At 33.8% G+C, this 70,434-nt stretch overlaps 4 protein-coding genes and 1 long non-coding RNA gene across 8 annotated transcripts in view; 3 read left to right on the top strand and 2 right to left on the bottom strand.

The window, feature by feature from the left end:
• The window catches only part of LOC107946191 (protein LAX PANICLE 2), a 6,841-nt gene extending 629 nt beyond the window's left edge, over positions 1 to 6,212 (top strand). The window contains exons 1-4 of the mRNA XM_016880420.2: positions 1 to 559; positions 734 to 784; positions 893 to 965; positions 5,813 to 6,212. The exon at positions 1 to 559 is cut by the window's left edge and continues 629 nt beyond it. Coding sequence (XP_016735909.1) covers positions 1 to 559; positions 734 to 784; positions 893 to 965; positions 5,813 to 5,992 — 863 coding nt within the window. The 3' untranslated portion in view covers positions 5,993 to 6,212. The remainder of the gene's footprint in view (positions 560 to 733; positions 785 to 892; positions 966 to 5,812) is intronic.
• A 15,497-nt stretch (positions 6,213 to 21,709) lies between these two features.
• On the top strand, positions 21,710 to 22,831 carry LOC107946189 (heme-binding protein 2). Its single transcript, XM_016880419.2, has 2 exons — positions 21,710 to 22,012; positions 22,324 to 22,831. The coding sequence occupies exons 1-2, from the start codon at positions 21,771 to 21,773 to the stop codon at positions 22,736 to 22,738; spliced, it is 657 nt and encodes a 218-aa protein (XP_016735908.1). The 5' UTR covers positions 21,710 to 21,770; the 3' UTR covers positions 22,739 to 22,831.
• Positions 22,351 to 41,562, bottom strand: LOC107946190 (uncharacterized). Of its 4 annotated transcripts, none has more exons than XR_005921710.1 (6): positions 41,488 to 41,562; positions 35,168 to 35,244; positions 34,982 to 35,034; positions 34,756 to 34,805; positions 22,950 to 23,058; positions 22,351 to 22,689 (listed from the first exon to the last, which is right to left on the bottom strand). It is a non-coding gene; the product is annotated as an uncharacterized lncRNA (long non-coding RNA). The 4 variants fall into 4 exon arrangements; XR_001696864.2 differs by having other exon boundaries at positions 22,950 to 23,050; XR_005921709.1 differs by having other exon boundaries at positions 34,756 to 35,034.
• A 12,992-nt stretch (positions 41,563 to 54,554) lies between these two features.
• LOC107946188 (probable beta-1,4-xylosyltransferase IRX10) lies at positions 54,555 to 57,379 on the top strand. Its single transcript, XM_016880418.2, has 4 exons — positions 54,555 to 54,961; positions 55,287 to 55,675; positions 56,223 to 56,464; positions 56,661 to 57,379. The coding sequence occupies exons 1-4, from the start codon at positions 54,778 to 54,780 to the stop codon at positions 57,172 to 57,174; spliced, it is 1,329 nt and encodes a 442-aa protein (XP_016735907.1). The 5' UTR covers positions 54,555 to 54,777; the 3' UTR covers positions 57,175 to 57,379.
• Positions 57,380 to 57,693: 314 nt separating this feature from the next.
• LOC107946187 (sterol 14-demethylase) lies at positions 57,694 to 61,274 on the bottom strand. Its single transcript, XM_016880417.2, has 3 exons — positions 60,680 to 61,274; positions 59,829 to 60,313; positions 57,694 to 58,891 (listed from the first exon to the last, which is right to left on the bottom strand). The coding sequence occupies exons 2-3, from the start codon at positions 60,288 to 60,290 to the stop codon at positions 57,893 to 57,895; spliced, it is 1,461 nt and encodes a 486-aa protein (XP_016735906.1). The 5' UTR covers positions 60,291 to 60,313; positions 60,680 to 61,274; the 3' UTR covers positions 57,694 to 57,892.
• Between the last annotated feature and the right edge of the window lie 9,160 nt (positions 61,275 to 70,434).

The following is a 70,434-nucleotide window of genomic DNA, read 5'->3' as shown; positions in this document are numbered from 1 at the left end:
GTGCTAATTCCATGGCTGAAGATGAATCCAGAACTAATAGTACTGCTAATGAGGAGGGATCCAGCTCCAAGGATAACAATCGAGAACAAGAAGAGACAGATAAAGGTTGGCTCCAACTCAGTATAGGGGGTCAGGCAACAGCATATGAATATGATCACAACAAGCATGACCAAGGCGATCCAGCGTCCAGACGAGGAGGGTTGATGGAGCTTGATCTTTTACCTGCTGCTACCTCACAACAATCAAGGCCGTTAGCCCCCATTTTTCATATGCCTGAGTTTCGACCTCCACCACCACCTCCAACCCTTATGCATAGTTTTAGTACTTTATTCTTTCAACACCAACAAGGAAGTAGCTCCATGATCCCTCATCATGGGGAGCTTAGCTGGGCATTTAAGCCTATAGCAGCTACTCCTTCTTCCACTTCTTCCTATTTTTCCAGACCATTTCAGGTGCAATCAATGGACGTTGCCGGCCCGAGCTCGGAGGTTCGAATCATTGATCCTCCAAGAAGGCCCCATTCTGGCATTTGGTTTATGCTAGAAGCATCACGCAATCAGTAAGTACAAAGCAAGATAAAGCAAAAAGAAGTTGGGCAAAATATTAGCCTCTATCTTTTTGTTTTCGTATGATAGTTCTTACTCTTTTTAATCATATATCACTTTAGGGTATTCAAAAGTAGACGATGAAACTCACTTGCTTTTATTTATTTATTTATTTTTCTTCATTTCAGAGCCAAAGAACCGTTCTTACCTCAAATACCAAAGAGCTATCTGAGAATCAAGTAATTAAATTAAATCCCTGTGTTCATTCTTTCCAGCTTTTTTTCAGGCTTTAAAAACTTATGTATGTCGTGTTTTGGCGTTCATTTAAAAAAAAAAAAAACCTGAAGGGACGGGAAGATGACCGTGCGATTATTAATGAAGTATGTGGCTAACAAGCTGAGACTGGATAGCGAATCAGAGGTAATTAAATACAACTTCTTCTTCCATTAAAATGTTATTTATGTTAGCAACAAAACAGATTGAAGAGGCAAAAACAGAAACTTAAGACATCATTTTATCCAGAAAATTGATTAGTACATGGATTATAGGACTTGGTTGGTGTTAGGGACATGATAGAAACATGGGAACTAAATGCATCTTTCATACTCACTTTTACTTGTCTCATAACATCATATAGTTTAGGTGGGCAGTATATATCTTTGGTAGCCATTTTCTTATGTATTCATTACCATTTTAACCCATAATCTATGTTCCTTGAGAGTCTCCAAACGTTTCCCTAATCAATATCATTAAAATGGTTACTAGCTTTTTTGTTTTAGTTAGTTATATATGGATGTTTTGATGAGTGACAGGATCAAAGGTGTAGGGTTCATTTTAGGAATTTTTAGATAATAGAGAATACTACCTAACACCAATAATAAATGGAAGAGGATTTAACTCTACCCTAGTAAATGGGGTTACTATTTAAGGACTGTTATGTTGTTATATGAAGGAATTGAAATTAAGCCCTAGGTTATCTTCGTACTTGCATACCAAATGGGGACAAAAACACCAGCAAAGTGCTTTGAAAGTTAAAAGTAAAACTAGATACGGTTAGCTAGGGTTACAATCCATACTCCAATTCCTATTTCTATAATAGAAAAATATCAGTATGAAACTCCTTCCACTGCATCATAATCGAATACAAAACTAAATATTTGCTTTTATTTATATTTTTCAATAAATAGATCCTAATTAGGAATACAATTGGTGAGTGTGGGTTCATCTGCTAAAAGTAAATCATAAATTCTTACCTTTACATCAATGGTAAAAATTTCACAATAAGAGTAAAAAGCAAAGAAGCTTGGCTATGATTCTAATTTCTAGATAAAGAAAACAAATCATGGAGGGCATAAAAAAAACTAAAGTAATTCTTACTTACATATTCATGATTTTTATACGTTTGTTTTGTTGTAATACGAACTCCTTGTACTAGTTCGTCATGGGCTTTTTTATACGTTTCAAAGGGAGCTTATATGTCAACCCTAAACCTTACCCTCTTTTTGCCCCTGAAATGGGGCATTATAAATTGCAACCTATTTTGGAGAACTATTTGTTTGTTTTATAGAGAATTTATAAAGGGTATCCTCCCAAAGATCATTTAACAAGAAAGATTTGCATTTTGTTTTATAGATTCAATCAAATTATTATTGTATTAATATCAACAACAATATCCATTCAGTTTATTTCGCATTTCATGCATCTATCTAAAATTATAAATGCATAAGATATGAGGGAGAAAATTGTAACTATATACCCAATTTTTAGAACCATAAGTCAAGATGAGTTGCTAGGTTTAATTTTGATATGTTTGCCTAAGAAAATCCCTAGATGCGTTAAACAGCTGGACAGAAAACGTCCATTTATCCTTCTCTACCTATTCTTCCGCTTTGAAATTTGTTGTTTGACCTCTATTTCCCATTACACTGATTTTACGTGGAACCAGTGCCGATATAATTTGAAATATAAACAAAAGTGAAGATTTTGTTTGCATAGCTTGAGAAACATTTTCCTTTTGGGTATGCCTAGAATAAATCCTAACCATAATATCGAGGATAGCAGAGAGACAACATATTTTTAGTTATTAGTTAGCCACATTAAATTTGGCCTTCTCAATGCCACCTAAAATATCTAAGCTATAAATTCGTTTGCTAGAAAATATATAAAAAGAGGACAATATTTATGACATTCTCGACATTGCGTTTTGTTGGACTATTGAATGAATTATATAATAATGTAGAATGAATGCATTTATATTTTTGTTTCTTTCCTTGCACTTCATGCCATAAAGTCATCAAGTTGAGATTATGACAGTATCTTATTTGAATCAAAACCATGTTACAGCTATTCCCAGGTTTGTATCCTCCACCTAAATAAAAGCACACCTAATCTCAAACACATCATAAAACATTTATATATTTAGGTAAGATAGAATGTGAGCCATGCCCAGACATCCTCTTGATTTTTATATACTAATAGAACTTCCTAATCCCAATCATGATAACTTCTTTCACATGTAGTTTTTAACTCAACTCGGGTGGCGTTGATTCGGCAAACTTTAGGCATAAAAATTTCGTCTTAGCTAGGCTGTGTTAGATTCTAAGGCGCGGTGGGGTAACAATTCATCCTTACTCACCTGCCATACAACAAAAATGCCCAATGATTAGTGTTATCAGTGATTTTAGCGTAGATGTAGGACTATCTGCCTGACTTTCTCTCTCTCTTCTTCGATGATGAGCAAGGTTAGTTTCCTCTTAATTAAATAAATCATTCTTGCTCTTCCATCAATGATTTTTGTCCCGCACATTTACTACTCTTTTACACCATTTTGTTCTCACTATCATTGCCGATCATCTAGAGAAGCATGTATGGCCAATTTCTATCTATTTACATACTCTAGGGCATAATATATGATATGGTGGCTAGGAAAAGCCAAAAAGATGCCCTCACGGACATAGTCCAATTTTTAATTTACGTGGAGGTAAAAACATGATAGACCTTTGGATTTTTATCTCTTCCGTAGTTAACATGTAGGGTTTGAGACTAAGCATGATGAAAAATCACATTGTAGGGACATAAAAATCACACGTGGACCCTCTCATACTCAAACCCTTCATCTTCCTTGTTATCTCTTCCTTCCATCACGCTTTCGTTTCTTTCATGTCAGCTTAGTATTGTAGGGCCTCGCGCTTTTTTATTTATTTATTCATTGATTGTGCTTAAAAAGGGCCATAAAAAATACCTTAAGTGCACCACTTGGATGGAATATTGTACAAGACCCATCAACATCATCACTCCCACAACCAACCACAAAATTACATCACAAATAAAGAAAGAAAGAAAGAAAATCCCCACATATTTTACGTCGGGGGAAAGCAATGCATGAGGATAATACCACAACAGGATCATTCCTAGTTGTTGACAAAGAACAAAAATAAAAAGCATAAAAGGACAGATAAGAACCCCCCATGTAAATGAGTTCTTTATTGTTGGTGAACGGTTTGCATGCAGCATTAAATTGTTGATATATTAATTTTAGGAGAACAAATCTTTTTCTATCATCAACACCTACTTATTAATTAATTCCTTCCCCCAACTTAGCTGGTTTATAAATTTAAACATTAACATTTAATCACACAAAAATAACTATACTCTATTAATTGAACCTTAATTCTCGTATAGTTGCTACTATAATAATCAAGAAAGATAAGTTTAAATAAATATAAATATATATTTTTCTCTAATTTAAGGGTTAAAATATTATATAAAAAATAACTATATTCTATATTTTCATTAAAGAATCTTAACTATAAATACAAATAAATTCCCCCATAATATACTGATAAATAAAATTACAACTATCATCTCAAATCATATTTGATTTAACATCATATATTTAAAAATGGAATATGAGCTTATAATTTAGACATGAGGGTGTTAGGTTCGTAAGAAAGGAACGTGAGGAAGACGTGCATGAGATTTGATTGTTGTATGTGACGTATGTTTGAGTCAGGTTTTGTGAGAAAAGAATATAAAATAATTTAATGGAAAGGATAAGTGAGGTCTCCAAACTCACAAATCTTTTATTTATTTATTTTATATCCGTTTAGCAATTTTACTAATTTCTCAGTCACCCACAATATCATTACTTTAATTTAATTTCTTTTAATATCAAATTTTTGTTTTAACGCTCTAATAACTTATATTTTTATTTCAATGTCCTACAAAAATCTTAAAATCTTAATTTTTGCTCTTATATTTATTTTTAATTTTGTATGTATGATTTAAATATGTGCGAAATTGTAATAATTATAAGCCAGTAATATTCTCTACGTAAAAAATTTGCAGAAATTGTATTTAATGTTATTGTCTTTTATTATAATTATAAATAAGAAACCTTTTAAGTTTATCTAAATTCAATTATGTTAGGGAAATGATTTGAAAATGTTTAAATTTAGATAAACTTGAGGGTACTTTTTTAGGGATATATTGAGTAATTTACATAAGAATTTTATATAATTTTTTAAGTTTACTGTTTTTAAAAAATTTTTAAAAATAAAAAAAAATTTATTTTTTTATTTTTATAACTATTTAAATTTAATTTTAAAATGGGAAAGACCTAATATGCAAAAAGATCAAAAGTTTAATTAGGTGTTGTCATACTCTTATGCCACACTCCTTTTTTCAGTTGATCTAAAAAGAGTAATTATTTCATCAGGTCTCTGAATATTTTAGCCCTGTATACTCCAGTCTGGTGTCGCCAATTTATTAGACGACACTAAATTATTTTTTATTTTCTATTTTTGGGTGCTTCCACATGGAATCATTTTCATTGCACTATATTTTTTCAAATTAGTAGCACTATATAGATAGATATAAATTAAAAAGAAAAGTCTAAAGGAACAATGATTTTGGCTTGCGAGTAAAGTCTGGGTGGGCCCCGAAATGATGATTTTCGGGCAGTTTAAGATCGTGGAATAAACGGGCAGGCTTGATCGTGCTTGACCGCTGACCTAAATTGTCGAAGCAGTGGAGTTGTTAAAATTTGTCTTAAGGGGGAAAAGGAGTAAAGAAGAAAAGTGTGGGAAATTTGATGTTCTAAGTATAATAAAAATGAAGCTCCAAAATTAGCATTGAAATAGACATTATTCCCCTTCTTCTTAATTGTTGGTTGTTTTCCCATACACATTCACATTGTCACTTGAATTATTATTCTGTATATGGAAACAATTGAAATAACTAATATGAAAATAATTTTGAGGGTGCAGATAGAGATAAGATGCAAAGGGCGACAGCTTCAACCATTGTTGACATTGCAGCATGTAAGAGATCAAATATGGAGTTCAAGACAAGCTCCTGCAGATTATCCTTCAACAACACCTGATGATATTTATAATAATAATAACAACAACAGCAATGTCATGGTTCTGCACTACGGTAGGAGCTAGGGCTTGAAATATTCAAACACCAATCCCCCCCCCCTTTTTTATATGTATGTGATGAATGAGTGACCGAATGTATCATTCTTAAGTTATGGAAACCCCATCCCTTATTTTCTTTCTTTCTATTTATTATTATTATTTGCTGTAATCTCCACTGATGGACAAAATAGTTTTGGGATGCCCATGTTTTGATTTTGGGGTCAATGCCATAATATTGTATTTCCAAGCTTCATGTTTCAATTAAATTATTATCATTTCTTTTCTTTTGATACAATAGTACTAATAATTCATTATACAAAATAAATGGTTAAACTAAAATTATTATAATTTAAGTTTACCTAATTATATATGTTAGATAACTTGGTTGAGCGACTAAATTATCAGAGAAACGCTAATTTCCAAAAAAAAAATACGAAAATGGGATATTTACGGGAATGACCCAATTTCATTAAAACGCATTAAGCTGATATCATTTTTAGGGGAAAGCCAGAAAAGCATGTCTAGCTCAACGCTTTTTTCTCCTCTGACCTTTAAAACACGTCTAAGTCAACGCACTTTATTAAAGCGTTTGGTCTTAAGAATGCTGGTTTTAAGAATAAGTGATTGCCCTTCTCCAACCCTTACTGCCTAATCTCAGAGCGGACAGCTAATGCATTCCACTTATTGAACAGGGTTTTATGGTCGGTCTGCGACCTTTGGATACCCCATCTATGATCTCGTAGTTCCTACGGGGTGGAGACGATGGGGTTGGTCCATGGATTTTCCTTCCTTTTGCCGCATTTCACTCAAAGGGTTGAAGGGAGATAGTGCATCAAGCTGTTCGCAAGGGCCAACTTGATCCTCTTCCCCAGGGATCCCAGATGGGGGAACCTTGGGGAGCCGCCGACTCTAACTACCGTCCATGTTACTTATCAAATCTTGTTCTATAATTTGATTTGATCTTGTAGTCCAAATAATTCCGTACCAAGATGTATCTAATATAGTAGTAATTAGTGAAACAAGAATACTTGTATAAACCAACAAAGTAACCAATGAAAAGGCAGAATAAATTAGATTGGTAAGTAGGAGCCTTGGTGGTCCCCCCCGGACCGCCCAGATCCCACGAGTGAATAAAAAGTTGGATCTACATTGGATCTCACCTGAATCGCCCCATTTGTCTTGTTGAGGAGAAGTTTGGTTTCAAACTCCGATTCGAACAGGAGAAGTACGCCATGCTAATGTGCCTTGGATGATCCACATCTCACGGTTAGGCTCTGATGAGCACATTGAACTATCCATGTGGCTGAGAGCCCTCACAGCCCAGACACAACGACGCAATTATCAGGGGCGCGCTCTACCACTGAGCTAATAGCCCATCGTGTGGGCCTCCCACTGGGGGCCCGTTATGCCAAAAGCGAGAGAAACCCCATCCCTCTCTTTCCTTTTTACGCCCCCATGCCGCCACATGGGAGGGACCCAAGGGTGTAAAATGGGATCCTATCAACTTGTTCCGACCTAAGATAATAAGCTCATGGGCTTGGTCTTACTTCACCGTCGAGAAACAAAAGAAGGCTTCCATCTCTAAGTTTAATTTAGACGTAGCTTATTTCTTTTTGGGTGTGAAGCAGTGTCAAACCAAAATACCCAACAAGCATTAGCTCTCCCTGAAAAGGAGGTGATCCAACCGTACCTTCCAGTACGGCTACCTTGTTACGACTTCACTTCAGTCACTAGTCATGCCTTTGGCATCCCCCTCTTTGCGGTTAAGGTAACGACTTTAGGCATAGCCAGCTCCCATAGTGTGACAGGCGGTGTGTACAAGGCCGAGAACGAATTCACCGACATATGGCTGACCGGCGATTACTAGCGACTCCGGCTTCATGCAGGCGAGTTGCAGCCTGCAATTCGAACTGAGGACGGGTTTTTAGAGTTAGCTCACCCTCGCGGGTCAGCACTCTTTTGTCCGTGTTCCAACAACTAAATTTCCAAAAATAAACCTTTTTTTTAATTTTTTTGTGCAACCAATTAACAAAACAAGCCTTTATATAGACTCAAAATCTCATATCCCTTATTTTCTTAAGCAATGTGGGAGATGGGAGATATGTGCATATATAAACTCATGAATATGTTTGCAGTTTGTTCTTAGACAATGTGTAATTCCTTCCTCTTTTAAAAAACAACATAAGATTAAATGTTACACTATATTTTATAATTATTTACAAAAAGTTAACATTTGTTACATCATAAATAAAATTTTTAAACTCTATAAGTAAAAAAAATTATAAAATATAAAATGATATGGGATTTGGTCTCTTCTTGTTTGAAGATGACCAAAGGTGTTTGGGGGATGTGTGGAAGGCTATATAATATTTGCCAAATAATGCAGTCTTGTTTTGTTGCATTTGTTTTTTTTAAAGCAATGTCATTTTATATACTTCAATACCAATATTATTAGATATTCACTAAAAAGTTTATATAAATTTATTTACTAAACACTAAAATTTGATACAAATAATCAATATAATGTGTAGGTATGAAACTTGTCGAAACCATTTTTATTTTGAAAAACGGGGTCAACTTTTAAAACGAAAATGGAGTCGTCACCAATCTTTTTTCGAGGTGTGATCGGGTCACCTTGAGATTAATCATTTTAATAAAACATTTTGATTTATTAAAATAATGATTTTGGTCTACAAAATTCAAGAAAACAGGCTCGGGAGCCGGTTATGCACGATGAAGGATTAACACCCTCGTAACGCCCAAAAATTGGCACCTAATTGATTAATTAACGTCTTAATGTCAAAAATTTGAAAAGATTTTAAAATACGATCCTCTTTAAAAACCTGAATAAATCGAATTTGATGTTAAGACCTCTTTGTCCCGAAGTAATAAGATGTCACATCCAGTAAGTTAGGATACGATATTTTAACCCTCGAAACTAAGCTTGTCTCATGCATTAAAGTTTAAAAAGGATATTCGGTTATTTGGATCAAAAAAATCGAAACCTAGTAAGTTAGGGCACGATTTTCTTAAAACTTCAAAGTATCGAATATTGCCTTATTTTTAAAAGGTTTCTTTTTTAAAATTGGGGAAAATTGACGCAATATTAAAACAATGCGTAAAAACTTTGATAAAAAAACGGCAATATAAAAATACAAATAAACAATTTATGAAACACTTAAATACTAGCATCAATAATCAAAGACTAATGAATTTAAAACAAAGAGTATAAAAAAATATAAGGCAAAATAAAATGTAAACAAATTTAAAAGTAATGAATTTGAAAATGAATAATAAGGGAAAAAGAAATTTGAAATAAAAAATATACAAATCAATAAATAAATTATATATAAAAAAGTAGGAAATATATGTATAAGTTTGGAATAAATAATATATACAAAATGAAAATAGGTAATATATAAAGTAATAATATATAAATAAGTTTAAAAATAAATATTGTGTAATAAGGAATTTAGAACAAGTTATACACAAAACATCTTAAAAATAAATGGTATATAAAATAGATAGTATAAAAAAATTTGCAATGGAAAAAAATTTAAAGTAAATAATCAAACAATTTAAAATGGATGATTTATAACACGAGTTTTTAAAAAATAAACAACATGTGTGACATAATATTAAAAACAAATAAAGTATATAATTAATGGAAGAAAATAAAAGAATTGTAAGAATGGTTAAATGAATGAACAATATGTAAATAAGAAAGTTGATGGATAAATAAACGAATAAAAGTAAAAGAACAATTAATGATTAACCAATTAAATGGATAAATAAAAAAAAGGTTAAAAAAAGGGCTTAAGTCAACCTAACTCTCACAATATGAAGATTCAACGAAATTCCTCCACCAAAATCCAACTCAAATGAAAGCAACTTAAAAAGAAACGAAGATGAACGAAGAACAAAATAAGAACAAGCCACAAAAAATAAGAACGCAAGAGAGGGAGAAATTTGAGTGAATGCTCTTAAGAATTATTATTGCTCTAAACTCCAGTGTTTTACAATGAAGGGAGAGGTCTCTATTTATAGTTGAGCCTCCCCGAATCCAACGGTACAGATCAATTACATCAACGGCTAAGATTAAAGGGTATCTACAAATTAAATCTCTAATATTACAAAATCGTATCTTCTAAGATTGCATATCATATCTAAGATTGCATATCCTTGAAGATTATGTTTCCATATGCGTCAAGTTTGTAGATAGACTTTCAACATTTTCAAGTAATGGGCCATTCCAATCGGGCCAAATGATATAATTTTGGACTGGACTTGGACTTTTTTTATTATTTTGGGTTTATTATTTTTTTTGTGAGTCTAGGCTAAATTGGCCTATTACAAAACTATTAATTAATCGATTCATATACATTTGTTTTCTTTTCAAACGAATGAAAGTTATATTGAAACAAAAATCATTTACATATAAAGAATTTTATACATATGTAATATAAAAAATTGATTATGAAGTTGTCTATTCTTATGTATTTAAGGTAGTTTTTTTATCACTTAATTATAAAAGGTTATAAAATAGTCATTTAATCATGTTTTTTTAATCATTTGTTTAAGAAAAGTTATAAAATTGTCATTCAACTATTTAAGTTTATCTTCTTCTTCTTTTTGTTACATACCTCAAAATTCCAGATAATTGGGTGACCCAAAAAAATTACTAATAGTTAAGTGATCATTTTGTAAGTTTTTATAATTCGATAGCCAAAAAATCATAGTTAAGTGACTACTAATGTAATTTAATCTAGATATAAAAATATGAAAAATAATTATTATATTTTATGTATATTATATATCTATAAAAAACTTATTTAACATAATTATATACTATTTTTAAATAGATCATTTATCTAGTCAAAGTACATCTGAAATAAATTTATCAGCATTCATTAGGTGATGGAAATTAAATTAAAATTAGGATTAAAAAATTAATGAGTATAGTACAAAATTTAAAAAAAGTTTTAAAAAAAGAGATCAATTTTTTAAAATTACAAAAAGAGTATACTATTTGAATACCAAATACTCACCATTTATTTATTAATCAAAAATTCATAACATAAAAAAAAACAATAAAATTAAAAGTATAACTTCTAAATTGAAATAATGAAAAATTATTTTAAAAAATAGAATTGCATGGATATTAACTTCAAACATTTAAAATTGAATAGAAGATTACTATATGTACAAGTTTTTTATGTGCAATTTGTTCTTCTTTTTCTTTTTCATTTTTATTATGGTCGTTTTGTATATGCTAACAGTTCTAAAATGCAACAAGATTAAAAATATCAAAGGGTAATTTTATAATATGAGAAAAAGTTAACAAAATATAAAAAAATAGATTTTTTTTTGTAAAAAAGTTATAAAGTATATTGTAGCCTTTAATCTTATGTTGTTAGTTAAAAGAGGAAGGAATCCCACATTATCTAGGAACAAGCTGCAAACATATTCATAAGTCTATATATACGCATATCTCACATCTCACGTTGCTTAAAAAAAAAGAGAAATAAGACTTTGGCTTTATATAAAGCCTGTTTTGTAAGTTTTATTTCCACATCAATTGGTGGCATAAAAAATTTAAAAAAATAGTGTTGCCACTTTGGGTCTATATAAAGTTACATTCTCGTAAATTTTTAAAAAATTGGCTTATTTTTTAAATTTTTTTTAAAAAATGGTCTTTTTTGGAAATTTAGTCCATGACTGTTGGAACACAAGCAAAAGAGCGCTGACCTAAAAGCGCTTTAGTAAAGCGCGCTGACTTGGACGTGTTTTACGAATTAGAGGGAAAAAAAGCTAAGTTGGATGTGCTTTTTTGGTTTTCCCCTAAAAATGACATCAGCTCAGTGCGTTTTACCAAAATTAGGTTATTCCCATAAATATCAAGAAAAATGGCCCACTTCTGTAATTTTTTTTAAAAATAGGCCTTTTCTGGTAAATTGACCTGGTTGAGCATAAGTACTTTGGGGGTTAATCCTCAGAGCATACGTTTAGTAATAAATTTAGACAAATTCTATCACCATGAAAAAGTAAAACATGATCATTTGTGGGAAGACGCAAATTAAGGTGCTCCTTTCAAATGGTAGTGGAGGTATGTAAGTGAACCAAACTCACTATAATGCTTTTAAATTTTAATTTAGGACGTAACAACCATGTATAAAAAAATAGTTATGTAAGGTTATAGATATAACAAATTTTAGTTATAACATTTGGTTAAGTATGCATCTTAATTTGTTTAGACTGATGGTTAAAGTTTTCGTTAAAAATTTATTTAAATTGCGTTATCTCATTTTACCTCCAATATTATAGGTCAAAGGGGAAAAAAGTGATGGGCTAAATGCACTTTTCTGGTTCCCTGAAAATGACGCAAACTTAGCGCGTTTTACAAAAATTAGGCCATTCCTGTAAATATCAAGAAAAATTTTTGTTTTTTTTAAAATAGGCCTTTTCTGGTAAATTGACCTGGTTGAGCATATATATTTCGTACCGAATATCTTGGTATTACTTTGGGGGTTACTCCTCGAAGCATATGTTTAGTAATAAATTTAGACAAATTCTGTCACTATGAAAAAGTAAAACATGATCATTTGTGGGAAAACTCAAATTAAGGTGCTCATTTCAAATGGTAGTGGAGGTATGTAAGTGAACCAAACTCATTATAATGCTTTCAAATTTTAATTTAGGACATAACAACCATGTATAAAAAATAGTTATGTAAGGTTATAGATATAACAAATTTTAGTTATAACATTTGGTAAGTATGCATCTTAATTTGTATAGAGTGATGGTTAAAGTTTTTGTTAAAAATTTATTTAAACGGTGTTATCTCATTTAACCTCCAATATTGTATAAAAAATTACTTAAGTATATGCAAAAAAAAAAATCTAGATTAAACATTTAGAACATTGGAAGTAATAATTAGGGTACAATAAAATTTTAGCCACCTAACAAATTAGTAGTCCCTCTTTGGAAATCGTGATTTGGGTTAAAAAAAATTTGGATTTGAAATTTTAAAATTTTTTTTGTGGATAATAATATTGGATTTGATTTTTGACAAGCTTAAGTCCGATTTCTTAAGAGTTAAATTTTGGATTTTCAAATTCATTTTAAAACTTGAAAATTTCAAAATCCAAGATTGATTAAAAGAACATGAAAACTTTTTTGTTCTCTCTTCTTTTCACACTACTTTCAGAACTCAGACAATAGTTAATTAATTATACTTATAATATCATCAATAAAGCCCAAGGTTTTTATCATTGGACCAGTGGACAAATCGGTCAGACCACTGCTTCTCCTTTGATCGGTTCAAGTGAATCCATTATTAAAAATAAAAAATAATAAAAATAGAGAAAAATGGTTTGAAAGTCAGTTTGACTAGTTCAACTAGCCAATTTGATCAATCTGATTGGTCAGTTTGACCGATTTACAGGTCAATTGGTCTGACCCTTTATTCTGGACTTGTACCTTGATTTGTTTTTGGTCCAATCGATTTGATTGGCCACTGCAGTCTAGTTCCGAAAACAATGATGAAGCTTCATTTTAACTAACCTCCCAAAAAAAAGCACTCAAACTTTTTTTTTAAATCCTCTTTTTTTAAGGGCTTTTTAGATCTGTTTGGAAAAATGGTTGAAATTTTATTTGAAATTTTTCCTTTTTTTATTTGATTTTCTTGTTCTAAATATAAATTTAGAAATATTTTTTAGTTTTGATTTTGTTCTAAAAAAAAGTTTTGGAAATATTTTTGGGTTTGGTTGTTCTCATATCCAAATAAAAAAGAAGAAAAAAAATGAAAATCAAAAAGAGAAAGGGGAGACGGGGAAGAAAGGGAAAAATAGGGAAGTCAGGGTTCATCGCCACTGCTCACGATTGTGGACCGGTGTCAGGCTCCCCTTGGTTTTATTCTATATGCATGAAGGAAAGAAAAAAGAATGGCCATGTTACGACCAAATTTTAGTTGGTGTCGAAAAGTGTGGTTTTGAAACTCGTTCCTATAAATAGAGTAAATGAATTATAAATAGAAGATTTACAAAGTTAGTAAAAAATCTATTAATGGAAAACCAAGTAATTAAATCGAGAATATCATTAATTGTAGTATAAGGATTAAATTGTAAAAGTGCAGACGTATACATTCGCAATATAATAAGACTCCATGGTCTACCAGTGTTGATTATCTTGGATTAAGATCCTCGTTTCACTTCAAGATTCTAGAAGCAACTGCACGAGCATTTGGGTACGGGATTGAATTTTAGCACTACTTTTCATCCCTAATCTGGCGGCTAATCGAAGCTAGTTATCCAAGTATTAGAGGACATACTATGAGTTTGTATCATCGTGCGAGTTTGAATCTAGTTGGGAGTATTATTTACCTTTAGCGGAATTTGTTTATGATAATAGTTCCAATCAAGCATTAAAATGGCCTTGTATGAAGTCTTGTATAGTTGGCGATGTAGAACACTTTTGTGTTGGTCAGATTTGGGTGAGAGGAAGATAATTGGGTCGGATTTAATGCAAGAAACGAAAGACAAAGTGTGATTGATAAAAGACAGATTGAAAGCAGCCTCAAATAGACAAAATTCGTATGCTGACTTGAAACAAAAAGAAATTGAATATGTTGTGGGCGAGAAAGTATTCTTGAAAGTTTCTCTCTGAAGGAAAATTTTGTGTTTTGGCCGCAAAGGGAAGTTAATCCTAGATATATCGGACCATATGAAATTGTTGAAAGAGTTGGTCTGGTTGCTTATCATTTGGCTTTGTCTCCAGAGTTGCAAAAGATTCATAATGTGTGTCATGTGTCAATATTACGGTGGTATCATTACGGTCCCTCTCATGTGATATTTGTAAAAGCGATAGAAGTACAATTTGATTTAACATTTGAAGAAGAACTAGTAGGAATCTTAGCTCGAGAAGTGAAAGAGTTAAGGAACAAGCATGTGCCATTATTGAAAGTCTTATGGCAAAGCCATAGCGTGGAAGAGGCTAATTGGTAGCCAGAAGTGATACGAGTCTCAAAGGCCCAACCCAAGCCCAAAAAAGAAGACAAACCATGCTTACTTGAAAATCAGGCCAAATTGTCAAAGTGACCCAATTTGTAAAGTTTTATTTTTTTTAAATACTTAGTTTAAATTTTTATGTAAATATTCAGTCCAAGAGGCCCAATTAAAAGCCCTTGGCCGAATTTCCATTTAAAATTAAAATAATTAGGAGTTTGTTTAGTTTTAGTTTTCTAATTAGATTAGGAAAATATTTGAAAAGCCTATATAAAGGCTTGGCTAGCCACCGTGTTAGATACTTCTCAATTATATCAAAAATTTCAAATTTGTTTAAGTGCAAAATTCTCTTTGAGTTTTTCTCCAAGAATTCTCTCTTGGGTTTTCTTTAGAAGTTGTTTTAACAATATTTTGATTGTGGGAGCCATCTTCAGCCTTCTTCTTGCCATTGATATTCTTTGGAGGGGAGATTAGAGCCGTTTGAAGGGAGTTGTGATATCTTTCGGGATTTCAAGGCTTCTCAGGGCTTATCTTTTAATTTCTTGCTGTCAATTCTTTCTTTATTTCTGCTTGTGCCGAATCTTTATCTAATTTATTTGCTGTTCTTATTATGTTTCTAGCCTTTTTTCTATCGTAAAGAATCAGCCAAAAATCCCCAATTTCTAGGGTTCTTATCGATTCATCCTTACTCTTTTTGGGTGAAATTAGATTGTCGAAATTTGGGGAAAACTATCTTGGTGTTCAATTGGGCAGAATCACAATCTCCTTTAGGGTTTCAAGAACCCTTATTAACACTTATTTCTTTTCTCAATTTGATTCTTTGCTGATTTGGGGATTTTATTTCAGATCTGGAAATTCAAAGTTCTAATCTTTTAATTTTCTGTTTCGTTTCAGATCTGATTGTTTAGAGCTTTCGTAGGAGTTTCCCGTGACTTGGCAACTCGATCTTGGTCCGCGCGCAACCCCCGTATCAAGAAGAGTTCATGATATCACAATATTCTCACCTCTTTTCCAGTAAATTTCAAGGATGAAATTTCTTAAAAGATGGGAGAATTGTAGCAACCCGATTTTAGCCTATGTAGAAAAAATACGATTTTGAAACTCAATCCCATAAACTGAGTCAATGAAATTACGAATAGAAGGAATTACGAAGTTAGTAGGAAAATATATTAATGGACGGTCAAATAATTAAATTGAGAAAATCATTAATTGCAATACACATACTGAATTGTAAAACTACAATCACTATTAAATTTTAATTTAGAAATTACTTGAGGACCCAATTAGCATTTACTCAAAGGACCTAATGGTTATTTACCCATTTTTAATGCATGAATTAGTGGATGATGACAATTCTCTCCATCCATTTCTATTAAATATGCTAACTAATTATCATGATCATTTGCTTAATTAATTAAATAAGATTTGCTTCATAATTAAGCTTAATTATCAAATTAATCTAAGTATATATAACATGTGAGTGGGAGGGAGAATAAAGCATTTATTCTTCTCTCCCAATGTGTCGTCCAAGGTTGAAAGAAACAAGGATTTTCCCTTTGTTTTCTTTTATATTTTGGTCCAAAATTAAGCAAGGTAATTGGATTTTTTTTCATGATTTCCATAGAATTTTGATTATTTAAGCTTAGTTTATCATACCCAAGTTTTAGATTTTCAAATTGTTTAGTATATGTTAAGTTACAATAGTAGGTTTTTGGTGAAATCAAGCTTGAATATGCTAAGAATTGTTGATTAATAAGTATGAGTTATGTTAAGATTAAGTTGAAAAGTAGAGAAAATGTTGGAATTGAATAGGAATTTAATTTAGCTATATAGTTTACTTATAACATTAGAGACTAAATTGAATAAAGTAAAAATTGTTAGGAAATTATGCTATAGATTAAAAGTACAAGATCCCTAATGAAAGAATATGAAATTAGATTTTGATTCAATGTTAAATTGAACAATATGAGCATATTGAATATAGGGACTAAAATGAATCAAATAAAAATTATGCATAATTATGTGTTTTTCATGTGATTGAGTGGAAATTAATTTCATTTCTACAATTCAATTATTAATTGTACGTAGCGACGTCAGACCATCTCATGATAAAGGAAAGGTGAAGGCTATAGACAAGTAGCTATCCCAGTTTGTACTTTCATGATTTTGGTTCAATACATATTTAGACTATTAAGTACCTGTAGCGCCCCAAAAATCCTTTATATATTTATTTTCGTATATTTGTGACATAAATATATGTCTGCTTTAGTGGTTAAGTGTTTGGGGGAGTGTTTGAAAGGTTCCAAGTTCAAGCCTTAACTTGGGTAAATTTTTGTTTTTAAATGAATAAACCTCTATCTCTAGTCAGTAGGATTTTAAATAAAAACTGGTAAAATATATCAGAATGGGCTTGCTGGTCTGGTGGTTAAGTGGAGAGCAAAGGAGCAGAAGGTTTGGGGTTTGAATTCTTGACCAAACATGAAATTTATTTTTATTGCTTGTGCCGTGTGGGTGTTGTAGTTTGCCCAAAATTTTGAAGAGTTGGATTGGGGTTTGAATTCGATGGTTGAGGGGATTGTGTTGGAGGGATTTAGGGAGAAAATTATGGGTGGAAGAGGTTGGATAGAGCCGATCTGGTAGTGGAAAATTCAGCTACCTTTCTCATTCTTCCAAAATAACAGTTTTTTTCCTTCTCTGTTTTTGGTTTTCTCTGCCGAATTTTCCCCTTGGCTTTCTTTTCTCCTCTCTTTTGTTTTTGTCGACTAATCCTAGTTCTTATTACCGATTATTCCTACTTGAATTTTCTACTGATTGTTTTCCTCTCCTATCTCCCATTGTTGCTGCCAATTGCTTACTGGAAAACTTCCTTTTCCTTCTACTTTGGCTTCTCCATTAATCCATTCTTTCTTTGACCTCTTTTATGTGTCGCAACTCATCATTCCCAATTTGTTGTTGTGCGTTCGGTAAGTAATGTTTCTACCTCTTGTCTTTTTTTTCTTAGTTGGTGACTAAGGGGATTGTTGTACTTGTGGTAGGCAAAAGCAGTGATCGGTTTGTACTACTGCTGAGGTTTGAGCGTTAAGGATAATGTTTATCGTTGGTAAGTGAATCATGCGTATTGAATCGCCTTCAAAATGAGGGTCTTGCTTAAATCGTTAATTTAAGATTATTAATGGTGTTTTAAATGTTCGATTTTTAAATAAGTAATTAGGGACCTTTTGTTAACTGTGATGACAGCTGAAAGTCTAGAGTGAAGGGCTGGGCTGGTGCCGAATTATAAAGGGAAACGTCCGTGGTTCATAAGGTAGGTATCATACGATTGATTTGGAAGTACATTCGGCTTTGTGTTATTGTCCTAATCATGAGTTGAGATTAACGATTAAGTTGAAATGTTCAATTGTAGGTATTACTGGTCTCGAAAGTGTTTTTGTTGCAACACCATAATAGGTGTGTAAACACAACTCTGAAAAATGGAAAGAGGCGAAAAGTTAAAAAGTGAAAGAGGCGAAAAGTTAAAAAGTGGGGCTGTCGACGCCACACGGGCGTGTGGCCGCCTGTGTGGTAGGCCGTGCGATCAAACGTGGACGTGAGATCGACGAGGCTGGCCATGTGCGATCCATGGGCCGGGCCGATTTGGTCCTTGTGGGCCACTTGGGCGCGTGGGCCCATACGGGTAAACCACATGTGCGTGGGAAACGTATTAGGCTAGGCTGTGTAATCCACACGACCAAGGCCATTCTAAGCCGTGTGGGCCACACGGGCGTGTAGGCCCACACGGGCCGACAACTTGGGCATGTGGGCCTATTTTTCACTGTTTTGATATTAAGGTTGCACAGGTCGCCCGAGACGACTGTGAACCTTCTGTAGGATCGGTAAACTTACCTAGGCCCCTAATTGACTGAAATGTCTATGTGACTGATACGATTATGCATATTAATAAACATGACGATGTTCCACTAGTTTGATACTGTATGCCATGATTTTTTTTGCATGATATTATGTTTTAACATGTCATATATGTATATTGCATTGCATTGGGGTGGGGGTTTATATTGTTCGGAGGAAGTGCACTGAAAGGCCTCGAGCTTAATTTACTGGCAGTTCAACTGCAAACCACTATCTAGTGCCGCATTTGGTACTTTTTGGAGTGTAGGGATGGGTGGGTTGATTATATCCCCACATAGAGTGTAGGGTTGGACGGAGTTGAGTGTAGAAGCTGGTTGGGTAGGATTTGATATTGCATATCTGTTACTATACTGAATATGGATACTGTAATGGGTCAAGGCCTAAACACAGAATTGTAATGGGCTAAGGCCCTAACTGAAACTGAAACTGTTACTGAAATGGGCTTAGGCCCAGACTATGATTGCTTTCTGTCTGCTTGTTTATAAGTGATTACACACTGAGTTTTCGTAAACTCGCCCTTCTGTTTTATCTGTACAGGTGACTTCCAGACTTAGGCGGATCAGAGTGGCGGAGGACTTCATAGTGGCCATACGACCCTCTTTTTACACTGTTTCGTATTTAATTAAGTTTTTAAAGTGTTATTTAAGGTATTTTACTCTAATAAAGGCCTCTATGAATTTTTTTTAAAACTTTGGACTTATATTGTTTTATGTTTTATATCTGCTAGAGGTAGGAAAAATACAAGTTTTAGAAGAAATGTATGTGTTTTAGTAAAATACCTACAAGGACACAAACTGTTTTAAAAAGCTTCCACAACGCATAATGTTTTGAAAACTAACGACTGAATAAGGATCACTATTTTAGAATTAATAAAAGATATTGAGGAGTTCTAAACGGAAAATATTTTAAACAAAGCTTCGGTTTTTTAACACACTACCATGTGACATCGCCAAATTCGGCCTTAACTTCCAGGCCAGGTTTGGGGTGTTACAGTACCAATTTAACAAAGGTAATGTTTGATATTGTCTCATGATTGGTGTCATTGTGTCATGGTGAATTGTGGTATATGAGGTATGTATATATGATTTGTTTGCAAATTTATGTGATATGAACTTACTATATCAAGATTCATAATATATGAAACATATACGTTCAGGAGTATTGGATACCCTATTAGCGATCTCGGATAGAGTTGGGTATAGTTGGTATGCCATAAGATTAGTGTACGGGATTTTACTTCAATTTATACCAATGAGGCAAGGAGCGTATATTATACTTCGAATGTTTCGATGAGGTGCTAGACACATTTATATACTTCGGTTTATATCGATGAGGCACAGAATGCATGCTATACTTTTGACGTACCGATGAAGCATTGGGTGTTGAATATATTGGTGTGATGGTAGGATGATCCATGTATAAGTCTTAAGTCCATTCCTAATTAATAGGGATTATGAAAACATGTATTTAAGTTATTGACATTGGTTATTGAAATGTGCAATTGTATATTGATGTTAAAGTAATAAGAGATAGAGATAAAATATGAAAGATCATGTGATCTGGTTATACAAGCCCTAAAGGCTGATATAGATATAATAAAAATCACTAGATTTGATTATGAAATGAAAAGATGAATATGTTCCTATGGGATACTATGTAACTCATGTGATTGAGATATTCTGTTAAATGAAAGCAAATGTCAGTAAGTAGCTTGTTCTAACATGTACCAAAGCACCAACATAAGGCATGAGACATGAATGGTCGCTGTATTGCAATAGTTATAAATTACATGTTAATTGCATTCAGTATCTTGCTTCCATTTGGTAATTGTGTTAACTCATGTTAGCACCACTGAGCCCTATTGCTTAGTGTAGGATTTGTTTATTTCCATGTGTAGATAATGTAGATCCCAAGTTTCAAGGTGATCAGCAACATTCGAAATTCAACTTTCGACTCATCAAAGTTTATATAGATTTGTTATGTTATATCAAATGGTATGTATCTAACATGTTTGCACCATGATTGTGATCATGTATATTTAATGCTATGTGTAGGTACTAAACTAATTATATAATTGTATGTTTACTTATTTTTATATGTATTTTGTGTAATGTTTTTTTAATAATATCAAAAAATTATCAACCGTTTTGGGGAGAATTTTGTATAGTTTTAACATCGGTTAATAATTAAAAGAATTTATTTATAACATTTATGGTCATAAATAATAGTTTTCATTTAAATTATGGGGTCTATATTAGTTTAAGACAAAATGCTGATGTATCAAATAAAAACACTATCCATTTGTCATTGTGTTAAATATGCTGCTTAGGATTTTTTTTTAAAGATCACGTATATATGATGGCATATATAATTATATAGATTTGAGAATTGAAAATTTATTGTTACCTGTCGTATTTGGTTTGAGTGAATATACAAAAGCTGCTATTAGATTATGGGCTCATACTTCACGAAAAAGGAAAAGAAAAAGAAAAGTTGTACAAAACATATCTATGGTTTGTGTTGCAATTAAAGGAGAAGTTTAAAAGAAAAACTTCTCATCTTCTATAAGATCAAACTCCACAAAACATATTGAGAGGATCTAATATGTACATGAACATGTTATAGTCTAAAGAAACGGCCCACAAGCATTATGAAAAGTGGCATCTTTGACAAAAGGAAAAATGCCAAGTGCTCAAAATAACAAGTTGCATGCAACGCTGCCATTCATGTAGCCACTAGAATAAAGATGAAAGCTAACAAATATGAACCACAAGTAGCTTTGCATGCCCTCCTCTCTCTCTCTCTCTCTCTATATATATATATATATATGTTCATATATCGATAGTGAGTAGGAAGCAATATATTTCATGAAGAAATAGATATCCAAAATTGGAGGTATGGGGCAAATGAAGAAGTTTGGGTTTGTGTTGTTGGTGTTAAGTGCGTCAGTAGTAGAGCAAATAGAGGGGAAAGGGTATGAGAAGCCGCTCAACTGTGGCCACCTTGAATGTGCTCCATACACACTTATTCATAGCCAGCCTGAATTCGAGATTAGAAGTTATTCAAAGGCTACGTGGGTGGCTACTACCCCCATCTCCTCTCCCTCCTACACATATGCTGTTTCAATTGGCTTCAAAATGTAAGGACACTGCTAATTCTAGTATTTACTAATAACATTAATAATCAGCCAAATGCTATTTCTCTTTGAACAGTTAATAGAACTCACTGGCTATGTGTTAGATCAACGGTACATCAGTATATGAATAATAATAATCTAACACCGGGCTACTTAATATTGGTTAACCATATCACATCAGTATTTCATGTATATAATTTTGAATTTGTTTTGTTTGAAGTATAAATTCATTAAAAAGTGATATATATATATTTGTTGTTTGACGTTAATCATCCTCATTCTATTTCTAATTTCGATTTGTTTTCCATGGTTAGTCTCTTTGCTTACATCCGGGGCAACAATGATGCAGCAGTGAAAATGAATATGACAGCACCAGTTTTGGTTAATATACATCCAAGGACAGGACATCTCCAGAATTCAACCTATGTAGTTCACTTTTACATGCCCCAAAAATTTCAAAGGAACCCTCCCCTATCAGCTGAAGCACAGCCAGTGGAGTTGCCTCAACACAAATATGCAGCTGTGAGGAGATTTGGAGGTTTCATGGATGACTCCAACATCTCTGTTCAATTATCAGCCTTGAAGAAAAGCCTCAAAGGCACTGGTAGGGATAAATCATCAGCCTCCAATCAACACAGTGGCCGCTCTCTGCTGTACAGTGCTGCTGGTTACAACTCTCCCTTTGAACATGAGAATCGTGTAAATGAAGTGATGTTATGGTTCGATTAGCTTTCATTAATCTTAAGACAGCAAAAATAATATGTAAAAGATGATAAAAGAAAATTGAGATCGTTTCCTACTAATCAAATGGATATGTTACAACTCTTATTTGCACTGTTGTTTTAAAGGGGAAAGAATTCAAAAAAAAGAACAATTCCTGATAATGCATGAAAGGATGTCAAGTGCTAGTGAGCATACAAAAAATTTAAATAAAACAAACCTGTTCCACTGTTGCATTTGTTAATCCCAAAATAAAGGGTCTGAAGAACTTGGAACGCTTTTGTATTTCACCAGAGGTTACAAATCTGAAAAACATTACAACTAACCAACTGAACTTGTTACAGGCCATTTTGCCCGAGGCCCAATTCAACACAAAACAAGAACCCAATTAACCCAAACCCATTTCTACCAGCCCAAAATAAACAAAAAATAGAGAAAGAAAGAAAACCTAATCGGTCCTGACTACTGCCGCCGTTCCTCTGACCACCGACGCACGGCCTCACCTGCTCCACCAACTCCTCTGACTCCCTGCAAGATGAAACCAAACACGCAACAGCCAAGACAAAATAATAAAAAAGGATGCAAATGAAAAATAGGAAGGGAGAACCGACTATATAAGCCGAATATGAATTGTAACAGGGGGGTTTTTTTTTTTTTTCTGAATCTTTTTTCTTTTTCGACCTTTGTAACGCATATTAGCAGAGAAGTATAGCAACAAAAAATTTTTAAGGTGAATCCTTTTATTTTTCTTTCTTTTCTTTTCGTTTTTTTATTTCGATTTTCATCTTCTTTTTTTTGTTTTACATACATAAATAAAATAAAGGGAAACTAAAAAGAAAAAGAAAAGGAAAACCATACCTGTGCCGCACCGGAGGAGGAGGAGACGGACGGATACTCCTCGTTTGGCGGGGTTGGGCTCACCTTTCACCAGATTCGACCTTGGATCCGTGTTTAAGAGGTCTTTGGCTTCAAAAAGGAATCGGAGAGGTTCCATTTTGAACCTCCGGCCGCCACATGCGGTGGCGCCTCGGCGGAGGTTCGCCGGAGCCCTAGACCAGCCCCTGGGCCGGAGAGAATGAGGGAGAGAGAGCTTCTTTCTGTTTTTTTAAGAAAAATGGTTTCTAAACTTTGTTTTTAGGTTTTTTTAGTATTTATATTAATTTCAAAACGGCGTCGTTTTGGGTAAGGGGATCCGCGCGTCGACCCGATCCGACCCGAAGGATCCGCGTGTTTTTAATCTTCGGGCTATTGATGCGCGCAGTCCCTCCGATTTGTGGCGTGCTTCAATTTGGTCCTATTTTGCTATTTCCTTTTATTTTTAATTTGGTCACAAAATTTTATTTTTGCTTCAATTTAGTCTATTGCTACGCTGCGTTTTGATGGCTTCGGTTTATTTATTATTTTGGTCCCCCCTCTTTCAGTGCACGTCACAATTTGGTCCTTTTAGTTTTTTTTATTTTTGCAATTTCGCCCAGTATTTTGTTTTCATTTCGACTTAGTCCTTTTTATTATTATTATTATTTAGTTCATTGTTTTATTGCTATATTTATTAATGTTATTATTATTTTTGTTTCTATATTTCCTGTTATATTATCATTATTATTATATAAGTGCATATATATCTTATATAATTCATTTAATACATATAAATACTCATATTTTATCTATTTTATAATTTATAAAAGTATCTATATATCTATATATACACTAATTTTATATACATATACGTGCATATGTGTACTTACATAAAAATTTTTATTAGATAATTCAAAATATATATATGTATATACATACATATTCATACGTACCTTTTAATATATATATATATACATACTTACATATATTTTCATGTATATAGATTTTTGATATTTTCATGATTTTATACTTTACAATTCTAACATATGTATATATATATTATATTTTTATTCATTACCATTGTTTTATTTTGTATTTACTATTTATTTATTTCATTTTTATTATTATTCTAATTGAATATATTAATTTTTCATTTTATTATTATTCTAATTGAATATATTAATTTTATTCGTTTTTATATTTTATTGTTTGTATGTTGTAAGGTCAACTTTTATTTATTTTATGTTGATATCGCATTTCATATCATTTTTATACTTTCATATTCGTCATGGTTTTACCATGCATAAAAAATATAATTTGCTTTCACTAGGATTTTGTGTTTAATTTTACTTGATATAATAACATCTTTTTTTAAAGTGGCATTTCGTGTTTGGATTCGAGAAAATCGTGCCCTAACTTACTGGGTTTCGGTTTTCTCGATAAATCTAAATACACGAATCTTTCCAAAATCAAGCTTTAAATGATCTCGAAATTAAAAGAGGGTCGCATCCTAACTTACTGGTTGTGATCTCATTTTTAAATTCGAGATGGCTAAGATGTCTTAAATAAACTTTTTCATTCGCGTATCGAGAATTCGAGATATTGTCCTAACTTACTGGATATGATTCTCTTTCTCGAATAATGTGAAATATTTCCTTTTTCCTGAAAATTTTCAACGTTTTAATACAAGGATCGTATTTTTAAATTCTTTTCGAGTTTTTAATTTTCGACACCAAGACATTAAGTAATCAACCAGGTACCAATTTTGGGCGTATCGAGGGTGTTAACCCTTCCTCGTGCGTAACCGACTCCCGAACCCGTTTTTCTGAATTTCGCAGACCAAAATCGTTGTTTTAATAAAAATTAAATTGTTTATTAAAAACAACCACTTTTCGAGGTGGCCCGATCACACCTCATCAAAAAAGATTGGTGGCGACTCCTGTTTTCATTCTTTTTTCAAAATCCAAGTCGACCCCGTTTTATCCAAAAAAATGGTGTCAACAGCTTGGCGACTCCACTGGGGAACAAACACAAGAGTCAAGCCATGAGTTGATTACTTTTTGTCTTTTTGTCAAAAATCAAAAACCTAGTTTAAATATACGATCCTTTCATTGTATTTTTATTTATCTTTATTATGATCTTCGTCATTGTGATTCATAATTGCTGTGTTTAAGTTCAGATGTATTTTTGCACATTGCATTGCATGACCGTTGGTCATACCCTTTTAAGTGGGAGTGAGAAGCTACGCCTTCGTGAGGTTTTCACCTCCGCATGGGATAGTGAATCGCTTTCGGGATACATCCGTACCTATGTCTTCGTGAGATTTTCATCTCCGCATGGCCATAGGGAAATGTATTCCCCTGAACTGAACTCAGTCCGTATGAGCCTATAATGGGTGAGGATCGAGGAATCTGCTGGTTCGGGTACCCTTACTTTAGAACCAACCCTCATATAGTAGACTTAGGAACTTAACCTAGGTAGAGCCACTCCAAACCCTTAGTATCTACCCGATTAGGTACTTTTTGTTTTCTGTGCTTGCTTATGTTTTGTACTAACCCTTCTTGTTGTGTTTTGATTATGATTGCATTACATTGCATTTGCATCTTAGGAAAGAGATATGGATTCAAATCCAATTACTAAATTAGAAAGCTTGTCATGGAATACGAATTCCTTGATAAAGTGGAAAACAATACGACTTCCCAAACATATTCTGAGAAACACAAGAATGGCGATGGAAGAGTTCGTGACCTTGCTTGGTGGCCTGGGGATTCGAGACGATTGTCCAAAAGCCTTCAACAAGCTGACGAGCCTTATGAAGATGGGCAGATGATGGATCGCGACCAAGATCAAGAAAATGAGCTAGCAATGGCATCTATTGGTGAGATTACCTCAAACATGCGGATGAAGAAAAAATCGATGTTGTTTCTTGGAATATGAGGGTAAGGTCGTACATGTATCCGTTTTATGTAAGGGAATTTACTTTCTAGAAAAGTTTCCTAAATGTAATTGAATCAGAATCAACGTCTCTTTAGGCATTCATTTCATGCATTTGCATTACATCGCATCATATGCATTAGACTTTCACGAAGTGACCCTAATTATGTAAAATTATTTCAGCTAATCTGGAAAACCAATCAACCAAACATCCTTACGGTACTCGTCGCAAAGCCAAAGAAATGGATCAAAGATTAGAGAAACTGGAGCAAACGCAAAAAGAGATGCAAGACCAGTTACAGGTGCAAATGAAAGAACATATGGAAAAGATCCAGAAAGACATGGCACAAAAGATGAAGGAGTCTCAGGATGAACTAATGACTAAATTGACGCAACTAATAACCAAGGGAGTGGATAAAAGGAAAAATCCTGTGGTTTGCGATGAAGAAGGAAACAATGATGAGCCACTTTTTTCTCCAGGATACACGCCTCCGCAAGCGCAAATTCAGATTGAACCACATCCACGAAGATCTTCTGTTTCGATTAGGCCTCAGCACTTTCAAGGTGACGCCTCAATACCGAAGAACCTTCAGGGCAGATCTGGTTCTAGTCCTGACGATAATCTGGTTGTCCCGGACTTCGATGAAGTAGCGGAGAAAGACAAGATGAAGGAGGAGTTACCAAAGCAGTTTGAGGAGAAATGGAAATGGATTGAAGAGAAGTTTAGGGCGATAGAAAGTATCGACGGCTATCGTGGAATAGATGCGAAAGATCTGAGTTTAGTTCCGGATTTGGTGCTTCCTTACAAATTTAAGATGCCGGAATTCGAGAAATATAATGGGACCAGCTGCCCAGAAGCTCATATTACTATGTTCTGTAGGCGTATGGCCGGATACGTCAACAACGACCAACTGCTCATACACTGCTTTCAAGATAGCCTCACAGGGGCAGCGTCTAAGTGGTACAATCAATTGACGCGTATCCAGATTAGCTCTTGGAGGGATTTAGCACAAGCCTTTATGAAACAATACAGTCATATAGCTGATATGGTCCTTGACAGAATTACCCTTCAAAATATGAGGAAAAAGCCTAATGAAAGTTTTAGGCAATACGCACAAAGGTGGAGGGAGGTCGCTATCCAAGTTCAGCCGCCACTCCTAGAGAAAGAAATGACGATGCTCTTCATCAACACATTGAAGGCCCCATTCATCACTCACATGTTGGGAAGTGCTTCGATGAGTTTTTTAGACATAGTCATGAGCGGTGAAATGATTGAAAGTGCCGTGAGAAGTGGAAAGATTGATGCTGGGGAGAATAATAGAATGTCAGACTTAAAGAAGAAGGAAAATGATGTGAGCAATGTGAACACCTGCAACAAATCGATTACACAGCCAAGAAAGGTGATTACTAGTCAGCAAGGTTCATCTAGACAAGAATCGTATGTGAAGCAAGGCACTGAGAACCTTCAATGCACGCCAATTCCGATGTCATATAAGGAGTTGTATCAAAGCTTATTCAACGCACGTATTGTCGCCCCTCTCTACACGAAACCTCCACAGCCACCGTACCCCAAATGGCACGATGCGAATGCACATTGCGAATATCATGCGGGAAATACGGGGCATTCCATAGAGAACTGCATAGCCTTCAAGAAACTGGTTGAAAAGCTCATCAACATGGGTGTCGTCAAGTTTGGTGATTCATCTAGTACAGAAAATTCGCCACCCAATCATGATTAACAATGGGGTGAACGCAATATATGAGAAAGTGTGGGGAAGTTTTCACATATATGAAGGCATAATTGAAAAGGGATCTTATTAGGTGTTCGCCCTTATAAACCTGGGAGTGTTCTAAAGAAACCTTTGTAGTATTTAGAGCTTACTCAGAGTAATATTCAAAACACACTTGTTGCTTTCAGCCTAGAGCAACAAGAAGTCTTTTGTGAAAAAGGCTTATGTCTGAACGTCATTATTTTAATGGAATGCATCTTTGCGGTCTTTTGAACTAATATTTTTTTCATCGATCATTCTTTTATTCTTCCATCCAAATCATTCTTTCGTTCATTCATAATCATACTGTGCAGATAATTATTCTTAAATTCACACATTCTTTATATATTATTTTGTACCTACAATAGGTCCCTGGATATCAACGACATGAATAACACTGCTACAGACTTAGAACCTCCTTTTGAGCGAGATATGTGTTTAAAGGGATCTCACGACTTTGAAAGATGACACAGATCGTAGCTTGTTGAGGATGGTAGAACAAAAGGATAAACAGATCCTACCTCTTAGTGAATCATTAGAAATTGTGAGCTCGATGAAGACTAGAATTGACCTGCCTACAGAGACGTAAAATTCAAAGATGTCTTTGTATGATCATACCAGGGTATGCCTCGATTCTTATAATAAAACCTGCACAACAGCACGATGTCAGAAATTTACAGTGCGAACGATGCAATTCTTTACCGGGGCAATACCGTTCTCGTCAATTCAGCATAGCTTTGCCCATTTGAAGTCGAATTTCCATCTCTTCAGGTTGTTGTTGGGTCCATCCTGATCAAAGAGGAAGATCCAAAGTTTTTGTGGCAGTTGCGCCCCAAAAGGCTTAAGATCAAAAAGGAAAAAAGAAAAAAAAATCAAAATCAAAGTCAAAATGAAAATGAAAAAATCAAAAATAAAAATAAAAAAACAAAAAGAAGAAAAAATCAAAATCAAGATCAAAATGAAAATGAGAAAAAGAAAGAAGAATGAAAAAAGAGAAACCTAGATGAAAAATCAGAATGAAAAAGAAAAGAAAAAAAAAGGAAAGGCCAAAGCGAAAGCCCGCAAAGGGCATTTTATGACCAAATAAGGTTTTGAGATGAAATCCCGAAAAAGGTGACTCAAATTTTGAGCACAATGGGGCATGGACATCGCCATTATCGAAGACTTCTAATGGGCATTGTTTCATTTTGAGAGGCTACTTCATGAGCTAAAGGCATTGTATACCGATACAGAATTTCAGAGAAGAGAGTATTGGAGAATGCATTGAGGTTAAACAATAGCACGATAGCTGAAGTCTCAAATTAGCTTAGAAGTGGACACCACGATTCGTCACTGAAGTTCCTAGAGTTGAACATCAACAATTGAAGGAAAATGACTGAGACTTACGAGGATCGACGTGAGAAATTACCATTTACCCTCATTGTTTGTCGAACATCGGTATTGGGGCAACACTTCTCTTTTTGGTTTACAGGATTGAGGTAGTTCTACCTATTAAAATCCCCTCGTTGCTTGTTGAAGGGATCCAATCGCAATGTGATCAGTTGGCCCTAGGAAAAGGGTTAAAAGCTATTCATCAGGGTCAGATGTACCATAAATAAATAATATGAGCCCATAATAAACACGCTCGTCTCAGAGAATTCCACAAGAGGGCTGGATGTTGAAAAAGATTCTTCCTTAACGAAAGGATTCTAAAGGGAAATGAATGCCAAACTAGGAAAGTCCCTATGTTGTAAAGAAGACCATTTTTAGAAGAGCACTGATCCTGAGTGAGATTGCTAATCCTATAAACTCAGATCCAGTCTAGAAACACTTCGTTTAAAGAAGAAGGAAGGACCAAGGAAAACCCGCAAAGGGCACCTTAGGCCAAAGGGGATTTGAGTTGAAAACCCGAAAGAGGCGGCTCAAATACTGATCAAAGTGGGGCATGAGGTGATATAAGCTGCTCAAGTTTTGTTCATATTGAGGCATGTGTTGATCTTGCCATGCCTGAATCAACAGGAAAGGATAGGCGACATCTTGGGGGCATCGACAGAGCATTGTAGATCTCCTAAACACATGTCCAACTCAAAAGGGTCTTCAGAAAGTTTGTATAGAGAAGTCCAAGCTGTGATATCTGGGGCACCCAATTCTCATGTTATTTGTTGTTCTTGGAATACTTTTTCTTTCTTTCCAAGATATACATTCCCAATTAATTCTTTTGTTGTCCTTCTTCACTATTTTCGATAATTTGTTCTTTCGAGCTATGCTCAGAACCAACTTTATTCTTATCCATTGTTATGACCTTTTTGCAAGCATTGGAATAATGATTAATGGACTAATAAAACTTTCACAAAGGAAGTTTTGCATATTACTCTGAAAAGTTTCTAAATAATACAGGAACCTGAAACAGGACTATTGTTTAGAACATGCCAAATTTGAAGGTTGGAAATTTGAGAAGGAAGAGTCTAAGTTTGGACTTTCTCTTTGGATTTTGATGACAAATGCATTGATTGAACAAAATGACAAGATGTCGTGTTGGTGGCAAAGCTTCAATGAGCCAACAAGCGTTGTTTACCAAGCAAAAGGAAAAGGTCTTCTGGGAGAAGAAAATTTTGCAATTGTGCATGAGCATTTGGTATGACACCTTGGGAATGAGGTAAATGACCAAAGAGTTTCACATTCAATATCATTGAATTGCGATAGGAGAAGATTGAGAAAAGCCATACCTTTCTACCATCGGGTTACAATGGGAGATTGATGGTACAAATTTTATGTCCCAGTGGATTAAACTTTGACGTGCACAGTGGGGGGCAATCAGATTAAGTGTTTCTTTGGATATGCTAGCCGAGCAAGAAGGCGGTGCAGCACGTCAGTGAATAAAGCCTTAATAAGCTTTTGTGTGATGATAAACTAAGCATTAAGGAATCATTTTCATGACATTTTGAATGTTATTCCTTCACATCTAGTTAGTAGTATTTGATTCATTTTGATCATGCCATCCTAATCATTAGGCATAATTAGGTTCATTATACAGGTCATGTTCCTTAGAGAACAGATCAGTGAAGACAGCAGATCTTGCCTTCCTGCGTTAACAGCGAAGCAGATCGAAAACAAGCTTTGCCTTCATTGGTTACAGTGGAGCTGGTTAAAGAAGTAGATCTTGCCTTCCTGCGTTAACAGCGAAGCAGATCGAAAACAAGCTTTGCCTTCATTGGTTACAGTGGAGCTGGTTAAAGATAAAAGATCTTACCTTCCTACATTGACAGCGAAGCAGATCGAAGACACAAACCTTGCCTCTTTCGGTTGTGATAGAGCTGGTTGAAGACAAAAGATCTTGCCTTCCTGCATTGATAGTGAAGCAGGTCGAAGACACAAACCTTGCCTCTCTCGGTTGTAGTGGAGCTGGTTAAAGAAGCAGATCTTGCCTTCCTACATTAACAGCGAAGCAGATCGAAAACAAAGCCTTGCATCTATCGGTTGCAGTGGAGTAGATTGAAGCCAGAGATCTTATCTCCCTGAGATTGCAGCGGAGCAGATTAAGGACACTATCCTATCTCCCTGAAGTTACAGTGGAGTGGGTTAAAATAAAGGATCTTATCTCTCTGAGGTTACAGCAGAGTAGGTCGCATCAAGTCTTATTTCCCTGAAGATGCAGTGGAATAGATTGAAAACCACAAACCTCGTCCCCCTGAAGTTGCTACGAAGAAGATAAAGGCTACAGGACGCATCACTCTGAAGTGCAGTGGAGTGGATCGAAGCAACAAGACATAGTGGACTGGAAGGAGGCTATTTGAAGAAAAGAAGCACTAGAAGAAGTCAAGATTCGGCAAGACCGGACAAAATTGGCCTTTCTTGGTCTTTGCTCTGTTCTCGTTACACGACAACGAGCAAAGAGGGGCAGCTGTTACAGGCCATTTTGCCCGAGGCCCAATTCAACACAAAACAAGAACCCAATTAACCCAAACCCATTTCTACCAGCCCAAAATAAACAAAAATAGAGAAAGAAAGAAAACCTAATCGGTCATGACTACTGCCGCCGTTCCTCTGACCACCGACGCACGGCCTCACCTGCTCCACCAACTCCTCTGACTCCCTGCAAGATGAAACCAAACACGCAACAGCCAAGACAAAATAATAAAAAAGGATGCAAATGAAAAATAGGAAGGGAGAACCGACTATATAAGCCGAATATGAATTGTAACAGGGGGGTTTTTTTTTTTCTGAATCTTTTTTCTTTTTCGACCTTTGTAACGCATATTAGCAGAGAAGTATAGCAACAAAAAATTTTTAAGGTGAATCCTTTTATTTTTCTTTCTTTTCTTTTCGTTTTTTTATTTCGATTTTCATCTTCTTTTTTTGTTTTACATACATAAATAAAAATAAAGGGAAACTAAAAAGAAAAAGAAAAGGAAAACCATACCTGTGCCGCACCGGAGGAGGAGGAGACGGACGGATACTCCTCGTTTGGCGGGGTTGGGCTCACCTTTCACCAGATTCGACCTTGGATCCGTGTTTAAGAGGTCTTTGGCTTCAAAAAGGAATCGGAGAGGTTCCATTTTGAACCTCCGGCCGCCACATGCGGTGGCGCCTCGGCGGAGGTTCGCCGGAGCCCTAGACCAGCCCCTGGGCCGGAGAGAATGAGGAAGAGAGAGCTTCTTTCTGTTTTTTTAAGAAAAATGGTTTCTAAACTTTGTTTTTAGGTTTTTTTAGTATTTATATTAATTTCAAAACGGCGTCGTTTTGGGTAAGGGGATCCGCGCGTCGACCCGATCCGACCCGAAGGATCCACGTGTTTTTAATCTTCGGGCTATTGATGCGCGCAGTCCCTCCGATTTGTGGCGTGCTTCAATTTGGTCCTATTTTGCTATTTCCTTTTATTTTTAATTTGGTCACAAAATTTTATTTTTGCTTCAATTTAGTCTATTGCTACGCTGCGTTTTGATGGCTTCGGTTTATTTATTATTTTGGTCCCCCCTCTTTCAGTGCACGTCACAATTTGGTCCTTTTAGTTTTTTTTATTTTTGCAATTTCGCCCAGTATTTTGTTTTCATTTCGACTTAGTCCTTTTTATTATTATTATTATTTAGTTCATTGTTTTATTGCTATATTTATTAATGTTATTATTATTTTTGTTTCTATATTTCCTGTTATATTATCATTATTATTATATAAGTGCATATATATCTTATATAATTCATTTAATACATATAAATACTCATATTTTATCTATTTTATAATTTATAAAAGTATCTATATATCTATATATACACTAATTTTATATACATATACGTGCATATGTGTACTTACATAAAAATTTTTATTAGATAATTCAAAATATATATATGTATATACATACATATTCATACGTACCTTTTAATATATATATATATACATACTTACATATATTTTCATGTATATAGATTTTTGATATTTTCATGATTTTATACTTTACAATTCTAACATATGTATATATATATTATATTTTTATTCATTACCATTGTTTTATTTTGTATTTACTATTTATTTATTTCATTTTTATTATTATTCTAATTGAATATATTAATTTTTCATTTTTATTATTATTCTAATTGAATATATTAATTTTATTCGTTTTTATATTTTATTGTTTGTATGTTGTAAGGTCAACTTTTATTTATTTTATGTTGATATCGCATTTCATATCATTTTTATACTTTCATATTCGTCATGGTTTTACCATGCATAAAAAATATAATTTGCTTTCACTAGGATTTTGTGTTTAATTTTACTTGATATAATAACATCTTTTTTTAAAGTGGCATTTCGTGTTTGGATTCGAGAAAATCGTGCCCTAACTTACTGGGTTTCGGTTTTCTCGATAAATCTAAATACACGAATCTTTCCAAAATCAAGCTTTAAATGATCTCGAAATTAAAAGAGGGTCGCATCCTAACTTACTGGTTGTGATCTCATTTTTAAATTCGAGATGGCTAAGATGTCTTAAATAAACTTTTTCATTCGCGTATCGAGAATTCGAGATATTGTCCTAACTTACTGGATATGATTCTCTTTCTCGAATAATGTGAAATATTTCCTTTTTCCTGAAAATTTTCAACGTTTTAATACAAGGATCGTATTTTTAAATTCTTTTCGAGTTTTTAATTTTCGACACCAAGACATTAAGTAATCAACCAGGTACCAATTTTGGGCGTATCGAGGGTGTTAACCCTTCCTCGTGCGTAACCGACTCCCGAACCCGTTTTTCTGAATTTCGCAGACCAAAATCGTTGTTTTAATAAAAATTAAATTGTTTATTAAAAACAACCACTTTTCGAGGTGGCCCGATCACACCTCATCAAAAAAGATTGGTGGCGACTCCTGTTTTCATTCTTTTTTTCAAAATCCAAGTCGACCCCGTTTTATCCAAAAAAAATGGTGTCAACAGAACTTGTTATGAGATATACCAAGGAGGAAAACGCATTAATGCTTCAAAAATTTTGAACTACTTACCATAGTCGGATATTGACTTATCTCGACTCCTCATTATTAACTCATCCAGACTGACACAGAGAAAGAACCTTGTCAACTGAGACTCGTTTAGTTTTCAATTTATGCAGGGAACAGAAAAGTTTGGATTCAATTCAAGCCACATGATGATCAGTTGCTGACGATTATGAATGCATGCTGGACTCAAATACAGGAATAATATCAAGGCAAAGAATCAAGATGTATACACCTTACGGAATCTTCCTTTCCCTGAAGAATGATGTTCAGCTGTTCAAGGAACAACTGAATTTTTCACATGGAAGCAGAGGAAAAATATAGGTTTTAGAGCTGGGAAAACAAAATAATGTGCTTCATGAAAAAACTCAGTCTAGTAACAATATCCAAAATCAGTAAACATTCTCAAAAAGGCACTCACCAAAACGAAAGGAAACTTCGTAACAGAACTCAGCAGAGGAAAACTAAGCCTTCACTGCAAGTACAGGAGAAAAGAAGCTGTTGTTCCAATAGGGTCGGAAGTGTGTAAATTATTGTACTAAAAAATCACACAAAGTTCAATTCCCAGGGAAGAGAGGTGGATCACATGGATCTCTTAAATACCAAGTCTTTCCTTAGACAGAATATCCCTTCTATAGTAATTTAATAGCACAATTAAATACTATTATTATACCCTCAAATATTGAAAGAAAAATAGGACAAGAAAGAACACAAGAGTTTTAACGAGGTTCGGTAAATTATACCTACGTCCTCGGGCACTAACACCAGATGATAACTTTACTATCTCCAAAGTATTACAAACAAATAGAATTCCTTAAGAATTCTCAAATGGGAGAAGAGAGAAAACTAAGAGAGAAAGATTGGTTGGGATGAATTGAAATGAGAAATGAGAAGGCCTATTTATAGTTGAGGTTCAAGGACCAAACAATAAATAGCCCATTATCTCAAGGACCAAAAAAATTATCCCTTGCCACTTTTCCAAAGTTGGTGGTTGTCATTATTGATTGTCTCCCATTAATGTTAATGGCAACCATTATTAATTGTCTTCCATTAATGTTAAAAATCTCCACCTTGAAGATTTGATTAGGATAATCACATCTTCACACACTTCCTTCAACTCCCCAAATTCGATAAAGCTATCTTTTGTAGTGCCTACAAATGCGCTCTCGAGCGCCATATACCTGAAGGTGCTCAAATTCTTAGGATGTTAATCAAGTTCAAACAATGATTAAACTTGATTGTTGTTACCACCTTGGTCATCATATCTGCGGGATTATCTGCTGTCGGAATCTTCTGAAGTAGAATTTTTCCTTTTTCAAAGACTTCCCGCATAAAGTGATATCTTACGTCGATATGCTTGGTTCTTGAATGATAGACTTGATTTTTCGCTAAATGAATAGCGCTCTGACTGTCACAATATAAACTTATGTGACTTTGAACAACTCCTAAGTCTTTCAACAGTCCATTAAGCCAAATAGCCTCCTTAACAGCTTCTGTAACTGCCATATATTCTGCCTCTGTAGTAGACACAGCTACTGTAGACTGTAAGGTAGACTTCCAACTCACTGGGGCTTTCGCAAGAGTAAACAGATACCCCGTAGTTGAACGACGTTTATCTAAATCACCAGCAAAGTCGGAATCAACATATCCAACTACAAACTGACCAAGTGCTTCATCCTGTTCAAAAATTAAACCAACATCTACGGTTTTTTGAAGATACCGTAGAATCCATTTCACAGCTTGCCAATGTCCTTTTCCAGGATCATGCATATACCAGCTCACAACTCCAACAGCTTGTGAAATGTCAGGCCTCGTACACACCATCGCATACATCAAACTCCCAACTGCATTAGCATATGGGACTTTCGCCATATATTCTTTTTCATCTTCAGTCTTCGGAGATAATTGAGCACTAAGTTTCAAATGAGAAGCAAGTGGGGTACTTACATGTTTTGTGTTTTCATTTACACCAAAACATTGTAATACCTTTTTCAGATATTGCTTCTGATTTAAACAGAGCTTGCCTCTCGGTCTATCTCTACTTATCTCCATGCCGAGAATCTTCTTGGCCTCACCTAGATCTTTCATCTCGAACTCTTGATTCAACTGAGCCTTCAGCTTATCTATCTCATTTTGGCTCTTCGAAGCGATTAACATATCATCAACATACAAGAGTAGATAAATGAAAGATCCGTCATGCAGCTTCTGCAAATATACAAAATTGTCATATTTGCTTCTTGTGTACTTTTGCCTTCTCATAAAGCTATCAAATCGCTTGTACCACTGCCTCGGGGATTGCTTCAATCCATATAGCGATTTGTTTAGCTTACAAACCCAATTTCTACCACCAGCATCTGTGTATCCTTCGGGCTGAGTCATATAGATCTCCTCTTCTAACTCACTATGCAAGAAAGCCGTCTTAACATCAAGTTGAGCTAGCTCCAAATTCAACTGTGCTACCAAGGCTAACAAAATTCTAATGGAGGAATGCTTCACAACAGGGGAAAATACATCATTGTAGTCAATTCCCTCATTCTGAGCGTAGCCTTTAGCTACCAATCTTGCCTTGTAGCGAATATCCTTCTTGCTAGGAGATCCATCTTTCTTTGCGAATACCCACTTGCATCCGATTGCCCTTTTACCTTTCGGTAATTGCGCCAACTCCCAAGTATTGTTCTTCAGGAGAGACTGCATTTCTTCATCCATGGCGTTTTTCCATTTATCACTTTCTAAGCTTTGCATTGCTTCTTGATAAGTGATAGGAATATCATCAACAACGAGAAGGGTGTAAGCCACCATATCAGTAAATCGAGCAGGTTTACGAATTTCTCTCCGTGGCCTTGCAACTGCAACTGGTTCTAGTGTACTTAGTGGTTCTTGGGTCAGAACCTCTTCAACCTCTAATTCCTCCATTGTGGCTGGAGAATTAGACTTATTAACTGGGCAAATCCCCATCTGCTCAAACTCCACCTGTTTTGGAGTACACTCCACCTGCTGTGGAGTATTGCTCGTCTGAATATCTTTATCTGCTACCTTTTTCAATGTGGCAGATTCATCAAAGGTAACATCTCTGCTACAGATCATTTTCTTTGTGCTTAAGCACCAAAGACGAAATCCCTTCACTCCAGAAGTGATTCCCATAAAGAGAGCTTTTTTTGCCCTCGGATCTAACTTTGACTCCTTCACATGGTAATATGCAGTGGTTCCAAACACATGTAAGGAATCATAATCTGTAGCCGGTTTTCCAGACCATACCTCCATAGGATTTTTTCTTTCTAATGCAGATGATGGCAAACGATTAACAAGATGGCCAGCGTATGTCACAGCCTCAGCCCAAAATTGCTTGCCCAACCCAGCATTGGACAACATACATCGAACTTTCTCCAGCAATGTTCGATTCATACGCTCTGCCAATCCATTCTGCTGTGGTGTATCCCTAACTGTGAAGTGTCGAACAATACCATACTCTTGGCACACATCGAAGAACGGATCACTTTTATATTCCCCTCCATTGTCCGTCCTAAGCCGTTTGATTTTCTTGCCCAGTCTGGTTTTCGATCATAGTTTTCCATTTAAGAAAAACTCTAAGCACTTCATCCTTAGTTCTCATGGTATACACCCAAACTCTTCTGGAAAAGTCATCAACAAAAGTAACAAAGTAGTGTTTTCCTCCCAATGAAGGTGTCTTGGAAGGCCCCACACATCTGAGTGAACATATTTCAAAATACCTTTTGTATTATGGATAGCAGTACCGAATTTCACTCTCTTTTGCTTTCCCAGAACACAATGCTCGCAAAATTTTAATTTGCAAGCCTTTGCACCTTTCAACAATCCTTGCTTTGCCAGAATTTGCAAGGATTTTTTGCTGGCATGTCCCAACTTCATATGCCACAACTGTATTGAGTCCAATTCTTTGTTGCCGGAAGCTGCAGCGACTGCTCCAATAACTGTACTACCTTGGTAGTAATACAAGTTATTTTTCCTAATGCCCTTCAATATTACAAGTGCGCCAGATGTCACTTTCAAAACCCCATCTCTCATAGTAATAACTGAACCATTGGATTCCAGGGCTCCCAATGAGATGAGATTTTTCTTTAAACTGGGCACGTACCGAACATCAGTCAGAACTCTGGTTGATCCATCTTTATTCTTTAATTGGATTGAACCTATCCCAACAGTTTTACAGGCATTGTCATTGCCCATATAAACAACTCCTCCATTTAGTTCTACTAAATCAGAGAACCACTCCCGGTTAGGGGACATATGATAAGTACAACCCGAATCCAATATCCACTCATTTGAATGGAACGACGATGATGATGCAACCAGTGATAGTTCAGAGTCACTAGTATCATGCTTAGCAACACAAGCATCTATAGCAGCTTTTCCCTTATTCTTCAGCTTTGGACAATTTTTCTTCCAGTGGCCTTTCTCATGACAAAAAGCACATTCATCTTTCCCGAGTCTAGACTTTGACTTTGATCTCCCCTTTTGAGTTTTCTTCCGAGTGTATGAACGACCTCGGACTACTAAAGCTTCTGTATCTCTGATTGAGTTTTTCTGTTTGTCCTTCTTTCTCTGTTCATAACTGTATAAGGCCGCACAGACTTCGCTCAGAGATATATCACTCTTGCCATGAAGTAGAGTAGTTTCTAGGAACTCAAACTCCTCAGGAAGTGACCCCAACAGCATCAAAGCCAAATCTTCATCTTTGAATGTCTCATCCATATTCAGCAAATCAGTGACTAACTGATTAAATTTGGTGATGTGATCATTCATTGTGGTACTTGGGACGTATGTGAATCGAAACAGTCTTTTTTTCAAGTGGAGCTTATTTTGACTGTTTTTCTTCAAAAAATTTTCTTCAAGTGCCACCCACAACTTATTTGCAGAAGTCTCCTTTGAAAAAGCATACCTCTGCTCTCGAGAAAGGCATGATCGAATTGTGCCACATGCCAACCGATTGATCACCTTCCAATCTTTCTCCTGTACATCATCTGGTTTCTCTTCATCAATGGCAATGTCTACACCCTGCTGAAAAAGGGCATCTAGAACCTCACTTTGCCACATACCAAAATGGCCCGTGCCATCAAAGATCTCCACGGCTAGTCTTGCATTTGCAATTGTCGGTCTTGTCCACATGGACGATGTTGAAGCTCCTACACCGACCGTTTTCTCCATAATCTTTCAATATACCTAATGAAATCTTTTCTGATGTGGAAGATCAGTTTAAACTGCAACCACAGAGCATACTACGATTAACCTTCGGCTCTTGATACCACTTGTTGTTCCAATAGGGTCGGAAGCGTGTAAATTATTGTACTAAAAAATCACACAAAGTTCAATTCCCAGGGAAGAGAGGTGGATCACATGGATCTCTTAAATACCAAGTCTTTCCTTAGACAGAATATCCCTTCTATAGTAATTTAATAGCACAATTAAATACTACTATTATACCCTCAAATATTGAAAGAAAAATAGGACAAGAAAGAACACAAGAGTTTTAACGAGGTTCGGTAAATTATACTTACGTCCTCGGGCACTAACACCAGATGATAACTTTACTATCTCCAAAGTATTACAAACAAATAGAATTCCTTAAGAATTCTCAAATGGGAGAAGAGAGAAAACTAAGAGAGAAAGATTGGTTGGGATGAATTGAAATGAGAAATGAGAAGGCCTATTTATAGTTGAGGTTCAAGGACCAAACAATAAATAGCCCATTATCTCAAGGACCAAAAAAAATTATCCCTTGCCACTTTTCCAAAGTTGGTGGTTGTCATTATTGATTGTCTCCCATTAATGTTAATGGCAATCATTATTAATTGTCTTCCATTAATGTTAACAGAAGCTGCCACCAAGAAAATCAAAATATTTATTGCTTCCCTTCTCCGTACGGATGGTAAAGCTTAAGTTGATTAAACAAGAAAAAATCTAAGGGTTCCTGTCCTAAAGAAAATATGAAAATGCAGGAGTAAACAAAAGCACTAGAATTAGTAAACTAACCCCCACAATCTGTTGACTCTTTGAGTTAATTTATTGTTGGTACCTAAGTTACTAGGACTTGGGGTGAGTGTCACATACGAGCATGCTCAATTAATATGTTGAACGATGTGCCAGACACAACTGTCAGACTCAAATACTTTACAGAAATAAGAATTCAAGTAACAGAGGATGACATTTGGCCAAAAAAAAGTAACAGAGGTCGGAACAGCTATTCAGACATTCCATACGTAAGGGGGTGCCTATACTCCGGAAAAAGGGAGTAAGATATCTACAAGTGGTTTAATATGCTAGTTTCATGTTCTTGTTTATAGTTAAATATATAAGTAGTGACCTTATAGGTCTGTTTGTAGAGTTCTGAAATTCCAGCATCAATGTACGTTAACAGTCCATAACATAGCTAGATTAATCAGACCCCGTAAGGAGAAATGCCTTGCAATAATGAATTATACAGTTTAAACCACCATGTAAATCAGACACTTTAAATTTCCACGAAATGTTACCATATTTATATCATCTAACATTGGCAGCCCCTCTTAAATTCCCATTTTCCAGACCCATTAACACCTTCTCTTGAAAAAAAGAAACAATAAGATTTGCCTAAACTAAATCGATAAGCACCACTATTCTGAACAAAAGAATCGCAATATTCTGAACAAAGGAGTTGAACGGAAAACAAAGAGAAGTAAGACAAAGTGAAGAAGAAGAAAAAGAATCTGAAAAGAAAAGCGAGCTTACCAGAATTTGAACAATTTGGAGAGGTTCTGCAATTTTTCAGATGGCATACCAAGTGGCTCAGAAGAACTCCCGGTGTTGGATTAATTGTTTCTTATTACCAAAGTCTCTATACTATTCATGCATTTAGAAATTAGTCTTCATATTTCTACTTTTAAGAATTTAGTTCCTCTATTTTGCAAAATTAAAATTTTAGATTCAATTGTTAATATCATTAAATTCTTTTGTTAAATTCGCTAAAATGATGCTTTGTAATTTTTTTTAAAATACTCACACGATAACTATGTAGCAAAAAAAAAACATCTCAATGAACATGAATTTAACAAATAATTTTAACGGTAACTACTCTTAAAAAATACATCATCATTTTAATTGAAATAAAGTTTTTGGGCTAACCAATGACATTGAAAAAATTGAGGTATCAAATTATGTCCAAAAGTTGAAATATAAAGATTAAATCTTTAATTTGAGTGTAGTACATGGACCAAAATTGAAAATTTATCATTATTATATAATTTATAAAAATTTTGGAAAACTTATTTCAACTTATCATGCCAAAATAATTTTTTTTCCAGTATAATATTTTTTTTTAAATCCACATAAAAAAATTTAATCAGAGTGGTCAACAATATATATTAACAATTTGGATAAAATATTATAAAAATGGGGTCCAAATTGTGGTAGAGTTTTAAGTATAAAAATTATATCTTAATTTTAGGCATAGTGGAGAGACTAAAAGTGATAATTGACCATTTTCCCATGAAAGGCAAAAGAAAAGAAGGCCTAGACAAGTGTTAAGGTAAAGGACCTTCCTCTATAAAGATTAAGTCTTAATTTCAGGTATAGTAGAGGGACCAAAAATAATATTTGACCATTGTCCTATGAAAGGAGAAAAAAGGACGCCCAGATACGTGCCGAGGTAGGAAGATCCAAAGGAACTTCTGGTTATAGATTGATTATTACTATTACCCTTTAAATTCTAAGTAATAATACTGATTTTGTAACTTTATTCTATATATTTTTATTTTTAAAATTAATTTTTTTATTTTTAAAATTTAAAAATTCAAATTTAATTATTAAGACTGTTGAATTTTTTAAAAATTTATTGATGTGACATAAAAATTTAAAAAAATCATACTTATATTTGCATTATAATGAATTTAATTTAACAAATAACTTTAATAATATTAACAAACATTAAAATTCGTGATAACCTTTCAATCAAATAAAATATTTAAGCTAACTATAGACTGATTAATGACATTATAAATATGTACTAAACTATGTATAAAATTAAAATACTATTGTTAAAAAAATCATGGACAATTGTCATAAAAGGAGGCTCCTAAAGCCTAAGTTTAAATTTCTCGAAAAAATAAGTCAAACAAATCTAAAAACAATCCTATCCTTTCATTAAAGGAAACTAGATTATGCCATAACATGTGAAAGTATTATGTTACAAATTAATATATATATATATAGTAATTGATTAACACATTGGTTGAAATGGTAAAGTTAAAATATTAAGGATATAATATTTTGGGTTCAAATCTTTTTGTTTCCAAATACTTTTTTAGACTTTATACGGAAATGTAAAATTACCTTACAAAAAGGAAATGATTTTTGGTAATTTTATGATTGAGTTAGACCCAATTGATGAGTGACATCAACTCGGTCAAAAATATTAAATATAATATAGATATGTACATATAAAAGAAAGTGGCTCAAAAAGCCTTGAAACTTGACTTGGAAGACACGGGTTAGCACAAGAGACATTGTTGATTTCGCATTAACTTCTTGAGTATGAATACTCATCCCACTTTAAAAGGTACCAATCACTCAAGCTTAAAGGTGAATGTCATCTTAATGCGATCACACTTCCAAGACAATAAGAAATCTATTTAAGCTTAACTACCTCACATTAACGAGATCAGATGCTTTTCTAGTCATATCATACAAGTGGATAGGGAACCTCCCCTATAAATACCTTAGAAAACTATGAATAAGGAATTGACATTTTAATAACCTAGAGTTACTCAAAAGCACTTACCTCCTCAATTAGCCTCAACAGATGAAATGACCTCTATTACCCACCTTGATTTTTTCCTTATCCTCTTCTCTTGTTTTACTCAATATCAACAAATATAGATATAATACATGTAAAAGAAAGTCGCTCAAAAACCCCACAAAAACTTGACCCCAAATAAAATACCAACTATATTAAAAAAAAAAAAAACTAACCCTAGTCAACAAAAACTCTGTTGGCTTCGTGACCAGAGTAGAAAAGCGAGATTGTGACTAAGATGTTCAAGGGCTAAGGCAATCATACCATCGCCTGCATGCATGCCTCAATTACAAAGGTCATGTCGCTGCAAGGCCGAAAAAACAATGTTAAAACCATCGTCGAAACTAGCCAAAACCATAAGAAAAAAAGAGCCACGAAAATCATAAAGCAACGCCAGCCATCAACCACTAGCCAAAGGATCTCTGAATTTAACAGAGAGGTTTTGAATTATATGCATTAACCATCTTAAATCCTTCAAGAATTTTCATGTAGATGTTATTATCTTAAGTTGTTACAATGTACCTTGGGCACAGTCAAGTTGTTCAAAGATTGACAAATTAATTAAAAAAATTGAAAGTAACAAGAGAATATGTCTTTTTCATAAATTATATCGAATCTTGGTGAAAAACTTATGCTACGTATCTTATAATTTTATTTAACATACAAAAACCCAGTTATATTCAATATGTTTGGCATCTTTAAGTATTTGATTTACTGGTCTAAATACTTTTAGTTTGGCTAGGGAGTCTATCTTTATTTCCATTTTGTTGAATTTATGTGTTGATATTTTTTTACAATCTAATCTATATATGCAAACACATCATGAATGATAATTTGGATGAGATCTCATATTTTTCCAGTATTGGAACCACTTGTTGATTGTTTTTGACATCTTCAAAATTTTTCATTTCTCATTTGCAGCGATAAGTGTACCACGTTTTAGGGACAGAGAATTATTTAGGAATATTTTACAGCCGAAGCTTGTGAGTTTGTCACCTAATTCTTGTTTGTAAAAATATCTAGTAATTGACTTACAAACGAATTATTGTTTAAAAATTGCGTTCAAACCTGTATTATGCTATTGATCTCTTACCTGTTTTCTTCTCATCAAAGTATAAAAATCTTGCTATGAAATTCAATGTAGCCAATGATGGACAAAGAATTAAAGCAACATAAAATTTCAATAAAATGTTAAGAGTCTACGGGTAGTAAAGATGTATGAAGTTGTTGATCAAAACAAACTTTAATGTATATATTTAGCAATAAATAATATAAGTATATAGCATGTCCCCAATATTTAGCAATAAATTATAATAAATGCTTGATAAATCATTCTACTAAAATGTTCAACATTGATTCCAATTAGACCTGTCCATGGGCCGGGCCGGGTTCGTGAATCCTAATAATGAATTTACAACAAGAAGTGGTAGAGTATAAAAGTTGATGATGTAGCACTTTTGGTGCGTGAAATTTAACTCAACCATAATAGTGTTTGTGAAATATAAGGTATATGAAAAATTCGAAAGTTTCACTAAAATGAAGTTGTAGAGTAGAGGTGATATAACACTTTCATTTTAGTAGATATCTTGAAGATGTAGTAGAGTATAATGTATAATTAATATATAATTTTGTTTCATTTGGGAATGTACATTTGCAAATTCAGATAGGGTTATTCACATTAAGGAATATTTTCTGTTGTGAAGAAGTATGTAAGCAATATGATGTCATCTGATCAAATCATGTAAAAATATACGATAACATAAGATATAACAATATTTTATCTCTCATTAAATGAATAACTTTTTCATAATGCTGTGTGGATAAAATTAAATTCAAGGAGATGAATATTATAAGAGGATCAATAAATTTATTTTAGTATTTTAATGATACCATGTAAATATAGTTTGATGTTTTTAGAATGGATATGTTTGAGACCAATGGCTACCTCTAGCAAATATTTTTATTAGCACATTTACTTTTAAAAGTTGAAATATTATTACTTTGAGTTTAATAATATTTTTTATCATCATAGTCTTATTCCCGACTTTAAAAAACTGCCACAAAGTGGTGTTGAAACAATTAGATAAGATTAATGGCTTTTCATTAATGTCTTATTGCTTTGATCAGCCACATGGAAACAAGAAATTAGCTTGAAATGTTTTGTGAATCTATGCTCCTAATAATGTTATTGTATGAGCACATTTGAGGCGTGCAAAGACATGTTTTTTCTATTATATCCTCCTCAACAGTTTTCTCATTCACATCATTTCATTTGAGAGCTAATTATAAATAAGATTAAATTAAACTTACAATTTTGAAATCGTGCAATTGTAAGTTTAAATTCATACCCAACTTTTTGAAAAATCATCAATTTTTTGTGTTTTTATCTTTCCTTTAACTATTCCATGGGGCTAATCGATATTTAAGGTTAAGGTATTCAATTTTTAATCAATGATAACGAAAGAAAAATCATTACTTTTGCACAATCTTGTAAAAATGTTTGGTTTCTTTTTTTTTTCTTTTTGGGTGAAAAAATAGAGTAAATTAAACAAATTACAAAAACTAGATCATCCCCTCCAACAGGGAGATCTCAAACAAAATTAAGTTATTTGTTCTATCTTGGACCAATTTGACCAAACGATCAGCTTCTTGATTATCCTCTCTAGAAATGTGACGAATGTTCCACTGACTGGACCGGGATAATATTTGATGGATCCTCCTGATCAAGGAAAAAATGGACCTTATTGATGAAAACTCCTGTATAGCCATAACTGCCTCAAGAAAATCAAACTGAATGAGCACCTTGTCATATCCCTGCTCAATAAGAAGACTCAGTCCGTCCAAAATACCCCACGATTCTACATAAAAAACAAAACAATTACCCATGATTGATAACATTAATGCAAATCAAGTGCCCATGATTGATAATTTTTATCAGAAATCTTAAAGAGGTAAATGAACTTAAACTTTATGATATTTAGACATTATAAATATATTTATAAGTTCATAGAAATTTAGATATAAAGAGTAAAAATTTTGAATACATCACATTAGAGAAAATTTAAGGGTTAATAAATAGTTTGTTCCCTGAACTTGCCCAAAAGAATCTAGTTGGTACTTGAACTTTCTTTTTTTTACCTAGCTGATACCTAAATTTGTATTCCATCACTTAAGTTGATACCTCCACACTAACACCATTAGTTTGTGCTGACATGACATTGATAGCCAATCCTATAGTGACACGTGGCAACCTCTCAGTACGACACGTGGTGGATATAAATTAAAAAATTAAAAATCTTTTTAAAATATAAATTAATTTAAAAAATATAATTTTTTGGATAAGTTCAAGCACCAACTAGGTACTTTTTGGACAAGTGTAGGCACCAACTAGGTACTTTTGAACAAGTTCAAATGGCAAACTACATTATAACCTTAAAAAATAACATTGTTAATAAACTGGGGCAACGTGTGTGATGGAATACAAGTTCGTGTACCAACTATGCCCAAAAAATATTCAGGTACCAACTAGTTACTTTTGGACAAGCTCAAGGGCAAGCTACATATTAACCCAAAATTTAAAGATATCTTGATTGCATATGATAGAGAAATTATAATTCTTACTTGGATATGATGAAAAGAAACTTAAAGGATTTTACTAGTTAATCAAAGACTAGATCATGTAGATAATGTGTTTTAAATAAAAAAGAAAATTAGAGAAAGATTAAAACAAAGATATTAGTAATTCAAGTTCTTCGTGAACTAGTTATGCTACTAAAATTTCTTATTTGCTTCTTGAATATATGTATATATGAATGTCATTAATAGGAATGATCATTCATTTCATAATACAATATACAATATGAATAAATGAATCTTATTGTAGGAAAATAACCTGTGTATGCAACGAACAAGTGAATAAAATAAAATCAAAAAGATTGAACACGCAAAATTTAACGTGAAAAAACTTCTCAAATGAGGATAAAAAACCATGAGCAAAAAAATAATTCACTATAATAAAAGGAGAGTACAAGAGACAGACAGAATTAAAAGAAAACCCAAAGCCCCACAAGAAAAACCGTTCAAAACAAAGAACAAAATTCTCTCAATCTAAATATTTTTGTTAATGTATCTAACCTAGAGTAACTGAGGTTTATTTATAGGCTAAAATTCTTAGTACAATAGGACTAAAATATCTCTAGATTAATTAGAGTTTAAGTGGGAAGCTAAAATAGAGTTTAACCAAGAGAAAAAAATCAAAAAACTTGTGGATCACGTCTCCATGTTAGGACGTGGCCTTCGCTCGTCGAGACGAGATGTGCTTTCTCGTTGCAACGTCAACACGAAAATACAAGGCATAACTCCACAAATCTCCACCTTTACTTCATATTTGACTAACTCTTTTTCCAAGCCCTGTTATGGGTATAATTTGATCTTCGTTGGATACTTACTAAGTCCAAGCAATGCTCGAACTTTGAAACTGGAAGACTCTTTGTCAACATGTACGTCGAATTGTGTTCTATGCCAATTTTAAGAATCTGAACATCCTCTCGAATTATTGTAACATTCCGAAATAAGGCATAAACGGAACAGTGGTTGCGAAACCACAAATCCGAGGTAGAAAAAAAATTATTTTATTATTATTTTGAGGTTCATGGTATGATTACATGATTGTGCGAAAATTTCGTGATAAAATTCTATGCATAAAGTGCTTAAGTTGAGGTTAGGGACTAAATCGAATAATTTGCAAAACTTGCATCCTAGAAGTTTTTAGTATGAAATTATTTTGGAATATTAATTATGAAATCTTAAATGGTAATTTGACCAATTTTAAGTTCATGGACAAAATTAGGACATGGAAGGAATTTTTGAAAGTTTAGTAAGGAGGGGTATTTTGGTCATTTGGTTATTAACATTAATAAAAAGGTAAAAAGATGATAAAATTGTATCATCTTCTTCAAGTTATCAGCCGAACCTTACCTCTCTCCATAGCTGGGGTTTCTTCAACTTTCAAGCTTTATAGTAAGTGATTCCAAGCCCCGTTTTTAATGATCTTTACGTTTTTGGAGTCCCGGTAACTTGATTAATCTTATTCTAGCAATAATTCAGCCTAGGGTTTATATTTGGAAAAATACCCATGGCTGAAATTTGTGTATTTTGGTGTTTTATGATAGAATATGAGGTTTTAAATTATGTTAAACAATTTATGCTACTCGGTTTTAAGTGAAAACGAGTAAAAGGGCTTAAATTGGAAAAAAAAATATCAATATTCATAAGTATATGTTAGAGTGTGATTTTGATATTGCCATAGAAGGGAAAAATGATCAGCATGTCATAAAACATAAGAAAATAGGATGAAGTTTAATTTACGAGCCTTGGGGCAAAAGTGCAAATATGTGAAAGTTTAGGGGTAAAAATATAATTTTGCAAAAGTTTGGGTCAAGGACTGTTTTAATAAATTTGAATATTAAATAAGTTAAATTTGCTATTATAGATCAAGAAGAACGAAATTCGGGAGTAGATCGGGGAAAAGAAAAAGTAAAGGACTAAATTGTAAAGTTTAGTCACATTTTGTATCAAGGTAAGTTTACAGTAAATAAATGCAATATTCTTTTATTTTACATTATTATTGTCAATTTCCAGCATTTATATATTTATGTTATGAAAATATTTAAAGTCGAATTTAAGGTGAAGTGACAGAGGAAAAGTGTTAGAAAGCTCCGGTTGAACCCTAGGAATGTTAGGATATTAGGGTTGACAGGACAGAACAGAAATGAGCCATGTAAGTCCATATTAGAAATATGGCTTTGGAGACAGGATTGAGCCATGTAAGTCCATATTATATATGGCATTGGAGACAAGAATAATTCATGTAAGTCCATGTTAAAGACATGGCATTGGCAGGATATTGATAGACAGGAACGACCCTAGTATCCTTAGTATTCCGAGTGGTTCAACGGGTCAGGATACGAGTTAAATTACAGTGAATTAACAGCAAAGTAAAAGTAGATTATACTTATGAAAAAGGAAAGGTCAGGTAAGAAAGAAGGCAAGGGAATAAAGAAGAAAATACAAATTGAGAAGTAAAGAAATTTATGATGTTAGATGATATTATGCATAATTATCCATTATGTTGAATGTTGTGATTTATTTGCTTGTAAGCTTACTAAGCCTAGTGCTTAATCTCTTTATTTTCTTCTTCTTATAGTACTTATCTAGTCACTCGGGAATCGAAGGAAACGTCGGAGGCTGATCACGCTATCAAAGAAATAACTCGGTATAACTAGACGTTTTGTTTTGGGTATGGCATGTATAGAAACTTAGCTACTTTTGGTATAATATGAACAATGAATGATGTGTAAATACTTGCTAGTGATTAGCTAATAAAATAGCCGATGATATACATATTTATTAATATGTATGATTGATTGATGATTATCACATGAAAATTATGAAAAATGTGAAAGTAACCTAAAAAAAAAACAGATTCAAGTAACAGAAATGATGTAACTTTGAAAAATCACTAAAAATTGCAGAAACATAGTTTGAAGATGAATAATATATGAAATTAAAGCTTATTATGTATATTTTCTTATGGAATAAGCAAAATAGGTAAAGGTATTATATTTTATGAGATATTTGAGTTTTAGTGAAACAGGGTCAGAGCGATTTCTGGATCCCCTGTTTCAAATTTGGAAATTCACCATAATTTGTACAAAACTAATTAGAAGGTGTAATTTATATGGTTAGAATCCTTGTTGAATCTAGTTTTGAGAGAAACAAACGTCTTAGTCATATGATTTTTTTACAGGAAGAAACATGGCTCGTAGTAAGAAGAGGTCAGTGTAGTTGATTTTTGAAACAGGGGAAACTTAAACTAATAAACTGTACTAATTGGCCAAGTCAAAAATTCTAGAAAAAAATTAGTAGATAGATATATGAGTCTAGTTTCAGGAAAAATTTACGGATCTTAATTTTGAGTTTTAAAACTCGAGAAATGAATTTTTAATCAACCATGACGCAGAAAAACAGTTTATTCCAAAAATTAAAATAAGTGGTTTAGAGTTGTTTAAAAGGTAATATAAGTTTAGTAACACCTCAAGCTTGACTCCAGTGACGGTTTCGGGCGTGGGGGTGTTACAATTATCACCTCTTGAACAAAGTGGTAACAGATGTCTATGTGTTTCGTTCTCTCATAATGTATTTGATATTTGGTGAGATGTATGACACTTTGGCTATCACAATATACTTTTATTATTTCTTTTTCACTTACCAGATGACAAAACATGCCCCTTAACCAAATTGCTTTTTTTACTACTTTAATAATTGTCATGTATTCTACTTCAATAGTCGACAAAGCCATTGTAGCTTGAAGTGTAGCTTTCCAACTAATGACACAATTTCCAAAAGCAAATAGATAACCTGTAAGAGACATTCTTCGATCTAAGTCTCTTGCATAATCAAAATCAACATATCTGACTAAGCCCTTCAGGCTTCTTTCAAACTTTAAGCGCATGTTAGAAGTACCCCGCAAATATTTGAAAATCCACTTAATTGCATGCAAATGTAACTTACCATGATTAGCTATGTACCAACTAACAACACTAACAGCATGTGAAATATCAAGACGAGTGCATACCATTGCATGCATTAAACTTCCAACTACGCTTGAGTAAGGTACTTTTGACATGTACTTCTTTTCTTCTTCGTTTTAGGGAGAATCTGAAATTGAAAATTTAAAATGCTAAGGGAGTACTTATTGGTTTTAAGCCTTGCGTCTCAAATCACTCAAGGATCTTCATGATATACCTTTGTTGTGATAAGAACAATTTCTCAGAATGTCTATCTCTTGAAATTTCCATGCCTAAAATTTTCTTCACTGCACCTAAATATTTCATCTCGAATTTAGAGTTAACTATGGTTTTAAGAGGATCAATTTCAGATGTATTCTTAGATGCAATCAACATATCATCAATGTAAAATAATAAATATATAAAAGAACCATCATCAAGACATTATAGATAAACACAACTATCATACTTACTTCGAGAAAAATTGATACTTAACATGAAAGAATCGAACTTTTTATACCACTACTAAGGAGACTACTTCAAACCGTACAAAGACTTTTGTAAGAGACAAACATGATCTTTTTTACCTTCAAATTTAAACCCTTCTAGTTGTTGTATGTAGATGTCCTCCTCAGGGTCACTCAAGATTGTTTGATGCAACAAGAGCCAAAAGTGCCCTAATGAACGTATGTTTCACAACGGGAGAGAAAACATCCTGAAAATCAACTCCCTCCACTTGATTGTAGCCCTTCCTTCATTTTAAACACTCATTTGCACCTAACGATTCTTTTATAGATGAGTGGTTTAACTAGCTGTCATGTCTCGTTCTTTTAAAGTGATTTAATCTCTTCTTCTATTGCAACGAGCCATTTGTAAGAATTGGAGGCTTGAACTGCCTCATAATAACATGAAGGATCATATGAATCAATGCTCTTGCAACACTTAGAGCATAGACCACTAGGTTTCCTTCACAATACTTCTGTGGTGGTCGAATTTATCACATTTTATTGTCACGAGCCAACTTATAATTAGTTAACTGATATGGTGATGGTACTTATGAGTTGGATGAAGTCCTAATTTGACTCGAAACATATTCAGATTTACGAAAAAGAACTTTTCTCGTCATTCCGACATCATGCAACTCCTTGTCGAGATAACTCTTCTGTTTGTCATGTCGTTGCGACATTGAACATCGGTTCATCAAGACGTCTCCCCCTATTTCAGCTTTTGACTCCACATTACTCGAAACACTCTGATTTGTTGTGTTTTCAAATGTAATTGTCTCATTTTCTTATCGAAACATTGCAGATTCATCAAACGTAACATTTCTACTAACAGTTATTTTGTCGGATTCTAAACACCACAACATAACTTAAAACCTTTTGTACAGACAAAGTATCCCAGAAAAATACATTTAACGACCCTTGGATTGAGCTTCCCTAGCTAACTTTAACATAAACAGGACAATCGAAAATTCTAAGATTAGAATAATTGGGAGGATTACCTGACCATATCTCCTCTGAAACTTTACTGTTTAACGCTCAATGTGGAGATTGATTTACCAAGTAGCTTGCCAAATTTACAGCTTCAGTCCAAAATTCCTTCCCTAAGCCTGCATTAGAAAGCATGCATCGAGCCTTTTCCAACAAAGTTTTGTTCATTCTTTTTGCAACTCCATTCTGCTACGGAGTTCCCACAACGGTTTGATGTCTTTCAATTCCTTCCCATTTGCAAGAATCAAAGGCCATTATCCATTCTCAACCTCTTCACGGACTTTCTGGTTTGTTTTTCTAACAGTGTCTTCCACTATTTAAAGATTCTGAAGACTTTGCTTTTTTATTTCAAGAAAAACACCTAAACTTTTCTAGAATGATCGTTAATAGAAGTTAGGAAATATTTATTACCTCATTTTGAGATGTTAGGAGACAGACCCCATAAATCAGAAAGAATGTAATCAAGGGTTCCTTTTGTTCTATGCATTATTGAATCAAAGTTGACTCGGGTTTGCTTCCCGAAAATGCAATGCTTGTAGAAATCTAACGTACCAACTTCAGTATTTTTAAGAAGACCTCTGTTGCACAAGAATATCATACCTTTCTCACTCATATGACCCAAACGCATGTGCCAAAGTTTGGTTGAATTGGAATCGATGGAGGAAAAATCATACCGCGTCGTCACAACGTCAGGGTTTTCCTTGTCTCGACATGGTGACGATTTCAGTTGTTCTTTAGTAATTGCAGCCGCACCAGTTACCGTAAACCCTTGTAAAACATATAAAGTGTATTTTTTGTCCTCTCATCATAACGAGAGCTCCAGAAAGACTTTTAAGTTACTTGATTTAATAACTATCCTGCAACCATTAATCCACAAATCCCAAGGAAATGAGATTTTTCTTTAAATCAATAATATACCTAATATCTGACAGTGTTCGAATAATTCTATCATGCATCTTGATTTGGGGTCGCCCATTGATGCTAATGTAGCCGATAAGAAATCATCACCTCTCTTCTCGGCTACATTAACATCAACAACTTTGGCTTTCTACTTATCTTTCTCGTTGTTTTCAACATCCTTCTTAATTTTATTTTGCAGTTTCCAACATTCTACCTTGACGCGACCCATCTTTTTGCAATAGCCACAGTATTTGTCACATTTTTTTTATTTCTAGATTGTTGTCTTCCTCTTACAACTAGAACTGAGGCTTACTCGTTTGGCTTCTTGTTTGGGCCTAACTCGTTGTCGAGTTTATCCTTGCTCAACAAATTCCCCTTTATGTCATCAAACGAGAGATATTTCTCCCATAAATCAGGGTTTTCCTAAAAGTTTTATAAAAAGAGGGCAAATAGCATAACAACAACATAGCTTGATCCTCATCATCAATCTCTGCTTCGAGATTCTTTAAATCATTAAGAAGGGTAACAAACTCATTAATATGAGTTCTAATAGACTCACCTTCAGCCATCATGAACGTGTAGAGACGTTGTTTTGATACTAACTTGCTGGCCAAAGATTTTGTCATATACAAGGCTTCCAATTTATTCCATAACAAAATATATTTTGTTAGAGTTTAATGTTGTATAAAGTTTTGTCTTTAATTTTTAAAAATTAAGTGTAGCCTTTAATCTTATATTGTTAGTTAAAAGAGTAAGCAAGCCCACATTGTCTAACAACAAACTGAAAATAAATTACGAGTCTATATAGACCAATATCTCATTATAATATTTAAAAAAAATCAATATTTTTAAGAAAATCAATCAAGTCCTAGGGCTACACATTTAGCTCAAAAATATATTTATCTAATAGAGAAATAGGCCCAATAATTTCTTACTTAGGCTTTGACAAAACGAGAGGCAGACATGGACCTGCCATCAAACCGGCAAAACGAGCGCTGCTTTGCTTTCACAAACATACACCGCTTACGGTTAAAACTTCAAACATCACAATTTCTTTGCTTTTTTTTCTTTAAAGAATAATGTGGTCTCTCCGTCTGCTGTTCCTTGAAGCAATGCCTCCCATCCAAATTTTCACTTTCAATTCCCTAACCTGGAAACCTCCATTTGTTATTCAGCCCCCTTAGCTTTAACAAAACTCACTCAACTACTACTCCTAATGACGTCCCACCATCTTTCAACATACCTCTCCTAAACATTTCTCTTAAATATGCCTGTTTCTTCCTCTCCACCTCCCATCTTAGACAGCTCCCTGTGTCGATTGCTTTTTTTGGGTTCTCGAGACTCTTCCACAATGAGGAAATGCTTGTGGTTGTGGGGTTTGCTTTTTATTGCTTTGGGGTTCGCATGGAGCATTACCGCTGAGCGCAATCCTCGCACTGAAAGAATTTCTGGTATCTCTTGTTCCTAATGTTGGATAAAAAGCTTTTTCTTATTTTGTATATAAAAAAAAAGCTTATAATTTGAGTGGTTAATGAACAAAGATCCATAATGTTGCTGACTTGCTGTTCATGCTAGCTCTGATTTGAGTTGCAACATAGTTTATCTTCAGCTAGATGTTCGTTTTATCATATATACTAGAGTCCAGGTTTACTATTGTATAAAAAAAAGTGCTTTGCCTATTAAATGTGAAATAATTCATGGTATATGTCACATAAGATGTTGCAGTTGCAGTATCACTTAAAGTTCTAAAAGTAAAAAGTGAATCGAAAAATGCAGGAAGTGCAGGTGATGTGTTGGAAGATGATCCAGTTGGAAGGCTGAAAGTATATGTATACGAGCTTCCAAGCAAATACAACAAGAAAATCCTTCAGAAAGACCCCAGATGTCTTTCACATATGTTTGCTGCTGAGATCTTCATGCACAGGTTTCTCTTGTCAAGTCCCGTTCGAACACTCAATCCAGAGGAAGCTGATTGGTTTTACACCCCTATATATGCAACTTGTGATCTTACACCCACTGGCTTGCCATTGCCCTTCAAGTCCCCACGGATGGTTAGAAGTGCAATACAGCTTATTTCGTCGAGCTGGCCTTACTGGAATAGAACAGAGGGGGCTGATCATTTCTTTGTTGTGCCCCATGATTTCGGAGCCTGCTTTCACTATCAGGTAACTGATTCAAGTCTCCAAGGTTGTTGATATAGCAGTACAATCATATTTTCGATCCATTTTGGCATTACTATTCATATGGAATCAAATTGGGAATCTCATATTCAATTTTATATATTTTCACCAATAGTAAATGTGACAGGTAGATGTCATGGTTTGCCCAGAAAAGCATGTTCAAATCATCTTAGATGGTTCCATTTCAAGGATGATTCTTGTCATGCATATAAATTATTTCTGATAATGTCATATATCTACCTAGTGAGAAGAATTAGTAAAGTACATTTATGCCTTTTGCTAGTCCTGTTTAACTGGCTTTAGAAACTTAAGTCCAAGCATTAAAACGTTGTCAAGTTAGAGAGATGAAGATCTGGTTTAGTCATAATCATTTTCTATATTAGTACTAGTAGCATATAAGGGAGTGTTATTTAAGCAAAGCAATATGTGATATTACAGATGTAAACTCTCAAGTCCTAGATTTGTGGGTTTAGTATTGCTTTGTAAGCATGCAAAGGTAAAACGTGTGCTGGTTGATTTGAATGTTGTCCAGGAAGAGAAAGCTATAGAGCGGGGGATCCTTCCAATCCTGCGGCGTGCTACGTTAGTTCAGACATTCGGGCAACGCAACCATGTGTGCTTGAATGAAGGTTCAATCACAATACCTCCTTACGCTCCCCCTCAAAAGATGCAGGCCCGCCAGATTCCACCAGATACTCCACGTTCTATTTTTGTCTACTTTCGTGGGTTGTTTTATGACGTGAATAATGACCCTGAAGGTGGCTACTATGCAAGGTACTTTTCTTTTCAGCTTTGATAAATGTACTTCTTCCAAAGGAAAGTAGATCTTTAATTTTCATTTTTCTTTGTTTGCTCTTAAATGATTACTTTAGGTAGATATGAGACCTTTCATTCAATTTAATCTAGCCCTGATGAACGATCTTATGCTTCACCCTTAAGAGACCTCACTGACTCCTTTGATGAGTGGCAGAGGTGCAAGGGCAGCTGTTTGGGAGAATTTTAAGAGCAATCCACTGTTTGACATCTCCACTGAGCATCCAACCACCTATTATGAGGATATGCAACGAGCTATATTCTGCTTGTGCCCCCTTGGGTGGGCACCCTGGAGCCCTAGACTAGTGGAAGCTGTCGTGTTTGGGTGCATTCCTGTCATCATAGCAGATGATATAGTTTTACCCTTTGCTGATGCTATCCCCTGGGAGGAAATCGGAGTTTTTGTTGCAGAAGAAGATGTTCCCAAGTTGGATAAAATTCTCACATCTATACCACCCCATGTAATCTTGAGGAAACAGAGGCTTCTTGCAAATCCTTCGATGAAGCGAGCCATGTTGTTTCCACAACCTACACTACCAGGAGATGCTTTCCATCAAATATTGAATGGCCTTGCTCGTAAATTGCCACACCCAAAGAGTGTTTACTTGAAGCCTGGTGAAAAGATTCTGAACTGGACCGCAGGACCAATCACTGACTTGAAACCTTGGTGATGTTAAGCGTTGTTCCACATTCAATGTCGGTTGTACCAAGTTGAGTTAGGGATTGGCCTTGTGTAGAATTTGAAATTTTTCTTAAAAATTCCAATTTTTTGTATAGAAGCTCACGTATGGAAAGACACATTTTGAGTATAGCTATACAATCATCAGATTGATGGCTCCTCACGCTTGCACATATAAAAGCCCGAATAGCAACAAATATTTTTCATCTAAAGAGTTTTACTTCTGCAAATGTCCTCCGTTCCATCATATCATTTGAATCCACAACCTACAGAAGTTCTTTTGATTTGCTCCTCTTCTCTTGTTTCAAGTTATCCGTACTCTTGACTGATAAGCAGAGAGGTGAGACTACATTGGGAAATTGTTAGTGATGCAAATATATAAACTAGGGAACGACAAATTACAACCTTATAGTTATTCCAGGGTATTAGCTACTAAGATTTTATGACCTTCCTATTGACATCAATATTACGAAAACGTCAGTGCTTCAAAAAGGAATCCGGAACAAGTTCAGAACACCAATACCAAACTTTGATGGTTAACTAATCATAAATATTGCAGCAATAAATAAAAAAACCATTAGCAAATAGAATCCAGAGACTGCTCTAGTTTAACACAAATAACCCGAAGTTTGACAACAGAACAAATAAAATGCCAGCGACATTTGAAGAAAATAACTTAGAACTGCAAGTTACTCGCAAACATTACTTGGCTAATTAACAGAAAGCTGTCGCCGCTTGTAATGAACCATCACCTTTCCTTTCACACCAACCACCATAGCATTCCAATCAATCTCAGGAAACGGTGACACAAGCTCCAATTCAAAGTTCCTCAACAAATGGCTCCATATAGCCTTTATCTGAAGGTAAGCAAATGGTTCACCAAGGCAACCATGCCTGCCACCTCCAAAGGAAATATATGAGAAAGCCCCAGCTACCTTGTCTTCTTCCCTCCCAACAGAGAATCTATCGGGATCATATGTGTCTGGATCCTTGTAAATGTAAGGAAGCCTGTTGGCAAATGCTGGAGATGTTGCAACGATGTGACCCTTTGGGATGTCGTATTCTTTCCCATCTCGGGTTTTTACACTAAAATCACTGTGTGAACTACGTAGAAGCATAATCAGTGGAGGGTGAAGTCTCAGAGCTTCCTTAATGCACCGATACAAGGTGTCCATCTCAGATAAGATATCATGATCAACCTTGTTTCCATGCTTTTGCATTATTTGCTTCTGCTCCTCAATCACAGCAGATAGGAACTCCTTGTGACGAAGGAGATAGGCACCAGTCCAAGTAGAGGTGATAGAACTGGTATGCTGTCCGGCAAAGAGCGCAGCAATCAGTAAGCCAGTTACTTCAGCCTCAGTAGTTGGGCGACCATCTTTATACTTAGATTCAATGAAACATTGCAACATGTCATTCTCTGACTTGCCAGCACTTTTACGGGAAGCTATGATATTTGCAAAGATTCCTGCAAGCTTCTTTCGAGCTCGGTCACGGCGGCGATGAGCAGGGATAGGTAGGTAAGGGAAAATAACACTGACAGGGAGCATGCCATTGTCAAGATCATGGAAGAGTGCAGAAACATCATCAAAAAGTTTATTACGTACTTCTTGACCCAAGAGACACCTACTAGCAGTCAAGATGATGAGATGCTCCAATTCATACTTAAGGTCCACCTCACCACTATCCCCCCATTTTGAGAAGTAGTCCTGCCCAATTCCATAAAGATCAGACAACAAATCACATCTATGGAGTTACAACATTATGAACATATGTAACATTGAAAACATACAACAAACCTCAAATTTCACGTAAGACAACAAACTTTCTATTCAGTAACATGTCATTTAACCTCCCAAAACCAAATGTAACTAGTGTTTATTATCCTTTATTTCCTTTTTATTCATCAAAGTAGTCCAAGAATTAAAAGTTGGTGGGTGTTATGAAGAGTAAATCAAATAAATAACAAGCCACTCACGCACATTCTTTTTAACTCATAAATGAAAGAAGAGAGGGAAGGTGCACCACAACAACATGAAACACAATGCTTGATTTTAAAGAAAGCAATATCAACATCCAAAACAGCATCATTAGCACGTGCAAATTAGACTTCAATCCTCAGATATGAAGACTCCTAAGAAGTCTCCGACAAGCTCAAGTACACAATAAAAAATGAAATAAACAATATACTTTTATTCAACTGGGCTGGTTCACATTGCACACACCAAGTATATAAAAGAAAGAGGACAGTTGGAAATTCGATGGAGAAAAATGAAAACTGATACAATTTGTTTCGCATAGTTTCAGTCTTTTAGTCATTACATTAGCTAAACATAGAAAAAGACTAGTTGAGAAAAATTAAAACAAATTCGGTGATCCCTAAAGATTAGAGATACATTGTTATTCACTAAACAACTTCATACAATCCTAACAACTTTCAACAGTTCATTAATTATCCACCAAATATGTACTCCATCCATGCAAGTTAGAACTTCATTTTCCCTTGTCTTAGTATCATATTCTAATAGTATCGAAAAAGAGACGCTGCTTTTATTAGGCCAGATACATCACCAAATAATATACAACATACAAACAAAAAGCAAAAGTGTAATATAATATAAACCAAGTTCCTAGCAGATCACTCACCTCAGCTTCTGTAACCATCTGATCAACATAACCCTTAAGTTTATTAACTCTAAGGGCCTCTGTAAAGAACCGGAACTGCTCTTGCCTTATAGTGTAATCCACATCAAAAACCACACCAGGACCGAAGGTTGGCACATTGAACTGATAGACCTCCTGTTGGCTGAGGTCTGATTCTGAAGCCTTAAAGAAGTGGGATGAAACCTCAGGCCCAATCAAGAAAGTTATCTTCTTGTTAAACAAGTTCAATGTGAAAACACTGCCAAGCTTCGGGTACTCCTCCCGGAGCATCACCATAGGCCCTTTCACGAATCGAAGGAGCCCACCGATTACCGGCCAGGCTTTGACTGCTGGTGGAACCCGTTTCTTAGATCTAGGCATTATGAGGAAAGATATGAGCTTGGCCACTACTAGGGTGGCTACTATGAGAATACCCGTGTTCAAAAGCTTGTCGTTAACCTCCATGGCGGCTCGGATTTGATAATTTCCTATCAGTTCTCAGTTGAAAATAAAAAGGAAAAGGTAAGAACAATAAAAGTTAAGAAGCAAATTAAGCTAGGGAGAAGAATCTTTAATTAACACTCTCTACAGTAAAACGTTTGAGTAAGTTGAGTCCAGCATTGAGCATTCCACTAATCAAAAGGATAATAAAAAGTCCTAGATCATCGTAAAAGGAACAGGCGAATATTGGTTCTGGTCATCTAGCAATATATTTTGTTATACAAAAAGTTTTAGCAGGAAATCGACGACGGTAGCCCAAAGACAACATCAACAAAAAGCGTAGACTAATAATCCCACGAATAATGTAGAACCCCAAGAAATTAAAGCTAAAAAGAAAAAGGAAGAGTAGTTACCTGATCTGAGATTCAAAAAGTAAGAGACTGGGAAACGAAAGCAAAGGAAAGAGAGTCACATGGACTACAGACAAGCGCAGCAAACTCAAAAACTGAGAGAACCACCACACAAAAGAAATGACCAAATTATAAATAGTTGAGCAATGGTCTCGTGGGTGCCGAATAGCAATTGCTCGTCTTTGAGCGGGTTAAATAATTTTATCATTTCTATTAAAGTAATTTACGGTTTTAGTCATCTATTCATTATCTTACTAACCAAGGTTGATGTGGCATATAATTATTCACTTTTCCCTATTTTATTGGTAATGTAAAATCCCTCATCATGGTTCACCAACTCTTCGGACTCAAATCAAGGTTTTGATGTTGAGTTTTTAAAAACAATTGTTGAAAGAGTTCGTTCTAAGAAGTTATTCTTCGAGTCAAATAACGACATAAATTTTATTTTTGAAGAAGTCAAGATCATCGATAGAGACAACAATGATAAGTTGTTCCCATTCAAAGAAAGTGTGATTCTAGCCATGAAATCTTATGACCCATACGTGATTTTTTGTAAGTTGATGGTGAAGACACATAGGATGAAAAATTAGGAAGGGTTGCAAGAGTTGTTTGGATGGTATCTAGACCATGAATTTATAACCATAGTTTTCATTGATATGCTTGTAGCTATCACTTCTTCCTCTAATCCCACAACATTAAAATGAATTTTACTGCTATTAAAATGCTAGTTGTTTAAAACCGCCTAAAGAATCTACAACAGCACATTGGGATTGCATTAGGTAACTCCATTTCTGGCCATTGAAGCTTCAATTTCATTTTCATGTTCTCTTTCTCTAAAGTCAGACAACGAACCTTATAAAAAAACAATTTTGAAGTTAAGATTTTATCATTATAATAAAAATAGGGGGAAATGGATTTTAAGAAAATATAGAAACTACTAGCAAGCAAGGAGTGATTATGTAACTTCATGAAAAGAAAAAAAGCACATTGGAATTGCATTAGGTAACTCCATTTCATTGAAGCGTCAATTTCTTTACCCTGTTCTCTTTCTCCAAAGTTAGACAATAAACCTTATGAAAAAAAAATTGAGGTTAGAGTTTTTACATTATTGTAAAAATAGGAAATGGATTTTAAGAAAGTACATAATTACATAAAAAAAATATTAGCAAATAAGGAGTAGTTATGTGGACATGAAGTGCCATGTCACATCGGTGAGAAAATGGATGGGTGACCAAAACAATAAATAGTTGTAACAACAATGATTAAATTGTAAATTTTTTTTATTTGGGTGACCAAAATGAAAGTGTTAAAAAGTGAGGTTGTAATAGCCTATTTTTCAGTGATGTTGGAAGTAGTGGTTTTGAGACTACAAATTCTACGAGTGAGCTTATAACTATTATTATTTAATATTTATTAGTCAAATATAGTATAATATTAAATTTTTATATGATAAATTCTGTTAATTGAATAAATAATTAAGTACAAGTGGGTTGTCCCTAAAGTCAAGTGGTTTTGAAAAACGAGGTATCGGGACCTTATTTCTATTAACCAAGACAACAAATAATTTTATAAATATTTACGAAGTTACAATATAGGTATATTAAAATTTGATTCAGAAATTTTGACGTTTGGATAATTAATTAAGGAAATGGGATTAAATCGTAAACACTGCAAAGATAATCGCTATTAATTTATTAATGCTTAATGGCTATAAAGTCATGGTTGGAAGGCCTTATGTTGCAATTAGACCATGTTAGGATAGCTTGGACGGTTAATGGGTTTGTTTTTTAAGTATTTTGTATGTTAAATTATATTTATTTTATAATATATGTTAAAATAATAAAAGTAAAACAATTAATAAAACAAAAGGCAACCATTTCATTTTCACTTTTCTTCTACATTCATTCATGAACACCATTGTTAATAGGGGTGTTCATTCGGTTAACCGAAATAACATTAACCGAATTAATCGACCTTTCAAAATTTTTAACTGTTAACCGAATCGAAATTTTTTCAAAAAAAATTAACCGAACCGAAATTTTTTCGGTTAATTCGGTCGGTTAACCAAATTAACCGAAAATTATATATTTTTATTTTTGGTTAAAAATTAACCAAATTACCCGAATTAACCGGATTACCCAAATTAACCGAATTACCCGAATTAACCGAATTGAATCACTACATAATTAAATTATTTTTAGACTTTTAGACTTTAGTTTTAGTTTTAGTTTTAGAATTTTATTTTTATTTATTAAATTATTTGTAATTTTTATGATTGGGTTGGGTTGGGTAATTGGGTTGGGTTGAATACTTGGGTTTGGATTGGGTTTAGGTGAATAGTGGGCCTATTTATATATTATAATTTTATTTATAAATTTTTTCTGTTAAACCGAAAAAATTCAGTTAACCGACCGGTTTCGAACCGAATTAACCGTTAACCAAAAAATTAAAAAATAATTAATCGACCCCCGACCAAAAAAATTCGGTTAACCGACCGATTAACTGAATTCGGTCGGTTAACCGAATTTTTTCGGTTTTACCCGAATTTTGCACACCCCTAATTGTTAGAGAATACAAGCTTTGGCCAAGGTTAATTTCCATTGCATGGTATGTTTTTTTAGTCCATTTTTAGTAATATTTATGTTTTTTAGATTGTTATAGTTTAATCTAGCTAATTCAGGGATTAATTCGTGAAATTGTTAAATGTTTTGATTTATTCCATTGATGAATTTGTAATGTTTTTGAAGTGTGATAATAGATTTATAAGTTTGATAGTTAAGTAGGACTAATTTGTAAAGGAATTTTGGTTAGTTTTAAGTTTAGAGACTAAATTGATAAAATAATAAATTTAGCATAAAATTATTGTGAAATTTCAACAATTATGGGTTGTACATGTAAAAGTAAAAAGTTTGGCTAGCTTGGTTTTAAGCTTAATTGTGGTAATTGTAAAAGTTTATGGTTTAGGGACTGAATTGAATAAAAGGTAAAAGTGTAAAATATTGATAAAGGGTTATATATGTGAATTTAAGTGTTTTAAAGTATTTGAATTAGTTAATTGAATGAACATATTATATTTAGATCTAGAAACGGATCAGTTGGTTCATAATTGCGGCAAAAAAAAGTTCTCGAATAATCATTGTTTAAGTGTTCGTAGCTATTGTGATTAGATAAGTTTGTAAATTGCTTAAACTATTTTTTTTGTTGTTTTTGTGATATAATATCTATCTATATGTGTTATGATTGAGTTCATTTACTTGTTAAATGGTAATGGATGAAAAGGACTAAATTGTAATGTTAATTAAATTAAAGGTTACGTTTGAAAATGGGAAGGTATATGGATGATTTCTTGTGATGAAATAATGTGTATATGACTAAATGATAAAGATATGAAACATGGCCCACGTGAACCTCATGAATGTTTAGGATACAAATGGCATGTTATTAGAGTTATTTACCATTTCGATTGTTTGTCTTAGATGTCCTACCAATGGCTAAGATCCTGCATTTTTTGTGGATTCTCCACGGCACATGTGAGCAACATCGAGCAGGCTCACTTTATAGCTTGTGTGAGCATTTACAGTTACAGCTTGTGTAAGCATCATTCCCATATATCCGACATTATTTCATTTGGTTCATCAAGTGAAAATGAAAAATGAAATGAGTAAATAGAAATGGTTATATGAAGTGTTTATATGAAATAGTTATATGAATCGGTTATATAGAAATAAATGTACGAAATGGTGATATGAATCAGTTATATGGAAATAGATATATGAAATGGAACATTAGATATAGATATTTGAAATAAAATGTGAGTTGTTAAATAAATAGGTGATGGTTGAATTGAGATTTAAATGTATTTACTTGTAATGTTTTTAACATGATAAAGTTATATGCTTTGTATATGTAAACTTACTAACCTTGTGAGATTTGTGGTGTGTATAAGAAATGAATGAATTTATGACCTTTTTTATGAAATTAATTACGAAATATTTTAGTCACAACAATTACGGTAAGTCAAAGTTTAAGTTTAATATGGACTTACTAAGCTTTACGTAAGCTTACTCTATTTGGTTTTTCTTCCTTGTAGATCATCAAATACGAGCTATCGATTGGATTGCTTTTGGAGATCACACTATCCGTCAACTCTTTTAGTAGCTATACGTTTACTTTGGTCGATTATAAGTGACATGTAAATAGGGCTTTGGTTTATGCATTTTGATGATTATTTGGTCATGTTTTGTGTCATTTGAATTATGAAATATGTGTATTTATTTAAATCCTTAATGGTATTTTAGTTGATTTGTTATTTGATGACATGGGTGTGCTTGAAACTTAATGCATTGTTGGTTTGTTGAATTGGTACATACATGATAGGTTAATTGGTGAAATTCAATTGGTGATAAATTGACATTAGAAGACTTGGTACAAATGGTTAATTATAGCATATGTTAGTTGGAAATTATTGGATGATTGAATAAGGTTAATATGTTGATTATGTCGATTATGTCTTGTTTTGGATGGTTGTTGTTTATGTTGAAATGTGGTTCCAATGAGGGAATATTGATTTGGCACATAGGTTAAATGTGAATTAGTATATTTTGGCATGTTTTGGTACACTTTGAATAGGTTAATGTGATGGTAAATGTATGGCTTGATGTCCAAGAAATTGTAGGTGAATTGGCTTGTGTTTGAAGGTATTTTGGGTACACACGATCTACTACACAGCCGTGTGTCCCTCACAGCTACATGACACGGCCATGTGGTCTATTTGATTTTTGGTGCAGGTTTGTCCACACGGTCTCTGAGAGTTACATAGCTTGGTGAAACGACTGTGTAACCCTAAGTTACATGCACGGGCTTAGGTTGTTACATGGTTTGGCCACACAACCATGTTTTTGAGCCACACGGTCTAGGATCTGTCACATGGTCGTGTGACTCCTATTTTCACTTTTTACCTAATTTTTTTTGTATAAGTTCAGTTTAGTCCAGAATTGTTCCTGGTTTGTTTTAAATGTTTCATATGTCCAATTTAGGTCCGAATATGATTGATTAATATGGAAATGATTGTAATTGAATTATGAAAAGAATTATTTGGTTATTTATGACAAGGTAGCTAATAAATTGATGTTTTATAGTTGTAATACCTTATACCTCAGGTCGGGTGATCGGGTCAATTATAGGTGTTACAATGGTGACCAGTAGGTAGTTTACCCAAGTCTTAATATTGATTTTACTATATTTAATTTGTGAATTTTGTTTTGTATTTTAATTTGATCATTTTTGTAACACCCATAACCCGAACCCGTCGCCGGAACAGGGTTACAGAGCATTACCAAAGTTTACAAATCAGACAGATAGAAAATGCAAACATTTCATATCATATAGCATTCATGTCAAAAACCAATCAAAATCATACATATTATCCCTTATACGAGCCCTCAATGTCCAAATTACGCATTAGAAACAAATCGGGACTAAATTAGAAACTTAGAGAATTTTTTTTGGAAACACTTAAACTTTTCAACACAACAGGGGTCACATGTCCGTGTCACCTGGCCGTGTATCACACACGGCTGAGGCACACACCCGTGTCTCTGCCCGCGTGGACGAAAATAGGTCATTTTACAAGCCATATTTCTCACCCAATTTGGTGTCAACCTACAATCTACATTATGCATATAAACAAACCATATTATGGCATCCAAAACAAGCAAAATCAAGCCTTAAACATGTAATATATTCACATACAACCAATATGCCTTTAGGCACCTCAAATGACAATTATAAACATGTTTAACCATGTAATCCATGTAACCAAGAAATCAACCAACTTTTATGTATAATTGCATTCACACACAACATGTAAATCATTTACCAAAACTTAGCATTTGGTATCAATTGTATCACTTATTCAATAGCATCAAATACATATACACTTACTATAGCATAGTACCAAATCAAACCAAGTTATAAAACATACCTCATATGCATATTCAACTACTATTTTACCTTTCATCATTCAACCACAAATCATTCCACACATCAACATTATAAGGCAAATTATGCACATACCAAAATACCAAAGCACAAGTCAAATCAGAGGCTTATCTCAACAAAACACATATAGGCCAACATTTATCCAAAATAATCTATACATGCCATTATAACCAAAATCAAAACATCCAAAAGTACTGATAGAACTGATGGATAGTGTGATATAACTCCGACAAGCTTCCAACCCAATCGAGCTTCCGATAATCTGTGAAATAAAGGATAAACAACTACGTAAGCAATGAATGCTTAGTAAGCTTGTACAAACTTTAAAAATAATATTCCAATTCAATAATAAACTTTATATGATAAATACAAAGCTATACCAATGCCTCAAGATTTATCAACTACATAGCCACTAACTCATAAATGAGTAAGTCTATCAACATCATATATCTGTTCATCCCTAACATAATAAGATTTTATAAAACGTTTTACACCATCATTAACATTTTCATAAAACTAAAAATAACTTCCTTTACTTATTTTTCATTCTATTTACTAAACATAAACTTAAATAACAATATCAATTAACTAATTAATATATTTATTCATAACATAGGTAAGTTCAACCATAACATGTGTAATTTCTCATATATAATTACATTATTCAACTCATCAATCTCTTTTTCATCATATCACATTTCAATTATGAACTTACCGTTTCATTTGTATAATACCAGACATAAGCATATACATCAATCATAATCTCAAGCTTGACATAAGCCTAATCACCATCATCAATACACAAGTTAGTGCATTTATGTATATAACTCATTTTCATGTTTCAAATCACTATCCCATTTTCAATTCTCATACAATATCATCCAATATCAATCATAGTACCGTTTTATTTAATTACCCCTATTAACACGACTCAGACTCGGACGGATACACGGATCCAACCAACACACCAGTTTGGCACCCAGTGCCTCATCGGATAAATCCGAAGTAATAACTGTGCCCAACGCTATATAAATTTGACACTCAGTATCTCATCGGTTAAACCAAAGTAAATTGGCACCCAGTGCCTCATCGACTCGAAGTCGAAGAAATCTCTGAACTCTTCCAATCCTATGGCATGCCATCTATATCCGACTCAGCCCGATACAATTAATAGGGTTTAATTTCACTTCCAAATACAACCAATATCCAATTATCATATTTGCACATTATCACATATACATATATATATTCCTTTCAATTCAAATAATCAACACATTCATAAGTTATATACCAATTCAATCCATTTCAGTTAACTATCAAATGTCAACCTTTTTAATTCATACATATTAGCACATTATTTCAACATTATTTCGTACTATACTCAAATTGCATATGCTAACATCTTTTATTTGATTAACAATGTCCCAATTCATACAATTTCTATATAAATAGCTATTCACATATCAAACCACAATTGTTTATACATTGACATTAGCCATTCAATACTCAATTCATAAGTACATAACTCATGTATCTCATTTAATCACAACATATCTCATTTTCATTTATGTTCGGGTCAATATTCAATAATTAACAAATCTTTCAAATTCATTAAAAAATTTACCTTATCGAGATTTTCCATACAAAGAATGACTTACGGATAAGAGTACATCATCAACAAAAGCTCATAGAGCTGGTCCACCAGAACACGCCAACAGAAGCTCATAAGAGCTAAACAGAAGCTTGTAAAAGCTGATCCACTCAATCACTCCAAACAAGAAATAAAACACGAGAGTTCCCAAAAAATGCTGAACCCCGATTTACTTGGGTAATATGCTGATATTTCCCTCCAATACCACCATACTCCAATTTACGAATGTACTCAAATCTCATGTTCAATCCAAATTGAGTATTAAATTTGATAATATATTTCCAATAATAATTCAATTCCAACAATAGAACATATATATGTATATAATACCCATCACCAATTAACATTCACTTTAATCAAAATTATACAAAATACAGTTCATACAAACTTATCTGGCTAAATTGCAGAAATACCAAGATTCAAGGGCGTTCTGGTAATTTTCTATTTTCCTCGATTTTCCAACCAACCTTGATTTAAATTAATAATTTCATTCAATTTATTAATTTAAACAATAAAATAATTCATTTCATGCAATTTGGTCATTTTTGACATTTTTACAAACTTTCCCCTAAAGTTTTACTTTTATTAAATTTAGTCATTGAGCCCAAATCATGCAAATTAACCATTTTTAATGCAAACCCATGCTATATGAATATTCATGGTATTCAATACAGCCCGTTTTTTCAATAATTTCACAACAAACCCTTGTATTTTTACTATTTTAACAATTTAGTCCCTAATCGAGAAATTCATAAAAAATCACTTAATAAAATAATTTTAAAATAACAATTAATATATCAAATTCATCATTTAATAACTAAAATCATATAGATTCATCAATTGTAACTTCTAAAATTTTTAATAAAATAAAAAACTAAGGTAAGGTTTAGTTGGACCTAATTGTAACCATTTCAAAAACATAAAAATTACAATAAACAGATAAGAATTGAACTCATATGAAGCAAAATATGAACAATCAGAATAAAACTTTCTCTCCTATGGCAATTTAGACCGAAACAAGAAGAAATGTCTAGAAAATTTTCAATTTCCAATTTGTTTCATTTTAATTTCAATTAAATTACAATTTTGCCATTGAATGGCTTTATTTTATTATTTTCCTTTCTTATGCCGCCTCACCCTTTTAATTTTGGTATATTTGCTTCTTAAATATTATTATTTTCCTCTCATGTTTTAATATATCATTAATATCATTTCCATGTAATTCAAGTATCATCCATAATTGTTCATTTCAAACTCATATTGTTTCATATCAGAAGTTTTCCTGTTGAAGCATTTAAACGTTGGATACACGGATAGTACACACAAAGTGTAAATCTGTAATCTGTCAATTCATGTACTTGTATACTTATACAAGCATGTAAACGGAAAGCTCTTCTAAGCCATATAACAGGAATATCTTGTGAGCCAAATATTGGAAAGCTCGTGAGAGCCAAGTATCGAGAAGCTCAAGAGAGCTGTGGTGTATCCGCAACACATGCAAGATTACAACCATATTGGGAACCCTAATGACATGTCATTTGTATCCTTCGGATTTCTAAGGTTAAAACGAAACTCAATAATTATCAAATATGTGATCATAATTATACATGGCAATTTTTACAAATCACACACAACAATATTCAATTTAAAACATTTAAATATACAATTTAGTTACATGAACTTACCTCGATAAGTATATGTAGATACCAAGGCTACTAATCCAATACTTTTTCTTTACCTCAATCGAACTCCGTATTAGGTCTATCCGGATCTATACAAATGAATTTAACTCAATTTAATATAATTCATATTCAATTGAATCCAACACACGTCTTTTGAAAAATTACTATTTTGCCCTTATACTTTAATTAATTACAATTTAGTCCCTAGGCTCGAAAAATAAAATTCATACAATTTAATCCTTATTCAAGCCTAGCCAATTTTTATACATATCAATAGTAGCCCATGTATTTCACAAAATTTAGAATTTTTTCATAAATTTTTTATCTTTTCAATTTAGTCCCTAATTGACAATTTCATCAAAATTCTCTTTACAAAAGTTGCTTATCTAACAACAACCTTTCATTTTCTATCATAAAACTTCAAA

The sequence above is a fragment of the Gossypium hirsutum genome, chromosome D12, assembly GCF_007990345.1.
Source record: "Gossypium hirsutum isolate 1008001.06 chromosome D12, Gossypium_hirsutum_v2.1, whole genome shotgun sequence".
NCBI lineage: Eukaryota > Viridiplantae > Streptophyta > Magnoliopsida > Malvales > Malvaceae > Gossypium > Gossypium hirsutum.
Note: the sequence above shows the minus strand (reverse complement) of the source record. Positions and strands in the feature narration are given on the sequence as shown.

Bases quoted from the DNA above. Each gene is read 5' to 3' on its own strand.
- LOC107946189 (XM_016880419.2), top strand. From the start codon at position 21,771: ATGGGGCAAATGAAGAAGTTTGGGTTTGTGTTGTTGGTGTTAAGTGCG. The intron at 22,013-22,323 runs GTAAGGACACTG...TTCCATGGTTAG, and splicing joins GTTTCAATTGGCTTCAAAAT to TCTCTTTGCTTACATCCGGG.
- LOC107946187 (XM_016880417.2), bottom strand. From the start codon at position 60,290: ATGGAGGTTAACGACAAGCTTTTGAACACGGGTATTCTCATAGTAGCC. The intron at 58,892-59,828 runs GTGAGTGATCTG...GGAATTGGGCAG, and splicing joins AGATGGTTACAGAAGCTGAG to GACTACTTCTCAAAATGGGG.
- LOC107946188 (XM_016880418.2), top strand. From the start codon at position 54,778: ATGCCTGTTTCTTCCTCTCCACCTCCCATCTTAGACAGCTCCCTGTGT. The intron at 54,962-55,286 runs GTATCTCTTGTT...CGAAAAATGCAG, and splicing joins TCGCACTGAAAGAATTTCTG to GAAGTGCAGGTGATGTGTTG. The intron at 55,676-56,222 runs GTAACTGATTCA...AATGTTGTCCAG, and splicing joins GAGCCTGCTTTCACTATCAG to GAAGAGAAAGCTATAGAGCG.